Below are 72,089 nucleotides of genomic sequence, written 5' to 3' on the forward strand. Positions count from 1 at the left end.
GGCAACTATTAACAAACCATGACATGGAGGTACCACCATCCAAATGTCAAGGTCCAGCACAAGAAGTTAAATTCCTGGGGGCTTTGTGGGTATCAGGAGCTGTAGCTGTGCCCGATGATACATTAACAGAGATTGAAAAGGGACGCCTACCCCAAAACAAGAAGGAACTTCAACAACTAATGGGAACACTAGGATATTGGAGGAAACAAGTTCCTGGGTTCTCTATAATTGCCCATCCTCTGTATGATTTGCTGAGAAAGAACAAACCGTGGGATTGGACTCCGATCCATGCAGAAGCTATTAGAACCCTAAAGGATGAATTAGTTATCAATCAGAGGCTAGGCCCCCTAAATCCAGTGGACCCTTTTTGGGCCGAATGGGGTTTCTCTGAACATGCCTCCTATTGCGGCATCTTTCAAAAAGGAGCTTCAGGTCCTTCACGACCCCTTCTTTTCTCGTCTACCTCCTTTAAAGAGACAGAGCAGCGTTATTCTGAGTGGGAAAAGGGACACCTCTCCTTAGTTCGTGCAGTGAAAGAGGCAGAAAAACTACGAACCTCACAGGATATCATTGTTCAGGGGCCTTTTCCATTGTTAAGCCCTATCCTTAAAGGCACCCCCCCTCCTGAAGGTGTCCCACAGAAGGGAAAGATCCGCAAATGGTATGCTTATCTAGAAGGAATAAGCCACTTGCTAGCACTAAAAGAAGAACCAACTAAGACCTCCAAATTACAACAGCCAGTAAGCTCAGACATTACAACATTATGTCTTCCTTATAAGCCTTCACCTATTAAGGTAACTCCAGAATTCACTATATCCTCTAAAAAGGATGGAGTGTGGTTTACTGATGCCTCTGCCCAAAGAACAAGCACGGGGTGCAATTATAAGGCAGCAGCCCTGGAAATAAGCTCAGGACAGTCAGTAACTGAGGAGGGTGACGGTAGCGCCCAGGTCGGGGAACTCCGAGCCCTGCTGCTAGCTGTGGAAAATGGAGCTGAGGTAATTTATACTGATTCCTATGCCACATTTAAGGGAGCAACAGAATGGATATGTCAATGGGAAGCAAATAATTGGGAGGTAAATCGTGTACCAGTGTGGAGGACAAGTGACTGGCAGAGACTTTTGGAAGTAAGCAGACACCGACCTTTAGAAATAGGATGGGTAAAGGCACATGCAAAAACTAGTGCACCAGCAACAAAGTGGAATGAGGAAGTCGATAGGTTAGCGCAAGTGCAAACAGTGGCTGCTGAAGGAGATGAGTGGCAAAGGCTAATCGAATGGTTGCATGTAAAAAGGGGACATTCGGGGAAAAATGACCTACATCACGAATGTGTGGCACGGGGATGGCCTGTGTCAGTAGCATTAGTTAGTGAAATCATATCAGCTTGTCCTCAATGCCAACTCCGACTGAAAATGAATCATCCTAATCAAGCTCCCCCTCAGCACATTCAAAGAAACAAAGTCTTATGGAGCACCTGGCAAATTGATTATGTAGGACCATTAAGACCCTCTCCTGGTCAAAAATATATCCTGGTAGGCATGGAAGTAGTATCCAGACTAACCATGGCTACGGCAGTAAGCGCAGCCACTGGTGAGAATATTGTAAAAACCCTACAGGACTGGTTTAGTAGCCTCCCAGCACCAGAGTGCATACAAAGTGATAATGGCAGTCACTTCACTGCTACTGTAGTGCAAGATTGGGCAAAACAAGAAGGAATAAAATGGGTGTTTCACACTCCCTATTATCTCCAAGCTAATGGTATAGTGGAAAGAGTCAATGGCATGATTAAAAAACATGCAAAAGTGTCACAGCCTAACTGGGATCTGCGGCTATCCCAAGCAGTCTACACAGTAAATAACAGATGGGGAACTTATGGAAGCCCCAAAATACAAGCTTTCTGTCCCACAGGACCACCTGCTCCCACCTTATCAGAGCCCTCAGAGTCACAAAATCATACACCTATTCAAATGCAGGTGGGACAACCCAAGATGGCAAAATTGCCCTCTATTGGTGTTGTTCCTTTAATTTTGGCCAAACCTCGAGGACTATGTGCCTGGGAAGCCACTGATGCTAGTGGGGATCATTCCCGACTTCTGACCAAATATAATTGCTTGTATATGCTTGCAAAATCAATAATAACCCAGTGTGTGCTGGTCAAGGCAGAGACCGAGCATTCTTCCTTTTGTTTTCCAGGATGTCAAAAACCCGGAATGCTGGACAATTGTACCTGGAACCAAGGACTCTCCTATACTGATCTTCAGTATCCATCAGGATTGTTAGTTTCCTGCATAGTGTTGTTTTGATATTTGTAAATCAGATATTTGTAATAGGGTTATAGAGCTGTAGTTAGGATTAGCAAATATGATATTTACAACTTGCATTGGGAAGATATGCTTTGGCTTGATATGTTTAGTGCACTGGAATCAAGGAGATAGATGCTCATAGTGACAACGCACAAACCTTATCCGTCCCTGACTCTGCCACCCATGGTTTGAAGGATAGCTTTTAACCCTAACTTTAATAAAGGGGTTTGCAACTGCTCTCAATGAATCTAGTATTACCGCTTGCTTGCCTCTACCCAAATCTGTAGAAGACCCCCTTCCTATGGGTATCCTTCCCACTGACATAGCAGGGAGCTTGCTGAGGTTGTGAAGTACACCAGGTACACTCCATATAGTGAATCCTTATTCTCCAAAGAGAGAGCGAGTTGCTGTGCAGTTTAGTCGGCCATTTAATTTTTCTACTATTGATAAGACAATTTGCACTTATTATGAAAACAATAATACTGCAACTCTTCCCTGTGACTGGGTTTTATGGGGAGCAACAGATTTACAACCTTGGGGACGAGCAACTGCCACTCTGCAATATAGTCAACCTATAAATGCATCCTGGTGTATACAGTGGAAGAGAGGGCAAGATTGTCCCCCTCAACATAAACATAAATTAGATTGCTCTTGGTTTGGAGAATTCCGTGACTTCAGGGATTTTACACCATTTGGCCCAGGATTTTCTTTCGGTTCAGTATCAAACAAGCCAGTGTTGTGGTATTGCCAAAATGTGATAAATTGCTCCATTTGGGAACAACACAGTCGGGTCAGACACTATTGGCCACTTTACATTTCCCTAAAAATAGGCTGTCTGTGCCATAATCGCAGCACAAAATACAAATCAGTAAGTGAAGAATGGAAGGATTTTTTGGATTTGGTCGTGCTACTGTGCAAACGCGATTATGGTTAAGTAAGCTAGCCTATGAAGTAGAAAAATTAGCTAATGGCACCGATACTAGTATACAGTTGCTCAATCAACAATTACTAGCCACATCAAAAATGACTCTTCAGAACCGGATGGCACTGGACTTGATGCTGTTACGCCAAAATGGACTTTGTGGCTACCTAAACCTCTCCAGTACCGACTGCTGCATTTATATCCCTAATGTTACACAGGACCTCGATATCCAATTAGAGAAGATATGACAGGTGGCGAAAGACACCCATGAACTCCGGGAATCAATGAACACTACCTGACTGGTGAAGGGGTTTAGTTGGTTTGGATTTGGTGTCACTGGTTGGATCCAAAGTTTGATAGAATATGTGGTGGTGTTCATTGTGATGATAATTATCCTAAGTATAGCAATATCCTGTGTAAAATATACTATAATGAAAGCTATTAACGTAAAGATGATTCAGTTCACCGCTTATATCCCTTTACAGGTGGATGACCCAATTGATGTCCCAAGTACTAAGACTCTAATTTGAGACTAAATTTCAATATACAATGGTAACTGGAGTCACAGGGTGGATACAAAGTTTGTTATCATCATTACTTACTATTGTAACTGCAATATTTTCTGTATATATATATTCTTGTAGAACTAGACTCCCTGCCTTTCCTGTAACTTCCCCCGTCTAATGTACCAATGTGCAATCACTCGCTTAACTGCATCATGTTTAGGCCATGTAATATTAACATCTAAACAACTTCATGTGAAGCTTGAGTGACTATAGTCACGGGGTGGATAGTGTGGAAGAATTGTTTGTGGAAGAATTGTTTGAAAGCAGGAACTGAGAGGAAAACTAGGGCCTAACACAGCTTTGGCATTACAGAGGCCTGTTGGGGGTGCTACACAGTTGCCACTTCCAGGCTGGTTGGTACGCACGGACTCTGCTCCTCCACAGTTCCCTGGGCAATGCTATCTGCCCTCCTCGCAGCTGCAAAAGGGAGAAGTGGCGGAGGGAAGAATCCATCATAAATTCTGGATCAGTTGATGCGCTGATCCCCCCCTTTCCTCCCCTTGCATCAGGATGCCGCCTGAGGAGACTCGAGACTGAGAGCCCTCTCCCATCTTCTGGGGTGAGTGATGATTGCACGTTTTTACATCAGAGCTTGCTAAAACCCCACGCTGTAGTAGAGAATTTCCTGTACTGACATCCGAAACCTGCTTTGGAAATGTTGCATTTGAATAAATCATACTGTTTGTGAACTCGACTACTTGTTTGGGGGGAGGCGATCGGACCTACAGTCCACGGACTGTTCGTGAATCCGATACTGCCAGGGTCGAGCTTATAGTGGATCACACTATTTGGGAACTCGATTCGCTCCTGGGAAGGCGATCGGACCTACAGTCCACAGACTGTGAATCCGATACTGTTTTGATATCTCCTTCCCCCTCCCACCACCACTACCACTACGGCTTTCAAACTGCAACATTTTCACAACATAATATTGCAAATGGTATTATATACACACACTAATACTTTGCCTTTATTATACATGGAAGCTTTTACAGCAACAGAAGCAACTTTGCCCCAAACAAACTAGTATCATATTTGTTTTTTCCACTAACACGTCATTTATCCACAAAAAGTCTCTTCCCTGTCATTCCAACATGAGTTCCTAAACAGGCTGCAAGGTCTTGGACTTCATACTACTGGTTGAATACAGAACTAGAAGGTCATTAAATCTTCACACTTTCTTCTTAAAGATTCAGCCCTGTTGAACTCTACCAGCATTTCCCCTCCTGTCCAGCTGGCCATGAACCTTCCTGAGCATAAGGGTTACTTGGCTGTGGAGCAGTCCAGGCTTCTGATGGAAAAGAAAAGTGGGGAAATAAAAGGCTGACAAAATATTAATCAAGTTATTCACTTTGAACTCAGAAGGATTTATGATTTTTGTTATTTGTTTTTGTGGTACTTATTCACTGCTGGGGAGAAAGCACTTAAAGGCTTAAATTCTGTAAGCCCAAAAGACTGAATTCAAATAATCACTTCAACTAAAGCTTCTCAAAAAAATCCAGAAGGACTTGACCATAATTCCATATGCACAAGAAGTGTCTGCAGTAAATCTAGCTCAGAGTCACATCCCTTCACACCTCCCACCTCTCAGACTAGGCTCAAGTCATTGCCCAGGTCACTATATTGAATGAGACCGAGTGGGAAACTTTTTCTCTACCTGACAAGTTCCTTGTGCAGTTCTGGGGACGTCAGGTAATCTGCTGAGCTGCTTCCCTTCTCAGTGATCTGTCACTGCCATCTGTCAGGGATTGCAGCTGGTCTGTGAAATCCCTGGCTCCCTTAGCAGAGAATGTTAACCTTGAAAAGATTAGAGTGTATCTATGAGATAGGGAGTTCACACGGAGACAGCAGAAAGTTATTAACAAGTTTAAGGAGGTTTGGCCACGGAGCAGAAACTGGCCAAGCTAAGAATCATCCAATCATAACTCTGTCACTAGCTACTGTCCTTTGTAGTCCTCACCAATAAGCAGCAGCCACGACGAGGAGAGCTCGGTATAAATAATGTACCTAGAAAACAATAAAGCGTAGTTTGCGTTGCATCTACCCCAGTTGTTTGTGTTTTTGGCCGCCACGACTGCCACAACTGGTGACCCCGACGTGATAATAAGAAGTGGACCGCCTGGCGACTGGCGGTGGTGGCGGAGCCCGGCGGAACTTGAGAGCAGCAGGGAAGCTGCGTGGTCCGGACCTGTGATTTGACTCCTTGTGAAGGTGAGCCGCCGGGAACGGGATTGACACCTCTTGAAGGTGCGAATGGGACTGACACCTCTGGAAGGTGCGCTGCAGAGAGCAGAAATACACAGATATGGGGCAAAACCTGACAAAGCAGGAAGCCTTAGTTTTATCTACATGGAAGACCTTACTTGCTCAGAGAGGTATTAAAGTTACTGACTATGAGTTACGCCGCCTGTTGCTCTGGTGCCGAGGACAGGGGTTTGAAGCCACTTCAGCTGTTGCATTTAGTTTGAACGCTTGGCAGAAGTTCGGTGATAAGCTGTGGGATGCCCTTTCTAGAGGCTCTAAAGAGGTAGAGGGTTTACCTACTACTTGGCGACTGCTGCAGGACACTTTGGAGGATTGTCCAGTGCACAACCAGGAGAGTATTCCTGTGATGCCGGAAAGTACCCCTCTATTGGGGGAAGACAGAGAGGACCAGGAGAAGCGTCTTTCTCCTATAGAGTCTGTTATGGAGCAAATGGACGCTTTGCAGTGCTCCACGGGCACCTCTGGGTCGTTGAAACATGAAACCAACTCGAGTCATAAGTACCCCTCGCCTGATGAGCTGGTTAAGATGCGGTGACGGGGGAAGTCTCCCAATGAGTTTTTGCCCCCCCTCTATGAGACACCTGCGCAACAGTTGGCCGAGTAGAAGGCTTTAAATAAACCTGTGCTTCCCTCTGCTCCTCCTGGAGAGGGGGAGAAGGAAAATGATGAAGAAATCCACAGTAAAAAAACGTTTCCCACCCCCCCCTCCCCACCCAAGACTCCTCGGATGAGGAGGAGGAGGCGGTTTCTGCTGTTCGTCCTTCTGTGAAAGAGACTATAGGGAGTTCTCAATGTCGGACCTTGAGATTAGCAGCTGAACCCTGGACTCTCCCCGCCACCACGGTGACTGTGTTGCCACGACAGCCTGGTAAATTCTGGGATCAGGTTAGAAAAAAGGCAGCCGAAATGGGGCAATGGGATTTGTTAGATAAGATCGGTTGCCCCTCAGAGGCCTCCACTCAAGTTGTCAGCTGTGGTTTGGAAGCTTTTCCTGTGTTTAAGGCGGCCCCCAACTCGGGAAGAAGGGATGAACACAGCACAATTGCCTGGAAAGTAGTGCAAGACCTGCAGACATGTACATCAAAATATGGTATTAACTCTTCAGAGGTAATGCGGCTGATCCGATTATTAATGCGGATCTTTTAGCCCCGTATGATATAACCCATCTTGCTCAGATTCTGTTCCAGTCTGTAGAGAATCAAGTGTTTATGGCACACTGGAGGAGATTAGCTGAGCGGGCTGCACTAGATAACATGCGATTGCCGCAAGGAGATCCGCGGCAGGGAGTTGGGGTTGACGCTTTGATGGGAACGGGTCTTTTTGCTAACCCTGATCTTCAGGCTCAATGGGACCCTAGTATTCTTGCACAGGCACAACATTTAGGTATGTCAGCTCTGACATGAACTATGGAGCTGGCCTCGCCCCGTCCTAAATATACAACAATCAAGCAAGGGGTTAAAGAGCCATTCTTACAATTTGTTGAATGGATTGCTACATCATTAGAAAAACAAGTAGAGGATGATGATTTGAGAGAGAGACTGTGCACTCAGCTAGCTAAAGATAATGCTAACAAAGATTGTCAGAAAATAATTGAAGCAATGCCAGGGAATCCAACTATTCCTGATATGGTAACAGCTTGCTCAAGAGTGGGAACAATAACACATAAAATGACTGTTCTAGTTGCAGCTCTTCATCCCAATCCCAAGTGCTTTGAGTGCGGTCAGGAGGGGCATATCAAGGCTGTTTGCCCATTTCAGAGTGCAGCTGCTAAGAGAAAAGGCAAAGAGGCAGGGCATTTTGCCAAGCCTGTGGACAATACTTGTAAACGATGTGGTAATATAGGGCATTTTGCCAGACACTGTCGATCTAAATTCAATATTAATGGCTATTCTTTGACGGGAAAGGAGGAAGCAAGTGCGAGGAGGCGCACGGGGACACAAGTACCTCACACAGCGATTCCATGCATGAGAGCACCTCCGATGGGTTATCCCTCTGTGACCATCTCACAGGGAAAACCCGTGGATCAGCAGGCATGGATGTATCCACCGCCGACACAGTAACTCTGTCAACTACGGATATTGTTAAAGTGCCCCTGGATGCAAAGGGGCCTATAGGTCAAGGACTCAGTGCATTATTAATTGGACGGTCTAGCAGTATTTTAAGTGGATTAATTGTTCATGTAGGTGTTATTGATTCGGATTATACTGGGCAAATGTGTGCTATGATGTCTACTCCCTATCCCCCAGTAACCATTCACAAAGGTACCCGTGTTGCTCAACTTGTGCCTTTTTTGAGTTGTGTTCCTCACACAGAACTTAAGGAATGACGAGAAGGAGGCTTTGGTTCTATAGGTCCACCTCAAGTTTTCTGGTCGCAAACTGTATCAGCGCAGAGGCCACAAATGACGTGTACCATCTCCAACAAAGGCTATTCACCATCAGCATTGAAGATTACGGGTTTGTTGGACACTGGGGCTGATGTCTGGCCGTCGTCTTGGCCCATTGTGAACACTGGGAATGGGTGTAGTAGGGCTGGGGGGATCCACTCAAGGGGGCATGTCTCTTGTACCTGTGCTGATCACCAATCCTGAAGGGCAAATAGCAACGATCAAACCATACATAACCTCTGCACCCCTGAACTTGTGGGGAAGAGATTGTTTAGGACAATGGGGCGTTAGGATTACGACGGATTTTTGACGGGGGCCACTGTGTTGCAGGGTGTTCATCGACTCACACTTGCTTTAACCTGGTTAACTGACAGGCCTGTGTGGGTGGATCAGTGGCCCCTAGCAGAGGAAAAGTTGCAAGCCCTGCAAGAATTGGTGTCAGAACAGCTTGTGACGGGGCACATTGAACCCTCTCACAGTCCTTGGAATACCCCTGTATTGGTGATTAAGAAGAAATCTGGCAAATGGCGACTTTTACATGACCTACGACAGGTAAATGCTGCCATGGCCACCATGGGAGCTTTACAGCCCAGCCTTCCTGCACCCTCAATGATCCCTATGGACTGGGATATTGTGGTAATAGACCAGAAGGACTGTTTCTTTACCATTCCATTAGCACCCGAGGATAGGGAAAATTTTGCTTTTACTGTATTACCTATAAATCATTCTGAGCCAGCCAAAAGATATCAATGGAAGGTGTTACCTCAAGGTATGAAAAATTCGCCAACAATTTGCCAATGGTTTGTTGCTCAAGCTTTATCTCCTGTTTGGGAGCAATTTCCAGACTGCTATTCTTACCATTACATGGATGACATTTTGCTTGCAGCCCAGAAAAGGGAGCAGCTGAACGATCTAGAAAAAGTAGCTAGACAATCCTTACAGCATTTTGGCTTGGTTATAGCACCAGAGAAGGTGCAAAGGACTGAGCCCTGGAAATATTTAGGGCTTACAGTCACTGCCCGGTGAGTGACGCCACAACCCATCAAACTTAGTGTTAACATTCAAACACTTACTGATGTCCAAAAATTGATGGGGTCACTGAATTGGATTAGACCTTATCTTGGTCTCACAATTTCCCAGCTGCAGCCCTTATTGGAACTGCTCCAGCATTCTGTTAATCCCTCTGAACCTAGGACTTTGAGTCCTGCAGCGGTTCAAACAATCCAGCAGGTGGAGTCGTTATTACAAACTAACCCCATTATTACAAACTTGACCCATTACAGATAGTTCAGTTGTTTGCCCTCATTGATCGGATAACTCCTTTTGGTGCTTTGGTGCAATGGAACCCTGAACGGGCAGATCCTTTACATATTCTGGAATGGCTGTTTTTACCTTTTCGACCTCGAAAGACTGCAGCAGGATTGTTTGAACTTCTAGCAGACCTTATTATGAAGGCTCGTAAAAGATGGGTGGAACTGACAGGAAGGGATCCGTATCGCATTGTTGTCCCAATGCAAACGTGGCATTTTGAATGGTGCTTAGCCAACAAATATGAAGTTCAATCAGTTATGGCTGATTTTCTTGGGCAGATCTCTTATCATTTGCCCTCACATCCGCTTATTAAGCTTTTTCAGGAAATTACGGTTGGTCAAAAGCACTTGAGCCAAATGGGGCCAGTTGATGGACTCACTGTCTTTACAGATGGATCTGGAAAGACCGGTAAAGCTGCTGTGGTATGGTACGACAACCAAGAATGGCATGACAAGGTAATCTTACAAGAAGGATCACATCAAATAGTGGAGCTGCAAGCTATGGCCGTAGTTTTTCAAATGTTTTTCCAACCTGTGAATATTGTTACGGACTCTGCTTATGTTGCCAGTCTAGTTACACGGCTAGACAAGACAGTTCTGTCTTTTATTGACCAACGTTCATTGTTTTTGGTACTCTTAGACCTATGGTCTGCAATACAACAGAGAACCGAACCCTATTTTGTATTACATATTCGCAGTCATGCTGCATTACCTGGCTTCTTTACTGAGGGTAATGCTAGGGCTGATGCCCTTGTGTCTGCTGTGGCCTTGGGCCCACTCCCTAACAAACACCAGCAGGCTTTATTATCTCATCGCTTTTTTCATCAGGGCAGCTCGGCACTGAGTCGACAATTTGGCTTGACACAATCTGCGGCACGATCTATAGTTGCTGCCTGCCCTGATTGTCAAGGACAGCAGACGCCTGTTTTCTATGGAGTTAACCCGAGAGGACTACAAGCATTACAATTGTGGCAAATGGATGTCATCCATATCTCTGAATTTGGGCGGCTTCGGTTTGTCCATGTTTCTGTTGATACATTTTCCCACGCTGCTTGGCTACAGCCCAAGCAGGGGAGAAATCTTTACACGTAATTCACCATTTTCAACGTGCCTTTGCAACTAGGTATTCCTCAAACAGTAAAACCTGACAATGGTCCTGCCTATGTTTCCAAAAAGGTGCAGAGTTTTCTAAATCAATGGGGTGTTCACCACATGACTGGGATTCCCCATTCCCCTACAGGCCAAGCCATTGTTGAACGTTTACATGGCACCCTGAAGCGCCTCGTGCAAAAACAAAAAGGGGGAATGCAGGGGGAGTCCCCACAGGCAAGACTAGATAAAGCTGTATATGTGCTTAACTTTCTTTCCTTCCCTAACAACTCTACTCTGTCACGCATTTTTTCGCATTTTTCCTCTTTGACTACAACAGAAAAGGTACCACAGCGGGTACCAGTGCAAGTTCATGATCTGGTTACTGGCCAATGGTCTGGGCCACACAAGCTCATAACCTGAGGAAGGGGATATGCTTGTGTCTCCACAGAGAGTGGACCGCGATGGGTTCCAGCATGGTGCGTGCGACCTGCGTTGCAGTCACTGCCCTCCTCATCATCAGAGGTTATGGAGGAGGAGATTGGTGTCCAGCCCCTCCCTGAAGAACTGGCAGCAACATCTGGATAACCCTAGCCAACACCATCAATCAATCAAAGCACCGTATGCCTGGCTACCAGCGATCCTCAAAATCCCTTTTCTACGTGTCTGGTGGGAGTTCCAGCAGAGAAACCGATTGGTGGCGGGTATCTGCGCGAGTCGAATACAAGGGCTTCAACTGCTGCCTAATATGCTGGCAATGGATCAATGAGACCAGAGATCCAGACTCGGGGCGAGGGTAAAGACTACAGTTGCTCTAACTGACGGAGTATGCAAGTTGCAAGTGGATGATGGATGGAAGTAGTTAAATAAGTTGTTTGGCAACTGGGGTTTGTCTGGGTGGTTACCATCTCTAGTGAAAACAGGTTTGCTGATTTTGGTAATTATTGTAATTGTGTTATTAATGGTACCTTGTTTGATCGGTCTGCTGCAAAGGGCCCTGCAGCGAACTGTTAGTGCCATTTTTGTAGCACAAATACAAAAAGGGGGAATTGTCAGGGATTGCAGCTGGTCTGTGAAATCCCTGGCTCCCTCAGCAGAGAACATTAACCTTGAAAAGATTAGAGTGTATCTATGAGATAGGGAGTTCACACGGAGACAGCAGACAGTTGTTAACAAGTTTAAGGAGGTTTGGCCACGGAGCAGAAACCGGCCAAGCTAAGAATCATCCAATCATAAATCTGTTACTAGCTACTGTCCTTTGTAGCCCTCACCAATAAGCAGCAGCCACGACGAGGAGAGCTCGGTATAAATAATGCACCTAAAAAACAATAAAGCATAGTTTGCGTTGCATCTACCCTAGTTGTTTGTGTTTTTGGCCGCCCCGACTGCGACAGCCATCTACAGGGCTGTCCACCCTAAGTGCTTTGCTGGCAGCATGGTGGAAGTCTGCTACCTCTATCAAGCACTTCTTTATTTCATTAAGTTATTATGAGCTGCACTCTGGAAAAATCTTCTTCCAATGCAGCCGCCTACAAGTAACCTTAAAAAGGCATCAAATTGGCATCTCTAAATAAACCGACTTTTGCTTTAAAGAAATTGCTGGCACCCACTGCTTTCAGATGAGCCCTTAGAACAAAGCATTTACTAATCTCACTTAAAATACAATATATTTGTGTTTGTTGTTGTTCTGTTAGAGCAATGGACTCACCTGTACTGTGGTCCTGGTCAGTGAAGGTAAAGGAGAAGGAATTTCTGCCAGATTAGTGGCATGAGAAGGTGATCAGCAGGAGTAGCCAGGGCCTGCTGAACCCAGCAGTAAATCATCAGCCTCTGGAAGGAAGGCACAATGGGCAACTTCAGCTGGGCCTGGGCTTTCTTCAAAAAGAACATTTTCAAATGAGTGTCTCACTGCACTTCCCTACAAAAGGCTGTTCCCCACAGAAATACAGATGCACAAACCAAGGGACAAGTGTTCCCCAGACTAGTTACCAAAGGCTCGAGAGAGCTAGCCTTGATGTAGCCCAAGAAAATCTGTTTTCATAGCGTTTCCAGCTTAACTTCTTCATCAAAAGATACTGCAACAGTTGAGATGAAGGACAGCCCCAAGTTTACCCTTCTAGACTGGAAGGCTTTCATTTCAACATGCTTCACTCCAGAGTGAGTTTGGGCAAGAAACATTGCAAACGTGGCTTAAACACACCTGACTCTCCGTGCCTTCCTAAGGAAGAGAGCTAAACAGTTCTGAAAGTTTTGGAAAGTAATTCAGACACACCTACATGCAACCAAATTTCAGACGTTTCTGAAATTCAGATAATCTGGAAAACACTCTGACGTAAAAGAGACATTTCCCAGCCTGTGAGATAAACTATCTGTACTTCCCATCTCAGTGGTATAAAATTAATCCACTGCAGATTGCAAGATGTCCAGATGACCCATGAAAAAAAAAATCATATAAAAGTATCATATAAAAGTACTAATTACTGAATTAAGTTTTCTGCAAACCATGCAGACCAGACATTTATGTATTAATCTCTTTAAATGCACCATTCAAAAATGCAAAGGAAACTTTGCCTGAGCTATATTTTCTCCCCCCCCCCCCCAAAAAAAAAAAAAAAAAAAAAACAAGCAGGTAAGGCCTTAAGTAGTTATACTTTTGACCTAGCAAGAAAAAGCACAAAGTAAAACTAAACAAGCCAAGAGAACAGCAGTTTTCTGTAAGAGGAGGATAAACAGTTCTCTCACCTTCAAAGCTTGATCAGGAGTTAATGTGTTAATCACCAACTCCCCCTCCACAACTCTGCATAACTGTGAGTCTTCTTCAAATATTGACTCCATATTTAACACTACCCATGAAAACCAGACCTGTACAACACAGTAGTAAAGAAATTATTGATCACAAATCCAGGCAGTGGAATTTTTGCTGTTTTCTTAACTAGAAGGTCCTTTCCAGATCCCCATTGCAAAGCTGGAAAAGCCTTTTTTTTTGCAATATCATATGTAGACCAAAAAATGAGTAATTTCCTCCATGCCTACTCTCATCTACTCCCTTCCGTATTCTTTTGTATTCTGAAACTTGTGCAAGAAAGAGGAAAGCAGATTTATGAAACCATACATAGAATTATCCAGAGTTCTAAATTAATTAACCTACTCAAATGTTGTAATAAAGTCTTCTCCTTTCCACCTGTACTATACATCTCCAGTTGGGATACTGGAGGGCTTTTTTGGTTGTTTGTATTGCTTGAAGAGGTACATACAAGGAAGAGAAAGTACTTAACATTCAAAAGACTCATCAGAAAAGAACTGATTAGTAGATGAGTATGTCTCTGCCTCTTTTCCCCTCAGTGTGTCAGGAAAAAAAATGAAGATTTAATTTTTTTTTTAACTAATAAATCCGATTACATCAATTCTCAGACATGAATCAAGCCAAAGCTTGATCAGTGCAAAATACCCATCTTCCCTTAGCGCAATACAGTTGCAGAATTAGGCTAAATTAGGATTTGATCACAAGAAAACTCTGTAAACAGAGATAGAGAGAAAGAAGGAACACCTGCAGAGAGATATTAGAGCAGGAAAAGATAACATCCATATATTGCATATGCCAGGAGTGTTCCTGCAACACCATCTTACCACTTACCTGAGAGCAATTCGCATTGCCCTTGATGAAGGAAGGTGTCATGTTGCCTGCCACAATCCAGCTAACGAGTGAGGACAGCAGACCTTTGTCACAGTGGTAGCCTGGAGCATTCTGCAAGGAAACAAAACACACTTTTTTTTTTTTTTTTTTTGGCGAGGAGCCAATAGATGATCTACAACCTACAAAAATGTCCCTGTGCCTCAAACCAGGTTCCTTCCTACATCATGTTGCTACTTCACAATCTTTGCTTGGAAATCCATCTCTGAAATGCCTACTTATATTTACTTTGTTGCTGATGAAAAGATTCTGTTTTACAGTTTGCCAGTGCTTTCTCTGCTGAGAACGTTCTAAATACTTCAGTACTGAATATATACTAATTATATACATATATGTGTACTATAGTATTTAGTATATATACTAAATACTTATATTCAGTACTAATTCAGTACTTGTTCGAAACCACTGCCCTTGACGACTACTCCTCTATACATCTGCATGGGAACCTCAGCAGGCCTCAGTTCACCATTAGGCAGGAGGCTTCCATAGGTGCAGCAGCAGTTCTTTGAACAGATACAAAGAAACCTTTGAGGACATAAACAGAACAAAAGGCTCATGAGCCTTTAGTATGAAAGCATCATCATCACTAGGCCTTTCTACCACAGTGATATAGTCAAAAAAAAAAAAAAAACAGCTCTTTAAAATGACCCAGACATACCAAGCTGTATCTTATAACACTGTCTGGTAGGGTCTCTACCTAGTTTTAACTAAGTGACTTCTTCAAGTGACAGAGGTCAGCACTTACCATCCCAACCTTTTCAATGGTGCCTCTAACTCAAACCAGCAGTACAGAAATAATCTGTGTATGGGTGCTGGCAATGGCCTCCAGGAGTTCCCAACCAACTTTTGAAAATGTCTCTCTTGTAAAGAGACTAACATAGGACACCTGAGAAAATCAGCAGAGAAGAGTTCACAGAATCACAGAATGCCCAAGGTTGGAAGGGACCTCTAGAGATCATCCACTCCAACCCCCCTGCACACGCAGGGTCACCTAGAGCATGTGGCACAGGACTGCATCCAAGCGGGTTTTGAAGATCTCCAGAGAAGGAGACTCCACAACCTCTCTGGGCAGTCTGTTCCAGTGCTCTGTCACCCTCACTGTTAAGAAATTTTTTCCTTAAGTTCCTGTGGAACTTTTGGTGCTTCAGTTTCAGGGCATTTCCTCTAGTTCTGAGTTGCTCATTATGGTTGGCCTTCACTGATACTACAATAAATAGTGCACCACTACTGCAATGAAACATCTTTTGGAGAATACAAAACCAAATTACTCTTGCTGATCGTGGACAACAAGGCTGATAAATGTAGATACCAATATTGAAACAGATTTTCCTAACATTTAATACAGTTAATGAAACTGTCATGACACAACGTCAAAAAGAATGACAAGAACAATGTTCAAAACTGAACATACAGACAACAACAAAAGAAAAAGAGAGAATAAACGCCAGGAATTTCAGAGCTTTAGGTTACACCTGAAAAAGAAGAACCATGCAAAGAAACAACCAAAACCAAACAAACTTCTCTCCCAAAACAGAACAAGCACAAGCGTAGATCAGTCAGCCACGAGACAGAGAGCTACTTGTGAGGTTTATAAGCTATGGAGGTGAGAAATGCTTCCTGCTTTTCACTGACAGAAAGAACAAGAGGATATTCAGTAATATTATTCACCTCATATATCTCCAGAACAATCATTTTGATAAAATCCTCATCCACATCAGCCCGTTTGGTCTGTGCCATCTGAGCTAATGTGGTGATCAGACAAATTTCTTCTGAGCAGTTCATTGACTTCAAATACTTTTCAAAACTTTCTAGGTGCTCCAGATCTAGGAAAAAAGAAATTACATGAAACAAAAGTAGTAAGTGAAATGTTATAGAAAGTATATCATCAATACTTCTATATTTAGTCACAGTCCAAACTCAGAGAAGGGATCAAAAGGAAATGAATCATCATCCCTAATGGTCTGCAAATTAGTATCCCACCTTCAAGAGTGATTGATCGGTACCATCTGTTTGAAATAAAGTGTGAAAAAAATACCATAGTGTTTAGTGATGGAACTATGTGCCCACATGTGTCAGCAAATATGGCAGATACTCACGATGAAAACTAAGATTGTTTTAAAAATGGCTAGAATTTAATTTTTAATGTTAATTTTGAATTAGGAAGAGTTGATCATTCATAGGAGGACCTACTTGGATCTTTGTGCTTTCTAAAAACACTGCTATGGTTTTAGCTTCCATTACGTACTGTAGCAATTAGCTCCATAGATTAAAACTGAATTCTTTCATATAACTTAAGAGTAAACTAGTGCTACAATCAAAGGAAGATGAAAACTGAGCACACATCCAAGCAGAGCAGAGAGGTTTTGATCAAGAGGCTTTACACATTCCACATACCATGATTTCAAGCAGCAACTGAAGTAGGGAAAGCTTTCTATGCTGATTATAAAGAGAACACTGAAAGCATCTCCATTCATCTCTTCAAGGGCTACCACAAAAAAGCACTTCAAAAAAAAATGCTTTTCAGCACAGACCTTGTTACTTACAATAAACTGAAGATAAAGGAAGTGTTGAAAGCTGCACCTGGGCTGTAAAACGATTTGCCTAGTGGTCTGCTTCCTCTGTAGTTTAACATACCAGCAGAAATGGTTCCTAAGATCTCATCACAGCAGTTGAATATACTGAAAAAGCACTCACAGAGGTACTCAACTACTCAATCCACAGAGCCACCTGCATTTAGCACACCTGGCATTAAACACTTCCACCTTGGCTACATTCTGCTTCAAGTGCTTTCAACAATTCTGCACCTGTACCTCAATCTGAGAAGATGAGACTTCACCACCAACACATCTCATGAAGAATGTGCTGGAGATTTGTGCAATCTAAGTCTTCTACATATAATAAAATAAACAAGATTCTTGACACATACACCTAAGAAGCTGCAGCAATCTCTACCCCATCCACTCAGCTCCCTTTTCTTCTCATGTCACCTTTTACATTAACAGAAGTTGAGAAGTACATTTTTAAGGTAGTGGATAATATGCCATACCCAAAAACACCCACTGAACCACATCATGGGACTGAAGGATGGGGAGGAGAGAGGACAGGCTCCATCTAAGTTCCATTGCTTCAGAGCACAGCAACAGTGTCTTCACCAAGCACTTGCTACTTGACCCAATTCCCTTTCTTCTCTACCCAAACGTTTACACTACAGCCCACTGTTCAGGTTCAGATACCCTAAAGCTGGTCCTAACCCCAGAGGTTGTCCTAATAACTCCTCTCCACAGCTTTAGTTCATTTTATCACACTGATTCTGCCTATTCCTAAAAAGCAGTTGTTCTTCTGCCTTTAGATATGTAAGCCTAAAGCTTCCACCAATGCCCAAGCCTTGCTAGCACCTGTAGATGCACCACTAGTAACACTTCCCAAAATTAATCTGAGAAGACAAATAAAAACAGTCTCTCCCACCTCAGAAGAACATTAATGTCAAGGATTATTAGGGTATGACTTATGGGAAACCAAGTCAGCACTAAGTGTCAGTCAAACAATTTTATTTCAGAAGATTAGATGAATTTCACTGAAATAATTGTTGATTTCCCTGTCTAGACATTTGTGAAAGACACAGACATGCTGATATAACCCAGCCAGGGGAATGAAAATGATAAAAAGTATTCTGCATCAGCATACCAGAGACTTCAAAACATAAAAGTTAGCTAGATGGGAAACAAAGCTCCACCAAAAATGACTTGTTACTGCCAGAACTGCAACCCACTGCATTCTACTATGCTCCTTCTGAGACACAAACATGAGATCCTATACTAAAAATTTGGAATTTGAGGGGGGCAGGAATCTGTATTCCCATTCAAACAGTTTCTGAGTGGCACTGGCCAGCAAAAACATACCAGCACTTCATAAAAATATATAGCTACGCTCTTGATGTCCCTGTCCTGATCCAAATAAACTGCCTTACATGTTTGCTGACCTTGTACAAATGCAAGAAATAAAACCTCTTAAGATCTCTATTTTCATTCACTTCTTCAAAACACTTCCTTCACATGGCACCGCTATTTGGGCTGAGCAAAGGGATCCTACCTCTGAGTCTCTGCTTGCAATCAGCAGGCTGCAAGTTAGAGCAGAGCTTTTCCAGGTGCTCGTTCTCCGCACAGTGCATGACAAAGAGGAGCTTCCAAAACATATGGCTGGAAAAAATTCCATAAGACATCTGGGACATGAACAACTAGACTCCCAACCTGTCAGATTTGAAAAGCCAGGAGAGAAAGTGGTTTGCCTTGTTAAATCCCAAAAGCTTAAAAAGAAGACATTCTCTGACCTACAGAATTGGTAATGGGAAAATGTGTCTCGGCACCTCTCATTCTGAGAGAATGAGCTCAGCAAGTTCCCCACATCTGATCCTAGAAATCGAAGCTCAGAATTCTTGCCCATCTTGATATTACCAGTGAGCTGAAAAATCCTGCATATTACACTTGATTAAATCATTAAGAGTAAATATTAAAGCTATTGCCAAAATCAGTATCCACTGAAAGGGGTGTCAGGGTAAAGGAACTGATTCGGCATGACCTCCTCTCACAGCTCTCATTCCAAGGTATTTGGCTTTTCAGCTCAGTATTTTGGTATCAACCAGTGGACAACCTACCTTTTGGCCTTCAGAACATGCAGAACAGCTCTAAAAAACAGCTCATCAAACTCTAGTTGCAATTTCTCCATGGAGTAGGGATGTCCTATTGATCCACATTGTTTATTGCAGCTAATGTATTGGGCCCAGTGGTCACTCACATGACAAAGTGTCATCCTACCTGACAGACAGAGAAAAAACAAGTTGTCGAAAGATCATTACAATATAAAAACAGACACATGCAACCAGACTAGAGTCTAGTTACGAGATAAACAAGTTTAAGACTCTGCCCTTTGGTTTCTAAGAGATTCCTGTATAAGCAATATGTACTTTTCCCATCTCTTTGGACAAGTTGAGTCTATGAACTCCAGTACTATCCCCTTCTTAGTTCTGCAAGCAAAGGATGCATCTTCTGTTACACTAAATCAAGCTTTTATGATCTTTTAATCCTTAAAGCAATCCTACCTTTTGAACTTGCGATACATGCAAAAAGCTCAGACACAAGCAATTATTATAGCACTAACTTACTCAGTATAGCACAAAAAAAACATGAATTTTGTTTCAAGAAAGAAACTGTTAAGCCAGAAAACATAATCATTCTAGCCAGGCTCTATTAAACAACCACTAGAGATTTAACAATAAAGAGCAACTTTTTCAATTATATTTCCTTACTGCCACAGTATTTACACGCTGCTACTCCCCACCACATAGACAGTTTTGGAGTTAAGGACTCTGAATCTTCAGATTCCCAGATCAGTTAACCCTCCTGCGAGGGCAAGGGTCACCCAAGAACTGATGTTTATGCTTTAGTAGCAGCTCCAAGTTTCAAACCAGAAAGAGAAATTATGAACAAGACATTTTATGAGAAACGCATTTTCTTCTGAAATGGAAGACTCCACAGAAATGCAAAAGTAACAGTATATAGAGATTTATTCATAACAGAGGAGATAAGCTCTTACTTGATCAGCTGACCAATTTGTTTCACAAACTGTCTGTAACGGGCTCTGTTAAATATTTCCAGCCCTACGGACAGAAGTTCTATTAAGGAGTTTGCAAAAGCAAAAATCTTCATCATTTCGTGGGGAGTCGTTTTTTTGGGAAAATATGAACCTAAAAAGGGAAAAAAAAATAATAAAAAGAAAAAAGCAGAGCATTCATTCTCAAGTGAAATATTTAAATATGAAAATACAAATCACCTATGCAGATTATAAAGTCTCCATCAAGAAATATCTTCATGTACTTTTCCAGAGATTAGGGAAGGAAAAAAAATACACCAAGTAATTGGAGAAAAATCACACTAACATCTGTAACATCACAGCTACCAGGCAAGGGCAAAAAGATTAGCTCTGAAAGCACATCTGTGAACATATCTCATGAGCAAAACTAAAGGGAAAGACTCTAATCATGCTGGCATTGCTATGAACTTGCTAGTCCCCAAAATGTTCAACTTTCAGTTATCTATTTAGCCTGCAAGCTGTTTGTGCAGGTTTGTTTATTCCTCGTTTTGAAGAGCATCTCTCAGAACAGGGTAGTCCATTTGGCTGTTTTAGTCATTAATACATTTATAAAACAACAAAAAATAAAAATCAAACAAACTCCTTTAGCAGCTAATTTACCTCCAGACTTGATCCCAAGGAACTGCTGAAACAGTTCACGAAAAGGAAACTGTGACAATAGGACAATCAAATCATCTTCCAAAAGCAGAATCCAGCTTGTTTCAGGACTTTCATCCTGCAAACAAATTTAGCTTTTAATATCTTTCCCAATAAAAATCATGGCAGAAGGACATAGCTATTAAACTAATTCCAGTTTCCTTCCATGGGTAAATGTGGGAAACTGAGAAACCGTGAGAAACTGTGGGAAGCTGTGGGAACGGTGAAAGTTAGGAGTGAGAAACTGTGAAAGTTAGGAATAACAAATCAACAGATAGAGAAACCTAAAACACAGGCTGGACACACTGATCTCTGGTTGGTTACCTGTTGTCCGTTAGCAGGATTGGACCCAGATAGCAATAGAGTCAAGGAATAGGCTGGAGGCAGGGGGAGGGAGCACGTGGACAGTGTATGCTCACATACTCGGAGAATATATGTTTGGTCTGATGCTCAATAAAATGGCTTCTGGTCCTTAAGCCCCTGCTCCTTTCAATGACTCCCACAGGTAAAGAAATAAAGTACATAAAAAAGGACAACTGAAGTCTCCTACACACACACAAGTCCCTAAATTTGGGCTTGCATTTTTGCCTAATGGGGCTCATTAGCCAGGAAACAGAGCTATCCATAATGTAGCCAGTGGCAGTCCACCATAACTCCTAAAGGGGAGTACATATTCAAATGTTTGTCTACTTTTGCATTGTATAAACAATTTGAAATCCATTATGTTGCCTTAAGCTGTATTTTCCTCTCCTTTTGCATGCAATAGTTCCAATAAATTTTAATTTATACTTGTTAATATTCATTAATGGAAACCTCCGGTTTCCAGTATAGCATAACTATCTGCAACAACACCACAAAGCTATAAGGAGACGATAACAGCTCTAAATTTAAAATGATGCTTTATAACTGAGGGAGAGTCAGCTTTACTTCCTCCAATTCACAAAATAAATAGAATAAGCTTAAACAAAGGCATTAGGAAAAAAAAAAGTTATTTTTTGTACCTCTTCTCCTCCTTCATCTACTAGTGTCCAGTTTCCCAATTCTTTTCTGGATGAAGAGGAAGTCTTTCTCTCATTTGATTTCATATGGCACAAAGTCCACCTGATTTCTGAGGACATAAATTCATTTCAAGTGACAATAAAATTTTGAAAAATTAGCAGAAAAAACCCTCTACATTTAGTTAATTCTTAGTTAAAATAAGATATTTTAAAACAAATACAAGAAAGTATCAAGTACACCAAATACCTTGAAGTCATACAAAACACACCAATCTGATGTCTGAATTCAGTTTTCACTCTTCCAAGCAATATTCTGCACAATCTAAGTGACTAGCATCCTTACAGCAAGTCACATTAAATATGCGAGAGGTACCACTATTCTTTGTCTGCACTAAAAATTCAGAATTCAAATTAAGGGAAAGTATATTTCACAGAAGAAGTATTTACAACAACTGTTTAAGGCTGTTATCTAGTGCATCAAAGATGAATAGGGTGATTCCAGGACAGCTCCTCTCCACAGCTCCTCCCCAAGACATACATCAGGTCAAAATTAATAAAAATATTATTAATTAGGTCATTATTTTTAGCAAATAAATTATATAAAATTATATTATTAATAAAATTATAAAATTAACAAGGTTCACTGAGCTACCACAACAAAACCACTTCCAGACCAGAGCTGCCTTACATCAAGACAGCTCCAAGAGTAGCAGGGAGATTCAAGTCTGTCTGTCTGAATTTTGGCACATGTTCAGAGCTGCCCTGTTCTCACTCATTTTTCTCACTCATTTTTCTAGCATTCTTCAAATGGGAAGGCACATTTCGTTAAACTTCTAATATTGCTATTTTGACAAAATGCAGAGAAAAAAATCCATGCATCAGATCATTTTAAAGCTGGGATACTAGTTTCAGTATGCTGCATAAATTCTTAATTGTATAGATGTATGAGGGAAATCAAATGTACTTACAAAAAATATATATAAAAAGCTAAAATCACAAGGTTTAGCTTATTATTCAACCACTCTGACATCAACAGGTAAAACAACATAGCCAGGCACAAACAGTCCTGGAGGTTCCTGCAGTGCGTTGATGATAACTTTTTGACGCAGGTTGTGGAGGAGCCAACGAGGAGAGGTGGGCTACTGGACCTTGTGCTAACAAATAGAGAGGGGCTTGTAGGAGATGTGAAGGTGGGGGGTAGCCTCGGCTGCAGTGACCATGAGCTGGCGGAGTTCAGGATCCAATGAGGAGGAGGCAGGGCTGTAAGTAGCCTTGCAACAATGGACTTCAGGAGGGCCAACTTTAGCCTCTTCAGAGACCTCCTCGGAAGAATCCCATGGGCTAGAGCTCTAGAAGGAAGAGGGGCCCAAGAGAGCTGGTTAGTTTTCAAACAGCACTTCCTCCACGCCCAGCAACAGTGCATCCCTGTGTGTAAGAAGTCAGGCAGAGGGGGCAGGAGACCTGCGTGGATGAGCAAGGAGCTTGTGGCAATGCTCAAGCAGAAGGCGGCAGTATATAGAATGTGGAAAAAGGACAGGTCCCCGGGAGAAATACAGGAACATAGTCAGGGAATGCAGAGATGCGACAAGGAAAGCTAAGGCGCGTTTGGAATGCAATCTGGCAAGGGATGTTAAAAATAACAAGAAAAACTTCTTCAAATATATTAACAGCAAAAGGAAGATCAGGGAAAACGTGGGTCCGCTGGTGAACGGGGTGGGTACCCTGGTTACGAAGAACACAGAAAAAGCAGAGTTGCTGAATGCCTTCTTTGCTTCAGTGTTTACCAAGGGCAGCCCTTTAGAGCCCCAGGCCCTAGGGACAAAAGATGAAGCTTGGGGAGAGGATTAGACTTGCCCTGGGTAGAGGAAGATTGGGTCAGAGAGATCTTAGGGAAACTAGATACCCACAAATCCATGGGCCCTAATGGGACGCACCCCAGAGTGCTGCGGGAGCTGGCAGATGTTATTGCTAAGATGCTCTCCATCATCTTCAAAAGGTCCTGGAGAACGGGGGAGGTGCCGGAGGACTGGAAGAAAGCCAATGTCATGCCAGTCTTCAAAAAAGGCAAGAAGGAGGACCCAGGCAACTACAGGCCAGTGAGTCTCACCTCCGTCCCCGGAAAAGTCATGGCAGCTCATCCTGCCTGTTGTCTCCAAACATGTGGAGGACAAGAAGGTGCTCAGGAGTAGTCAGCATGGGTTCACCAAGGGGAAATCATGCTTGACTAACCTGATAGCCTTCTATGATGGAATGATCAGCTGGATAGATGAGGGGAGAGTGGTGGATGTCATCTATGTCGACTTCACCAAGGCTTTTGACACTGTCCCTCACAACATCCTCCTGGGCAAACTCTGGCAGTGTGGGATAGATGACTGCACAGTGAGGTGGATTATGAATTGGCTGGATGGCAGAGCCCAGAGGGTGGTGGTCAGTGGTGCAGTGTCTAGTTGGAGGCCTGTGGCTAACGGTGTCCCCCAGGCGTCAGTTCTTGGTCCAGTCCTGTTCAATTTATTCATCAATGACCTGGATGAAGGCACAGAGTGTTCCCTCAGCAAGTTTGCTGATGATACAAAACTGGGAGGAGTAGCTGATACCCCAGAGGGCTGCGCTGCCATCCAGAGGGACCTGGACAGCCTGGACAACTGGGCGATGAAAAACCTCATGAAATTCAACAAGGCCAAGTGCAAGGTCCTGCACCTGGGGAGGAATAACCCCAGACACCAGTACAGGCTGGGGACTGACCTTCTGGAGAGCAGCTCTGCAGAGAGGGACCTGGGTGTCATGGTGGACGACAAGTTGACCATGAGGCAGCAGTGTGCCCTCGTGGCCAAGAAGGCCAATGGGATCCTGGGGTGCGTTAAGAAGAGCGTCTCAAACAGGTCGAGAGAGGTGATCCTGCCCCTCTACTCAGCCCTGGTGAGGCCACATCTGGAGTATTGTGTCCAGTTCTGGGCTCCACAGTACAAGAGGGATGTGGAGCTGCTGGAGAGAGTCCAGCGCAGGGCTACGAGGATGATCAGGGGCCTGGAACATCTGCCCTATGAGGAGAGACTGAGGAAGCTGGGCCTGATCAGTGTCTATAAATACCTCAAGGGAGGCAGTGAGGAGGATGGTGCTGGCCTCTTTTCAGTGGTGACCACTGACAGAACTAGAGGAAACGGACGGAAAGTGAAGCATCAAAAGTTCCACAGGAACTTAAGGAAAAAATTCTTAACAGTGAGGGTGACAGAGCACTGGAACAGGCTGCCCAGAGAGATTGTGGAGTCTCCTTCTCTGGACATGTTCAAAACCCGCTTGGATGCAGTCCTGTGCCATGTGCTCTAGGTGACCCTGCGTGTGCAGGGGAGTTGGACTAGATGATCTCTAGAGGTCCCTTCCAACCTTAAGCATTCTATGATTCTATGATTACCAAGGTGCAGCTCTGGAACCAGGTCTAACATTAGTGAGGTAGAAGCAATAAAAAGGGAGATTGTTCTAAAATTATTCAATGCGCTTTTTTGCATGGCCACTGTGCTGCACCAGTGCCACCGCCGGAGCACTGCAGCAGCTCCCACAGCAGCACCTCCTTTAATCACACCCTTTAGCTCAGGGCATCAAAAGTTTAAGGCACAAAGACACCAGATGCTTAGGAGGTCTGCAAGAGGGAAAACATAAATTTTAACTTTTTAATAGCAAATTTCTCTCAGAAAAAAAAAATCTGCAAAGACAGCTAGACTATATATAGTAGGAAAGAAAATGATTCGTGTATCGGGCGGTTAGGGTAGTCTCGTGCCTCACGGAGTGCTGCCTCCTGCAGGTGACATCTCCCGGCAAGGCAGGCAAGGCCTCTCTGTTCACCTTCACCGGGGACACGGGATCGGATCCCGACAGCCCTGGGCACGGCCTCCGAGTCCCGCACGGGACAGGACAAGCTCGGGCCTGGCCGAGGCCTTGCAGTTTGGGGGCCACCGAGCGGCGCCGCCGTCTTCAACCTTGAAGGAAGGACGCGGCGCCCCCTCCGTGCCGCCCCTGGGTAAGGGCACCCACTCCCCCGGCTTCCCGAGTTGCCGAGCGCGGGGGCTCCACCCAGAGCGGCCTCGCTGCCCCCTGCGCCCTCTCCCTGTCAACCACGCCACAGGCCGCGGCCCCTCAATGTCACCGCGGCCCCCAAGATGGCGGCGCCCTCCCCCTCCCCGCAGCCTGGAAGCGAGGGCGCGCTCACCAGGCTGACCTGCCGCAGCAGAGAACGGGCGAGGCGAGCAACCACGCGGGCGGAGAGCATCGTGGCAGCGACGGGTGGTGGGGTGAGTGGAGGTGGTGGCGGCGGCGGCAAGATGGGACTAGTGGCACCCCCCCTCCCTGTTCACTCCACAAAATGGCTACTGCGCGCACCGCCCCTTTGGGCGGCGCGGAAATGGCCGCGACCTAGAAGTGCTTCCCCAAAGTCTCCTTCCAAAAGCCCTCCCTCCGCCACTCAGCTTCGTAAAAATATAGAAAAAGAGGAAAAGTTGCTTAAAAAAAAAAAAAAAAAAAAAAAAAAAAAAAAAAAAAAAAAAAAACCTTGAAAGCTCTATTCGCGGCAGGACTACAAGTCCCAGGAGGAACCGCGGCCAAGGGGGTCGGGAAGGAGATGCGAAACTTGACGCGATAGAGGCCGCTATAGAGACGACAATCCAGCAAGTAATGCGGCTCTCTCGCTCTTGGGAGGAGCTACGAGATGCCCGGTGCTGTGGCGATTTTATCTTCTTTAATGCTCTTGTCACTGTGCGGAAAATCTCGCTGTCAAGAACTGAATGTCCAAAAAGGAGACAGAGGAGTCCTAAAACTTTATTCGAATAAAGGGAGAGTCCACCGGGCATATCCCTGGGGGGTCTCTCCAATTGCTGGGGGACGCAGCCCCGCTTTTATCCTAACTTCCTGACCGAGGGACGCCCTCTCCTTTTCCCCATTGGCCAAGGTACTCAGAAGTTACAGCCTTCCTGGCCCGCCTACACCGGACTCCTGCCTCCCTCCATCTGTTCTCACCTGAGGTCACCTGACTCCTTTGTCCCCCTTGCTGAAGAATGTGGGGGAATTGCCCTATTTCCCTCCTTTGTAAAGGCCCCCACCTCCTTGCAGATGGCTCTTTTTGTCCCACTTGCTCATGGCTCCGCTCAGTCTCCCCCCTCCCTTTGTCCTGCTCTTCAGCCAGACTGTGGGGAAATCCCCTTACTGATGAACACATAAACTTGAGCATTCCGCTCAATCCCTCCTCTTTTTTTTTTTTTTTTCCCCCATCCTCCTTTGGACAATATTTGTTTTTACAAACCCCTACACCCATCTCTAGAAGCATAACGGACTCTGCATAGTTTATTAACTAACAACCTGCGTTCAGTAGGTCTAGTACCCATGGGTAGTCTTCATATCCTCCTGGACTCCCACAGACCCAGCAACCCCGCATTTATTTTCTGGACCCACTCCCAGCCAGCGGTACAGATCTACGGAGAGTTAGCCGGGGCTTTCCATCCTCTTCCTTCAACTGAGAAGTCCAGATTTCTGGAGTCTTGGAAATCTTAACTCTGGCATGATGAGTCCATCCATGCTCAACTGTCTTGACTGATGTTTCTGTGGTTAGTAATACCTGATAAGGTCCATGCCACTTTGCTAGCAGTGGTGCTTCTTTCCATTCTCTGACCAAGACCCAATCCCCTGGTTGGATATCATGGACTGCAAAATCCAAGGGGAGGGTCTGTGCGAGCTGGGCTTCCTGTCGGAGAGACTTCACAAGATAATGTATTCTGGCCACATATTGCTTTAAATATATATATCACTTATCTCCACCTCCCTGCCAGGTTGGGTGTTAGCAGGATAGGGAATCCCAAACATTATTTCCAAGGGGGGACAGCTGAATGTCTCCCCTTGGTTTTGCTCTTATTCTTGCTAAAGCTAATGGTAGAAGTCGTGTCCACGGCATCTTAGTTTCTAACACCAATTTCAAAAGATGCTTTTTAATGTTCCCATCCATCCTTTCCACTCTACCAGAACTCTGGGGATGCCAAGGGGTATGCAAGTCCCATTGAATCCCTATGGCAGTCATGACACCTTGAAGGACCTTTCCTGTAAAATGAGTGCCTCTGTCTGAATCTATTGCCTCTACCAACCCATATCTTGGAATTATTTGTTCTAAGAACACCTTAATTACAGATCCAGTTGTTGCTGAGGCAGTTGGAAATGCCTCAGGCCATCCCGTCAACTGACATACTATTACCAGAAGATACTTAATTCTTCTGGTGGAAAAGACATCTTTTCCGGTAATGGCTGGACTACCGGTGGGAGAGGGAGGATCTTAGATACTTCTGGTAGGAGTGCTGCTTTTTGAACTTCCTCATCAGCCAATCGATTGCCTACCTCCTGCTCTGAGTGTCCTGTCTGATGTCTCCTGATATGAATTATTGAGACCTTTTTGAGGAAGTTCACCACCTCCAACAGGCAAGCAATCAGATCGTTAATACAATTCTGCAGTTTGGGCTGACCAGGCAGACGGCAGCTTTCCTCCTTCTAGCAGCTCCCTCCCCTTAATGATAGCATGTCCTGTAGCCCGTTTCCCTTCTATTACTCTTGAAGATCCATCAATAAACACATTGTCCCCATCTGGCCAAGGAATATCTCTCAAATCTTCCCTAGGTCGAGTCTGGAGATCCGCCACCCTCCGTGCTTCTCCTTTGGAGCCAGTCAGGCAAGAAGCTGGGCTAAACCCTCCCTCGCTTCTTAATTTTAAATCTCGTCATCCATTCAGAAGCCCCTTCAGGTAGCAATGCCCCGACCAGGTATGGGACCTTGACAACATGGGATCCTCCTGTGGTCAGTTTTCGGACCTCAGTTACCATTAGGGCCGTAGCTGCGCAATTCTGCAGACAATAAGGCCACCCCTTAGCCACTGGGTCTAACATTTTAGAAAAATAAGCTATTGGTATTCACATGCCTCCATGCTTTTGCACTAAAATTCCCTTGCCATGGCTCTGTTCTCCTTCTCATGTCCATACCACAACATTGGGGCTGTTTTGGGTTAAACCCCCAGCCAAAATATGCCCCAAATATATATATAATATACATATATATATATATATACACACACATATATATATATTTTCCCGACACCCTAAACCCTTTTTGGGCCAAGAAATTGAGTAACTTCACAGCAGTTTCCTTCACCACCCTCTCTTGTTCACCTGATAGGGGTGAGCGGAATGCTCAAGTTTATGTATTCATGAATAAGGGGATTTTTCCACAGTTTGGCTGAAGAGGTAGGACAAAGGGAGGGGAGACTGAGCGGAGCCATGAGGGAGTGGGACAAAAAGAGCATCTGCCAAGAGGTGGGGGCCTTTACAAAGGAGGGAAATAGGGGAATTCCCCCACATTCTTCAGCAAGAGGGACAAAGGAGTCAGGTGACCTCAGGTGAGAACAGATGGCGGGAGGCAGGAGTCCGGTGTAGGCGGGCCGGGAAGGCTGTAACTTCTGAGTACCTTGGCCAATGGGGAAAAGGAGAGGGCGTCCCTCAGTCGGGAAATTAGGATAAAAGCGGGGCTGCGTCCCCCAGCAATTGGAGAGACCCCCCAGGGATATGCCCGGTGGACTCTCCCTTTATTCGAATAAAGTTTTAGGACTCCTCTGTCTCCTTTTTGGACATTCAGTTCTTGACAGTGAGATTTTCTGCACATTACTAACCGCCCAAGGTTGTCAGGTATTTTTTGTTCTTTCAGCTACTGTTTGCTGTCTCTTCTCTCCTCCACACTCTTTTTCTGGCAGATTACTTCATGGTTAAAGAAAATCTTCGGGGATGAGCCCATTCCGCAGTATGAAGTGAACGCACGGACCACTGACATCCTGTACGAGCTCACTGAGCGCAATGAGGCCCGGGACGGGGACATCGTGTTGCTCATAGATGGCATGAACCAGATGGCAGCAAATTACCAAGAGAAAGGTGAGTGCGAGGCTGTAGTTCTCAGTCCCATCCGTGTTAGGGTTTTTCTTTTGCAATCTCTATGCTGGGCTGGATAGCACAGTACTGAAATATTGCCTGGATAGGCAGATGAGCAGCCCGGCTGCTGATTTAAGAATGTGAGCTGGTGCTCATCTCCTGTTCAGGAAAGTACTGGAGGAATCTGAAATAACAATGAGGTGATAAGTTATGCTGTAGCTATGTGGAGTGAGTGCTCATAATGTGCTTTCCTGGAGCAAGTGCATGATTCAAGCCTGTGTGTTCCAGGAGCTCCACCATCCTCCACAGAGGGAAGGCGTGAACGGTCTCTTCACCTTAACATGAGGGTAAAAGTTTAGACATGCGGGTTGGGAATGAGTGGAGCAGCTCTCTTCCACAACCCAGGGAATTTGCTTGACAAGCAAGAACGTGACACAAGTTTGGCATGTTCAAGTCTTCTTTTGAGATTACATTTCTAGAGTGGATTGAACTCTAGCTTCAGAGAGTGCCATCTAGGGCTCAGAACAATGGTGGTATAAAAGTGACTAATTCGGCTTCTATTTGTTTTTCAGCCAAGTATCTAGAGGACCTTCTCACAGGAAGCCTAGACTTTTCCATAACTAGTCTGTTCCATGAAGGCACCAGTTACCTAAATGAGCTGGTAAACACTGCCTTAACGCTCGAAATAAAAGACACTTCTCTTGCCAGGTAATTCTTCCTGCTCTGCGTCAGGGATGATGGTCTATGTTGTTTCTCTGTGGTTTTTTTTGAATCCAGCTTTTTGGTCCAGCTTTTTTTGTACCACTCGGGCAACATTAAAGGATGTGAGAACTTCAAAAAGCTGCAACCCTTGATTCCCTTAGCAAGGGAAGTCTCTGAGGTACAAAAGGTTAAACCCCAGCCTTGGATTTTTTTTTTTATGGTCTTCAGGAGCTTTGCTCTCCTCCTGAGCCAAAGAGCAGGCAACTATGAGCTGCTTAGGAGGAGGAGGAAGTGACTGAAGTATTGCTGGGCATGTCCCAAGGATATGTGTTTTCAGTACAGTTTCACATGTGGCTTTCAAGTTTTGGGGATATATTTGCTAGAATGCTAGGTCTTGCCTGGCCCTTTGACTATTCAGACTGCTGGGCTGTTTCCCCTTCCAGATGAAATCTTTGTTGCTTAAGGGAAACTGATATCTCTGACTTCTTTTACTTTCCTCTCTTAAATTATCAGGCATTTGTCAGATGGGTCATAATATAGGAACAAAACCACAAGTCATTTGTGGGAAGTGTGTGTGTGTGGGGGGGGATAATAATGAATTTTAGAAGAGCTGGCTCCTTATTCCTTCTAAATCTCTCATTTGACTATTTTCATCACTGCCATGAACTATCTGACTTGGGATCTGTATGAAACAGAATCAAAAAACAAAGAATTGGAATGGGAATTGACCAGCATTAAGAAAAAGCTAACTGCAGCACTGGTGCTGGAAAAACGGCTGCAAGAGTGAGTAATGGATGAAAAAAAATGAAAGATGCAAACAATATTGCTGACCTCTGCAGTGGGTACTTTGGTTGTGACCATTAGCAAGGGACACTGAAATTCCAGCTTTATGATACATCTCTTAATTCACAGTATTTGACACCATCTATCAAAAGTCATTTGCTATTAATATGTCCAGTAATCAAGAGATAGGGAGTACTATCAAACACATTATTTTAATCCCCAAAGGGGCTGAAAGTATTTGTCATATATGGGGTGGTGTCTTCCACTGGTTGCTTTCAGCTGAAGTTGAACCTGTTTGGCTTACCACAGTTAGTGTGGGTGTTGCTGTCAAAATGAAGGTGGCAGGCAAAACAGAAGAGGAAACAGAAAAGACTTCTAGATAAGGATCTCCTTTAAACAATGCATGGGAGAGAAAAGCAAACAAACAAATCATTCCCTAAAGGATGTAATCTGTTTGAAATGTTTGGCAAAGCACAGCAGCATCAAGCTCTGCTTTTAAGTGGGCATTGGTCCCCATGATAGCCACAGGTTTCCATCCAGTCTAATTATTTTCTTGTTTGTTTGTTTTATTTAAAGCTGTGACTGTGATGCTGCTTGTAGCAGAGATACTGTAGCTGTGTACTTACCCAGGTTTGCAACCCCCCTTTTCTGTTTTTAAGTTAAGATAGCTTAAACAATGCTCTAATTAGTAAAGTGCACAGTGCATTACAGAGCTTTACTCTGTGCTGTTATGCAAATGGCCTTAGGAAGTATGCATATACTGGCATTTCTTTGAATGTAAAGGTTTGCTTGCTTTTGTATTTTTAAGGGATCTTAAAAAAACAGAGGAACATTTGGAGGTGGAAAAAGCAAAAGCTGAGAGCTGATCCCAGAACTTGAAGTTCCTGAAAAACAGATCTGAGGATTTCAAAATCAGGATCAAGACTGCTGAGGTAGAGGGGAGACATTTTCTAATGAGACTTTGTGAAGCCCAAAACTGTATTAGCTCAGTTTACCTTGTATTTACTCTGAGGTGCTGTAATATAACAGTATACAGTCAGCAGCAGAGCAGCGGACTAACTGTGGTTGCTTGTGTGACAAAATTCTGAATATAGCCTTTTTTGAGATTAATGAATGGTTAAGCATTGAAGGCACAAGTTATTGCATCATGAAGGATTTGTGAATGTTTTATGCAATTCTTAGACACTCTCCAGTATTTGTCCTCAGACAAATTTGAGGAGGGAATCATTGTATTAGACAGATGACACTTTATTGGGAAACCTCTTCCTAGCCTTTGCAAACGCTCACCTCCCACTAGTTTTCTGGAAAGATTTGTTATGAGTAGTATAGACATTAGTAGTAGCCAATTTCATATACCAGCTAGATCCATGATTCAAATAGCACATGTTAGCAAACTGTGTTGATGTTTTGATCAAAACCCGAGTCAATGGCAACATCTTTCTCGTTTGTAGGAGCAGTTGGCAGCCACCGGGTTGGACCAGTCTTTGATGCATCAGTCATTAGTGAATCTGTCGGAGGTAGGTCTCTAGGTACAGGATAGATGTTTCAGCAGTGTTATGGGCCAGTTTTGTTTGTTGGGTAGATTCAGGAAATGTATTTTGCTATTTAATTACCTGAATGGAAAAATAGGCCCAATATCTGAACTACTGTGCACTGCCTTCTTGTGGCTTTAAAGTAATGTTTCTGAATGTAGTGTAAGCCCAGTAGGGTAATAAGTTAAAGGAAAAAGCATGTTTCTTGTATTACTAAGCATTTCTCTTTTTTTTTTTCTCTCTCTCTCTCCATTTATTTTCCTGTATGTTAGTTATTTTGAATAGCAGTTGTCCTGATGATGTGATTCTCCTGAACCAGCACTGGGTGGCAATGTTTACAGTGTTTCAGAAGAGTACTAACCAACAATCATTTGCTTTGGAATTTTACATATTAAAAATTATAGGGAATTTTCTGTAGGTCTCAAGTTTTATCTGACCTTTGTATTCCTTTGTAAAGGAAGAGAAATTAATTTATACCTCAGTGTTAAATTTGAGCTGAGTTTGACTGACTGGTAACTGTGGTAACTGAAGGAATGGTAGATATTTATTTTTTCCATAACTTCTGAGAAAGATCATCAGAGCTCTAACCAACATGTGTGGATTCTGAAATGCTGTAGATACTTGTACATCTATTTCATTGATTTACATCATTTACACAAGTAAGCCTAGAATAAAATCTGCTGCTTTGCTCTGTTCACAGAAACTGTCTGAATTAAATAAAGAAGTTGAGTCTCTGAAGAAGAAACTGGAGCCCTACTACGATTTAACTCCTGTAATTATTTTCTCTCTATTCTGTTGTATCACCATCAGATTTGTTTTAATGAAGTTCAAAATGTAAAGGTTACTGTTGCAGTGGTTCCAGTGGGCAAATATTTGCTTTTTTAAATCTATACAGGTCTGTTAATGAACTGTCTAAACAGAAGATTGTGCTTCATAGAATCATAGAATCATAGAATGCTTAGGGTTGGAAGGGACCTCTAGAGATCATCTAGTCCAACCCCCCTGCATACGCAGGGACACCTAGAGCACGTGGCACAGGACTGCATCCAAGCAGGTTTTGAAGATCTCCAGAGAAGGAGACTCCACAACCTCTCTGGGCAGCCTGTTCCAGTGCTCTGTCACCCTCACTGTTAAGAAATTTTTCCTTAAGTTCCTATGGAATTTTTGATGTTTCAGTTTCCGGCCATTTCCTCTAGTCCTATCAGTGGCCACCAGTGAAAAGAGACCATCACCGTCCTCTCCACTCCCTCCCTTGAGGTATTTATATACACTGATTAGATCCCCTCTCAGCCTTCTCTTCTCCAGGCTGAACAGGCCCAGCTCCCTCAGCCTCTCCTCATAGGGCAGATGTTCCAGGCCCCTGATCATCCTTGTAGCCCTGCGCTGGACTCTCTCCAGCAGCTCCACATCCCTCTTGTACTGTGGAGCCCAGAACTGGACACAGTACTCCAGATGCGGCCTCACCAGGGCTGAGTAAAGGGGCAGGATCACCTCCCTCGACCTGCTAGAGATGCTCTTCTTAATGCAGCCCAGGATCCCATTGGCCTTCTTGGCCACGAGGGCACACTGCTGCCTCATGGTCAACTTATCATCCACCATGACACCCAGGTCTTTCTCTGCAGAGCTGCTCTCCAGAAGGTCGGTTCCCAGCCTGTACTGGTGTCTGGGGTTATTCCTCCCCAGGTGCAGAACCTTGCACTTGGCCTTGTTGAATTGCATGAGGTTTTTCACCGCCCAGTTGTCCAGTCTGTCCAGGTCCCTCTGGATGGCAGCACAGCCCTCTGGGGTATCGGCTACTCCTCCCAGTTTCGTGTCATCAGCAAACTTGCTGAGGGAGCACTCTGTGCCTTCATCCAGGTCATTGATGAATAAATTGAACAGGACTGGACCAAGGACTGACCCCTGGGGGACCCCACTAGCCACAGGCCTCCAACTAGACTCTGCACCGCTGATCACCACTCTCTGGGCCCTGCCATCCAGCCAGTTCCTAATCCACCTCACTGTGCACTCATCTATCCCACACTTCCGGAGCTTGCCCAGGAGGATGTTGTGAGGGACGGTGTCAAAAGCCTTGGTGAAGTCGAGATAGACGACATCCACCGCTCTCCCCTCGTCTATCCAGCCGGTCATTTCATCATAGAAGGCTATCAGGTTAGTCAGGCAAGATTTCCCCTTGGTGAATCCATGCTGACTACTCTTGAGCACCTTCTTATCCTCCATGTGCCTGGAGACAATGGCCAGTATGAGCCGTTCCATCACTTTTCCAGGGACGGAGGTGAGGCTGACTGGCCTGTAGTTGCCTGGGTCCTCCTTCTTGCCTTTTTTGAAGACTGACGTGACATTGGCCTTCTTCCAGTCTTCCGGCACCTCCCCCGTTCTCCAGGATCTTTCAAAGATGATGGAGAGCGGCTTAGCTATGGCATCTGCCAGCTCCCGCAGCACTCTGGGGTGCATCCCATCAGGGCCCATGGATTTGTGGGTATCGAGTTTCCTTAGGTGCTCTCTGACCCAATCTTCCTCTACCCAGGGCAAGTCTTCCTCTCCACCCGCTTCTTCTCTTGTCTCTAGGGCCTGGGGCTCTAAAGGGCTGCCCTTGGTAAACACCGAAGCAAAGAAGGCATTGAGCAACTCTGCTTTTTCTGTGTTATTTGTAACCAAGGTGCCCATCCCGTCCTCCAGCGGACCCACGTTTTCCCTGATCTTCCTTTTGCTGTTAATGTATTTGAAGAAATTTTTTTTGTTATTTTTAACGTCCCTTGCCAGCTTGCCTTCCAGACGTGCCTTAGCTTTCCTTGTCGCATCTCTGCACTCCCTGACTACGTTCCTGTATTTCTCCCAGGGGGCCTGTCCTTTTTTCCACATTCTGTACACCGCCTTCTTCTGCTTGAGCATTGCCACAAGCTCCCGGCTCATCCACGCAGGTCGCCTGCCCCCTCTGCCTCCCTTCCTACACACAGGGATGCACTGTTGCTGGACGTGGAGGAAGTGCCGCTTGAAAACTAACCAGCTCTCTTGGGCCCCCCTTCCTTCTAGAGCACTAGCCCATGGGATTCTACCGAGGAGGTCTCTGAAGAGGCTAAAGTTGACCCTCCTGAAGTCCATCATCGCAAGGCTACTTACAGCCCTGCCTCCTCCTCGTTGAATCCTGAACTCCACCAACTCATGGTCACTGCAGCCGAGGCTACCCCCCACCTTCACATCTCCTACTAGGCCCTCCCTATTTGATAGCACGAGGTCCAGTAGCCCACCTCTCCTCGTCGGCTCCTCCACAACCTGCGTCAAGAAGTTATCGTCGATGCTCTGCAGGAACCTCCAGGACTGCTTATGCCTGGCTGTGTTGTCCTCCCAGTTGATGTCAGGGTAGTTGAAGTCCCCCATGAGAACCAGGGCCTGTGACCATGAGGCAACATCCAGCTGCCTATAGAAGGCCTCATCAACCTCCTCATCTTGGTCAGGTGGCCTGTAGCAGACACCCACCACAGTGTCTCCCACATTAGCCTGCCCTCTAATCCTTACCCACAAGCTCTCAACTCGCTCATCCTCGACTCCCAGGTTGAGCTCCATGCATTCCAGTTGCTCTCTCACATAAAGAGCAACTCCACCACCTCGCCTTCCCAGCCTGTCCTTCCTAAAGAGCACATAGCCTTCCATGGCAGCGCTCCAGTCGTGCGAGCTATCCCACCACGTCTCTGTGATTCCGATGAGATCATGACGCTGGGACCGCACACAGATCTCCAGTTCATCCTGCTTATTCCCCATGCTTCGCGCATTGGTATACAGGCATTTCAGGGAAGCAACAGAGGCCACAGGTTTCCCAGGAGGGGTGAAAGAGGACCCTCCGGGATCATTTCCTATCCTCACTTCCCCACTAGCATACTCCCGCTGGACGCCATCTGACCTGGGCTGTGCGGTACTGCTTGCCGTGTCAGTGTGCCACTCCCCTTCTCCCTTCTTGCCTAGTTTAAAGCCCTCCTAACCAGGTTGGCCAGCCTTTTAGCAAAGAGACGTGTGCCCCTCTTGCTAAGATGGGTCCCATCATTCCCCACTAGCTGGTGGTCATCAAACAGAGTCCCATGGTCATAGAAGCCAAAACCCTGTTGCCAGGCCCAGTGGCGCAGCCAGTTGTTAAGCTGCCACATCCGCCTTCTCCTCCTTGAGTCCATTCCCCTCGTTGGCAGAATAGAGGAGAACACCACCTGGGCACCTGTACCTTTGATGGCCATCCCTAGGGCTCTGAAGTCTTGCTTGACGTCCCTCATTTTCCCCATGGCATCATTAGCACCCACATGAAACAATAGTAGAGGATAATAGTCAGACTCATGAACAATTCTTGGGAGCCTTTCTGTGACATCCTTTATTTTGGCCCCAGGCAAGCAGCAGACCTCTCTGGATGAGGGGTCCGGTCTACATATCGGTGCCTCCGTGCCCTGCAGCGTGGAGTCACCCATGACGATCACCCGCCGCTTCTTCCGGGTGCTCCTTTTCACTTTAGGGGGAGCAGCCTTGCAGCATGGATTAGACTGCCCCTCTGTAGAGATACCCCTAGACGGGCCTTGGTTCAAGGTCTCCTCTATCTGATCCGCATGTTCCAGGGCCTCGTACCTGTTGAACGTGGTCACCGGTGGAGGTGAGGTGGGCCGTGGAGGGGATCTTCTGCCACCTCGAGTGGGGACCCGTTTCCATTGTTGGTCGTCCCTGGATACTGTTAATTCCACCCCCTCTACCCTAGGGCAAGAGGGCACTGGACTTTCTGACTGAATTGGGGAGTTCTCAGGGTGGCTTTCCTGGGAAGACTGCAGGATGCAGCTCCACCAGTCTATTTCCCTTTCGCATTCCCTGATGGCCCTCAGTCGTTCTACCTCCTCCTTTAGCTCCGCCACCAGGCTGAGCAGGTCATCCACCTGCTCACACCTAAGGCAGGCTGTGCTTTCACCACTCCCCAGTAACATGGAGAGGCCCAGGCATTCCCCGCAGCCAGAAACCTGGACCGCTGCATGTTTCTGAGGCAGTTCAGTCTGGGTCGCCACAGTCTTCCTGGCGGAAGCTCTCTGCCGAGTGGAGACCATGTCTTTACCTGACCCCTACTCCCTGACCCCTGTCTGCGCTAACTGCCGCGCCGCACTCCTGATCGCTCGCGCTCCCTGGGGGCAGCTTTTGAATTCCCGCCTGCCCTGCCGGCTCCGCCCCCGCTGAGTCAGAGCCGCCTCTGGCCGGGAGCTCAGCACTGCCCGCTCGGGGGTCGGCGCTGGGGCTGCCTCTCGCTCTGTTGTTCGCCTCTAGACAAGGAGCTCCGGGACGAGCGTCCGCTCCAGAGCCCTTCCCTTCGAGATCTGAGCCGAGTGCTTAAACAAAAAGCTATTTGTTGATGGGGAAAACCAAGGAACTAAGTGTGTTTACTAAGCAAACTCTTTTCTTCTAACAAAATGCATATGAATGTGACAGGAACAGAATAGCTGGGTGAGCTCAACTGCTATTTTGAGAGCCCTTGTCTGTGTATCTCTTCATTTTGTGTTTTGGTTATTGTCATTACTGGTCACTGTGTTAGGAGTTACTATCAGGCTGGTGTATGAAGCACTGTTTATTTAAAGGACTTTTGGTCATTTCAAATTAGGAGAGCTCTTGGTGCAAAAGGCTTTCCGTTAAGGGGACTTCTATAAACAACTTTACAGAGACTTAAAGAAATTTCAGGTAATTGGGGGATTATTAGTTCCTAAAACAAAAAGTCTTGGTTTTGCCTGAAGTCTGCCCATCGTCTCTTTATAATGCTTGGGACCACTGAAAATATTTTCCATTTCCTTTGAAAAATGCCTTTACTTTTATGGATGAGCATTAAGGTTGTCTCTCTGCCATGTTTCCCTTGAACACCAGTAACTGGGGAGAACTGTGGAATAGCTTTTGATTTTTATTAAGTAAACCTGCAATCTAGACAGTCACAGTTGAAATTAACTTGCCCGATAAGGCCCCTGTTATCTCTGTATCTAAGTATCCAACAGCCTGTAATAGAGCTCAGCTCCTAATCATTCTGTGTGAGAGGATAAGGAGACTGAAAGTTTTTAGCAATGGGGCACAGAGGTCCAGAGAACCAAAGACTTGCCCAAAATTACAAGTGATTTCATCATAGCTTTTCTATGTATTATAGACTAGGGACTTGCCTGCTGGACTGCCTGTCTCTCTTCACCTTCTCAGTCCCTGCATGGAGTTTCTGCCTCTAAACACCCCAAGGGAGATGGACACTCCATCTGACTCCAAGAGGCAGCTGCAATGATTTTCTTCAAGCAAAACAGGCCGTTCCAATTGGATTAGGTTCAATTCCCTGCTGCCCCTCTGCCTTGCTGCCAGTGGAGACAGGGAGGGCCCTGGTGCCTCCCTTCTGGTGCAGGCACTGGGAAGGAGAAAGGCTTGTCTGTGCACACCGAAAGAAGCTTTTTGTCCCTTGGAAGATTAAAGATATGTTTAAAATCCAGTTCCTTGGCTGGCAGTTGTAGGAGATCTGTGTTTTCCTAGACCTAATGTCTAAATTTTAGAAATGTACGTGACTGCCCAAACCAATTGATGTCAGTACTTTCTGTGTGTGATGGGTGTACACAAAACTGATTTCACTATTCCCAAATTCCCCTACAGCATTAAAGTCTTGCAGTGATACAGGGACTCCGTGATTCAATCCAAAATCCTGCTTTTTATTCCTTTTTTTTCTTTCTTCAGAATCCTTCCCTCGCACAAATGAAGATTGAAGAAGCAAAACAGGAATTGGTAAGAGTTTATATAAATGGGTGCTGACATTCCAAAACGAGCTCTATGCATTAATTGGTTGTGGATTTATCTACCCCAGACTATAGTCTTAATGATCTCCAGAGGGAAATTGTATTTTGGTAAGGTAGAAGCAATACATATTGGTAGGAGGAACTGTTGGAGGGATGAAGTCTGATGCTGCAAAGGCAGTTGGATGCAATAGTAACAGGGAGGATTAGGTAGCTAAATCCCTCTGGATTTGGTCTGCTTCACCTGCCAGAGTTTTCACTCATGTTGCAGCTTCCTGGTCCAATGCCCTTCATTACCACTTCTGAATTCTCAAGGGGCAATAAGGCCTATGGTTTGTTTAATAACTGCCTTGTGGCCTGCAATAGAGACCTTCCCCTATAAAACACTGTGCCTGATTGCAGGCTGCACAAGCATGGATAAGCATGATTGCTGGGAGATGTTTCATCTAAAGCTGTTTTGGAAGTTCATGTGTAGCTTTTCAGGAGGAACCAGGCCCAGTTTAAGCACAAAATCTGTCTTTGTCTTTAGGCTATGTCCTGTTTGCTTGTAGACACAGTGCAGGGTGTCAAACGATAAGCCTTAAAGCTGTGGTCAGAATCCTGGTTACCTGAGAGTACTTGATACATTTTTGGATGCAAATGCAGTGATTGGTGAGGCACCTATTTCTGTTTCCTAAACATAAATCCACGTTGCCAAAATGAGGCCTTTATCAGGTCAGAATGCTCACTCTGAAGTAAGTACCTACCTGTTCATCTTGAAAGTCCCTCTCGGGCACAGTATAAAGACCATTCAGCTTGTTTAGCCCTTCACTTGGTGATTTCTTTGTAGTTCTTGGAAAAGGATTTTTTCCTTTGCATTGTAAGCTCAGTAATAAAAATCCTCTAATTTATCACCATTCCTTATCTGTGTCATGTTGCAAGAAACTCAGAGATTGTGGCATGGAGTTGCACTTCTACTCACCCTGGAAGTTGTTTCTAAAAACTCTGCACCCCGAGGCCTACAGGGCTTCATGGACTGCTGTTGGAAGCCGAGCCAGATTACAAGACACAAACTCAATATGAGGTTAGATCTTGCTCCGTTTATTACCCGAAGCATGCGTATATTTATACATGCAAGCATCTGCGAGATTTCCAGGCTCGTTATGATTGGTTGCTAGGAGGGTTGCTAGGTCCCGACCGCATAGGCCTATGCTAGGCTTCTTCTCAGTTCCGCAAAGTTGTTTACCTGAAGCGGCTAGTTCCTCATTTCCCGCCGGCCAAGGACAGTTCATTGACACTCCCCTGTACATTATTAGCAAGGTGCGGGTGGTGCAGACTCTCAGCACAGTGACCGCAATCAATCAGCCATTCCTCCACAATTCCCCCTTTTTTCTTTTGCACCAACCAAGCCTTGCTAGTGAGCGAAAATATCATATGCCTAATACATGCAAAAGCACAGCTAAAGATACAAAGCATAAACAGTAAAACAACTAGTAACATTAGCCCCGATTTCACCAGCACACGCACCCATCCCCCAAGTCCAAGAAAGTCTGCAAAGCCTTCCAAGACGAAGAAACCGACGTCCTGCTGCACAGCGTTTGTGTGCTTCATTAGTTGATCAATCTGTCGGTGGATCGCTTTCGAGTGGTCCTGCAAGTCCATACAGCACATACCTTCAAAGTCTTCACAACCATGTCCGTGGGCCAGTAGCAGGAAGTCAATAGCCGCTCTATTTTGCAGCACTACATGTTGTACCTTCACTCCAGGATTGCTAGCTAAAGTCAATTCCGCAAGGATCAACCAGACCCCCCCAGACCCCTCCAAACCTGACTCCCCGCCTTGCAGTCCATTCTCTGCTTCCTCGTTCTCGACGCATGGTGTGGTCTCTGTCAAGGGGTGGCAGGCTTCGGAATGGTCGTTCCGCTCTGGTACGGCTCGGGTCCACCTGCTGGGTACCCACAGCGGACCTGTTCGGGTGGAAATGCACATATGCCCTTGACCATTAAATATGACAGTGGCGGGGCCCTCCCAGATCCCCGTTCTAGGGTTAGGATAATTAACCATCATTTCTTTAGTGGGAGTGCCTGCATTAACACAGGTGGCATGGATCGCCAAGACCCTTGAACGTCCCTTTTTGATTGCTTCACCGAGCGCTTCCATCTGAGTTTGAACACTCTTTTTTGATTGCATTGCTAAAAATCCCCATTCCAGAATGATAAAGCGATGAGTGTAGTGATGATCATCTTCTCTCCCTTTATTCTTTTGCCACTGCATGATGAGGGCAAACATGGGAGATTGGGTTGGAGATGACCATGAGGCGTATCGGAAGCTCAGGGCATCGCCGTCCTGCCCACCAGGTGGAGATGATCTGTCCTAGGCGATAGATGCATTGTTCCTGGATATCGGGGCACACGTTTACATGATTGGCCTGCACACAGTCCTCTATCCTGCACTGATAAGCTTGTTCAAAGGTTCTTCCTCTACTACTTCTGTGTTCTTGCAGCTGGTGACTTTCCCATGATCTTTTCGCCTTGGTCTTAGTCCGGCTCATTGTATCCGTCTTCTATCAGGAAGCCTCCGTGACTTAGATATGCTCCCACAATTCCCTCTTTTTTTTACACTGATATGATGTATTGAGTAGGCTATATGGATTCAGGTCTGTCCAGTTGCTTAGAGGAATACCTAACACCAGTGCATCAAATTGATCTGCTGTCCCACAAAGCCAACAACTCTTGATTTGGGTAGAATTAACAATACGCCTAAGAAGCATAACACATCCATTAGTGTTAAAAGTAGCATCAGCTTCTATAATAGCGTTAAAAGCAACATTACCTCCTAAAAGCCACAATATACAGCTAATAATAACAGTAACACCTCTTCCTCCCATGTTTTCCTTCTGCAGGCTCACACTTTCCACAGCTAGGGTACCAGCTGCTTGCCTGCTATGTCTGATGTATGCGAGTTTGCTTCCAGCCAAGGTCTCACCCATTTTTCTGGCACCCATCTGGTTCCAGTATCTGTAACGACACAAGCATACCCTTTTCCCCAGGTTATCAAGTCCAAAGGTCCCGTCCATTTTCCCGTGTTCCAGTCTCTCAGCATCACCTTACATGGACCCGACTTTACTTCTGTCAGGGCTCCCTTTAGCCCAGCCCTGTGTTTGACCATCAGAGGGACTAGGCCGTCCTGGGGTAATCTCAAAAATTTAAAAAATTTCATTTTTTGTAGCTGGCGTTTCAGCATTTGGTTCATATGTTCCACTATGTCATGGTCCTCAGGATGCAATGGTATGGTGAAAAAACAATCTTTTAAATCAATTATTAAGATGTCCCAATCATTTTGGAAGGTTCTCTATTTCCATTTCTATTTATGTTTGCATAGCTTCAATTTGGTTTCCTCCCCAGAAATTGGTTGGGATTTCTATATATTAAGGAGGCCTCCGCTCCAGTAGCAATTGAAGCTTTTACAATTTGTAAGGACCGTTGCAGGTCCTTCTGTGCCAGCCGCACTGGAGCTTGGCCATCGCATTCTTATTTCCCATGCTGAAGTATTTCCCTAATCTCTTTTCCAAGAATACAAGTCAGAGTATGGCTCCCAGTCCTCCACTGGTGGGGGGGGGGAGGTGGGAGGGGTGCCGCAGTCTGAGTTATTCCTGGCTTTCCCACTTTCAAATTCTGCACTTTCTTCTTGTGCTTAGTCAGCCCTCTCTGCAGATATATATTACACAATAAAGATCTAAAGACCACACACACAAACAGCACAAACACAGTTTCTATCCAGTGGCACGACCTCACGTAGCTGTGCACTCCACTAGTGAGTTCCACTGTTTCAATTGTCGAATCCCATGCTCGTTGCCAATTAGGTTATAATCATACAGAACAAGGTGGCTACGGCTATTCAGGTGAAAGCACGTTAAAGAAGCAAAGTATGCCTAATTATTCGTGAGGTAATACTTGTCGGCAGGATACTGAGACTGAACATTCTCTCGAGTTGGCAGATTAGAGGGTTGCTGACAGGCTCCTAACTTGGCGGGCGTCCCCGCGGAGACAATGTAGGCCTCGATGTTAGGAGTCTCGCCCTCCCCCCCGCTTTCTCTCTGCACTGTCTTTTTATGCCCGGTGCATCCTGCCACGTAGGGCCAGTACGTGCCAGCAGGCAGACCAGGGGGGCGGACAAACTCCGCCTTCAGTCACATAACCTTCCCTCCTGGTCGCGCAGGTGCGCATACCAGTAAGTGGTCCCAGCTGTCAATCTGAGGGTCCTGCCTTTCTCATCTCCCTCCCTTTCGGGTGTTTGACCTTCAAACTAGTTCAGAGGATGTTTGCAGTTAAGTTGGCTACAAGCCCGGTCGAGCAGCCGCCTTCAGCTGCTTTTGGAGGAGGTCAGCTGTGAGCCTGGCTGAGCAGCCGCCTCCGTGCTCCTTATCGCTCAGCCTGGGCAGGCAAACATCTTCTTTCTCAGGGTCTTGGATTCTATTTCGCACAATAGTTTTATGACTCTACAGATCATACAAATTTCCAGCTTTCAACCATACCTCGTGTCAGCATCAATATACAAAGGATACAACACATAATAGAGATGAACATAGCAAATAGAAATGATAGCCCTAATAATGGTTTCTGTCCTCACTTAAAGCATTACAATTCTTCAACCCCCACTTTAAAAGACGGATCAAATTCCCCTGCACCTCCCCCCTGGCTGTTGTCGAGCCCTCGTGAGTCTCCTTGATCTCATTCCATTCGCCTTCTCTTCCCTGGCCCCACTTCTTTTTTTTTTTTTCAAGGTGATCTAACAAGTCCTGGACCCAGCCAGGCCGTTCCTCAGGCTCGACGGGGCGGGGGTCCGGAAGCGGGGGCGCAGATGGTGTAGGCGCCGCAGGTGCAGGCACAGAGGCAGGCACGGGCGGCGGGGGTCGGCAATGGATCTCCAAACACCAGCGGTTTTCGGTGGCGTGGCGGTCCCGGTCCTGAAGTGCTCGCAAAGGCGGACGTGGCTCTGATGGCCACTTTCCTTTTGGCTTTCACATTGGATAAGGTAGATAGGACCAGCTGCCATGTAGTAGCAAGGTCCCTGGCCTGCTTATCCCCATCAGCGATATGATTCCAGGGCTGCCGCCCTACGTTCTCCCGCGTCTCCACATCGAATACTAGGTGGGGCTCGGCTTTGAACCCATTCTTTCTGCACCAGATCGAAAGCTTGCAGAGGGTCTGTTCATCATACTTAATTCCTCTCTTAGAGAGAATATGTTGGAGGAGCTTAAACACTGCTTCTTCCTCCACCCCTATTCTGTCCCACTCATAGAGCTTCTCTGTACTCACGCTGGCCTCTTGCTTAGCGAGAATTTCTCCCAGCAAGGTGAGTGCCGCCCCCCTATCCATGGTTAAGATGGTCTTCGCGGAGGGTCCACCTTTGTGCACCCCCGGACCTACGCCTTTGCGCCCGGTCCCGGCATGCAGCTAGCGTGCACTCACCGCCGCTTCTCAGCTCCCCCGCCTCCCTTCACCATCATTATCAGCACATTATCAGCAAGGCGCGGGTGGTGCAGACTCTCAGCACATTGACCGCCATCAATGAGCCATTCCTCCACAGACTGCAGATGTCTGAAATGCCCTGCTTGGTCCATGCACCTGGATGGAAACTTCACTGCTACAGCAGAGGTGTGATAGTCATTGAGGCAAACAAACCTGTTTGCCTTGTTGTGTTCATATAAATTTGATGTATAAAATGCCTCATTTAATTTCTTAGATTACATTTGGAAATTGCACTGAATGCAGTGCAGTATTGAAAAGTACCGGGCAGCATTGCCTCATTTTTGTCCCTGCTCTTTGGTGGATTGCTAACTTCAAAATCACTTATATTGTCAAGTTGCGTTTGCAGTAGTAGAGAGAACTTAGAGCTCAATGTTAGAGTTAACCGGTGCTAACAGTATCACCAAGGTCTGGTCTTTGTAGAAGTATTTGTCTAACAAGAATGTTAGGAAACTGCTTTGCAGTCATTGAATCTTCCTGTCTCTCCCTTGCTAGAATGCCCTGGAGGCAGAGCTGGCAGTGCACATTGACGAGCTGACTCTTTCCATGCCGGAATCCAGCAAACTCCGATTCACCTAAAATGTAGACGATGAAATGATGACCTTTCTAACTGTCTATTTATTTGCACTAGTAAAACCTATCAGACTTGTAAATGTGCTTTTGCAGCTTTCTGCCTTTCTCTTCTTGCTGTTGGATGGCACACCTGTGATCTTTCAACAAGCATGCTCATTTTTGAGGGTTTATGTAGCCTTGCATTTGTAAAAATCACTTTTTTTTCCCCCATAAAATAAACTCTCTTGTTTCCTTAAATAATTTTCTTTTTATGTAACTGATACAGATCTGTGAGTTGCCTCATGGTACCCTCATCAGGAAATGTCCATCAGATTTTGCTTGACCTTTTTGCCTCCAGCAATCTAAATGATCTAGGAGTCTTTTTGCTTCCTTTCTCCCTCTCTAGGCTCTGGAATTGCATTTTCCCCACCACAGGGTTGCCTCTTTCGTGGTGCAAATATAATATGACAGACTGTTTACGCCTCCTAGATCACTGGGCTTTGGCTTATTTAGTTGTATTCTGCCTTGTCAGCTCAGAACTTGTGTCCATCAAGCTCTTTGACTCCTAGCATGTCTAATGTTCACCAAATTTGTGAAGACAAATTCTAGGCTTATGTCTAAAGAACGTGTAAATTTGGGCATTTTAGGCATCAAGGAATTTATCTGCTCCCTTCCATTCAGTGTCTTTAGCAAGGAATTGATATATTAATCAAAATGTCTGATATGGAAAATTTGACCTAGTACTTGGAGTAGTAGCTCCTAGAGCTGAAGTCCTGCAGTGTGAGAGAGCCAACCAAGAGGAATTTCTTTTCTCCGTGTGATGGTTGTCTCCTTTCTTGGGAACGAATTGAGCCCTGGCTTAACTCATGTGGGTCACAGTGAGTGACACATTTTATCACGTGGATCACTCAGTAACAAATTTTACCACTTGCGAGGGTGGGTAAAAGCATCAACCCTCTAAATAACCCTAGTGTCTTTGCAGTCTGAAAAAACAGAAATTCATTGTACTGACCTGTAGGATTCGTCCTTGTTCTAGACTTTGTTGTTGGAAACTTAAAAATTATAAATAGCACCAAGAAAGTGGCAGTAGGAAGATAGCTTTAGGGATAGTGAAGTAATAGCTTTACAAAAAAAAAAAAAAAAAAAAACATGGGCTTTACAGTAAGACCTTTCTAGGTCTGAAAATATATAGGTATTTTTGCAGATCCACTGTGTGATATGATTGTTTATAACACAGGTTGTCACTTCTGACACTGTCTTCCCAAACGCGTCCCTAAAAGCCACTTCTTCCCTCCATATCACTACCACCGTACCATCAACACCCCCAGCATGTAAAAGGCAAGGCCCAAAAGCTCCTGGGGGAAGAAGCAAAATCAATAAATAGAGGCAATACCTGAGGACTGAGCACAGGCTGGGCACCTTTTGCAGTGGGCAGTGTCCAAGCAGGAGCGATGCAGATAACTTTGAAATTAGAGTTAAGGAAATTACAGTAACTCGAGCAGCTGTTACTTGCTTCACTGTAGGAACTGGTCTCACTGATTTGTAGCAAGGGATGTTTTTTTTCAATTGCTTGAGCTTGTTCCTTGAAGTAATAGGATTGTGAGATCTTTAGCTATGATAATACTTAACCTAGGGTGCATCTTTGATGATTTCCAAGAACCTGCAAGCTCCTGACACCAGCTGGAATAAACTGTCACAGCCTCATAGAATAAGAATAGAATAAGAAGAGTGCTTAAGGTTGGAAGGGACTTCTAGAGGTCATCTAGTCCAACCCCCCTTCACACGCAAGGTCACCTAGAGCACGTGGCACAGGACTGTGTCCAAGCAGGTTTTGAACATCTCCAGAGAAGGAGACTCCACAACCTCTCTGGGCACCCTGTTCCAGTGCTCTGTCACCCTCACTGTTAAAAAATTTTTCCTTAAGTTCCTGTGGAACTTTTGATGCTTCACTTTCCGGCCGTTTCCTCTAGTTCTGTCGGTGGCCACCACTGAAAAGAGGCCAGCACCATCCTCCTCACTCCCTCCCTTGAGGTACTTATAGACACTGATCAGGTCCCCTCTCAGCCTTCTCTTCTCCAGGCTGAACAGGCCCAGCTCCCTCAGCCTCTCCTCATAGGGCAGATGTTCCAGGCCACTGATGATCCTCGTAGCCCTGCGCTGGACTCTCTCCAGCAGTTAAACATCCCTCTTGTACTGTGGGGCCCAGAACTGGACACAATACTCCAGATGCGGCCTCACCAGGGCTGAGTAGAGGGGCAGGATCACCTCCCTTGACCTGCTGGAGACACTCTTCTTAACGCACTCCAGGACCCCATTGGCCTTCTTGGCCATGAGGGCACACTGCTGCCTCATGGTCAACTTGTCGTCCACCATGACACCTAGGTCTTTCTCCGCAGAGCTGCTCTCCAGAGGGTCGGTCCCCAGCCTGTACTGGTGTCTGGGGTTATTCCTCCCCAGGTGCAGGACCTTGCACTTGGCCTTGTTGAATTTCATGAGGTTTTTCACTGCCCAGTTCTCCAGTCTGTCCAGGTCCCTCTGGATGGCAGCGCAGCCCTCTAGGGTATCAGCTACTCCTCCCAGTTTGGTATCATCAGCAAACTTGCTGAGGCAGCACTCATGGCATTGTGTGCTTCCTCAGGTATTTCTTTCACCTTTCCAGGGAAAAAATGAAAGGTGCTCTGGGAGCTGATACATCTGTGGGAATCTTCTGTCTCTTCTTCCATAATAGACCTAGATGTCAAAGACATCAGACGATGTTTAGGTAGACACGAGGGATCAGCTTAAGAGGAAAAGTCATTGTCAGGCCCCTGAGTTCATGGCCAGCGATAGTTGGGGAATCTTAATTACTGAAGGTTTTAAGAACAGAGCATAAATGTTTTTCTTAAACATTTATAATGCTAGGGGAAGTCGATGGTGCTTTGGCAGAGGGAGATGGATTATATGACAGCTTGGGGACACAACCAGCCCTGTTTTTCAGTGAGAGGCTGTTCCAGATGGGCTCAGGATTTGGTAATAATCACGCCAGAACGAGGTGACTACATTGAGCATTTATTCAGGTGAAAGCACATAAAAGCAGCAAAGTATGGATAACTACTCACGAGGTGATACCTGCCGGTGGGATACTGGACCCAAACATCCTCTCGAGCTGACAGAGCAGAGAGAGAGTTGCTGGCCGGCTCCCGCGGAGACAGTGTAGGCCTCAGAGTTAGGAGTTTCTCCTTCCCCCCGCTCTCTCCGCACTGTCCTCTCTATGCCCGGTGCATCCTGGCAGGTAGGGTCAGTCTGACCCAGGAGGCAGCCCCGGGGGCGGACGAACTCCTCCTTCAGTTGAGCAACTCTCCCCCTGGGTGCGCAGGCGCGCACACCAGTCGGGGGTCCCAGCCCTCAATTCGAGGGTCCTGCCTTCCTCCTCCTCTTCCTCATTTCCGGGTGTTTGGTCTCCAAAGCTAGTTTGGAGGATGTCTGCGGTTAATTTGGCTACAAGCCCGGACGGCTTCAACAGGTTTCCGGAGCGGGCTGCCTGTGAGCCGGGCTGAGCAGCTGCCTCCATGCTTCTTATCGCTCAGCCCAGGCAGGCAAACATCTTCTTTCTCAAGGTCTGGCCTCTTCTTCCCACGGGAGATTTTTATGACTCTACAGATCATAGAAATGATCTCCAATACAGACGCTCCAGGTTTACGGGGCTTAGAATTAGACAAAGACCTTTCATTACCCATGTGTGATCAGGACTCCAGACAGAGGCAGCTTTCCTGAGGCTGTGGCACCTCCCAGTCACTGAGTACAGCTCCGCTTGGGAAACTCGGAGCTTTCTGTGCCCCTAAGGTACAGAGAAGAGAAGAGTGCAGGTTATTTCACAGAATGCGTTGGGTAAATAACCTGACCGCAGATGTCGGCAGGGATGGATCAAAGAGGTGTCCAAAGGGAGTTGCCTTTTGCCTGCTCACACAGGAAGCCTTGGAGAAAAACTTCCCAGCAGCTGCATCCTTCCTGTGTTGGAGCCGCCTGCAGCACCGTTGTCACCTGCACAGTGCTGCTTTTGAGAGACACAGGGGAGGACAAATAAACAACATTCATTCAACTTTACCAGGGGATTTTAACTAAGATCTCTCAGCATTTCAATTAGGACAGAGCCTCACGGATCTTCGTCCTGGGCATCAGATGCTGACGTGGGAGCCCCTTGCGGAAGCAGCAGCTCACGGGGCAGAGCAGAAACCATCTGATTTTGAACTGATACAGATTTGTTTAAAGGAAAACTTAAGTTAAGGCTATCAAGTTGAAATATATACTTATGTGACTACTCAAAATGTATTGACGCAAACAGTGTGAGTAGAAAGTGTTTCGGCAGTATATTTCAGCTATATTTTAATGCTCCATAGCACAGAAATTTTATGGTTGTTGCGAAAGTCGTGCTGCAATTTTTTAAGCGTCCTTTGAGCTAAAGCGCTGAGAACTTTTTTCATTTGCATCAGTCCGTATTTCAGCAGAAACAGACTAACAATGAAGATATTACTTTTTTTTTTTTTTTTTTTGCAATTAAGCGAACAGAAAATATATTAAAGTCGTTTCCTACTTTAAAAAACAAACAAATAGCAACGTTGTTCCCGCGCGCTCGCGTCCCCGGGGTGTTGCGCGGCCGGGGCGGGGCGGGGGCGGTGGCGCCGTGCTTGGGCGGCCCGCAGGAAGTGACGCCGCGCAGCGGAGCTCCGCGGCCTCCGGTGACATTTTCTGTGGTGGCTTCGGGGGTTGAGGGGTAGCAGTGACGGGAGAGACGCAGCTTCTCGCGGCCGCCCATGCGCCCGTTGCTCCCCCGTGAGGGGGAGGCTTGCTTTTCCCAGGTGAGCGGCGCCCTGGGGCGGCGGGAGGGGAATAGGGAGGAAGGCGGCCCTGGCTCCGTTGCTTCTCAGGCTGCTGCGGGCCGCGCCACGGCTCTGGGGCGGGATTGGGGGGATGGTCCTAGCGCCCTTGGGGTAGACGCAGCCCCCGGAGCTTCCTGGTGGCGGGAGCGGCTCCTTTAGGCGGCTAGTTTATGGTTTTTTTTTTTTTTTTTGTTGTTGTTGTTGTTGTTGTTGTTTTTGGAGGGGGGAAAAAGGGGAAAAAAGCCCCACGTACTTTGGAGAGTGAGTTATTCCCGCCCCCCCCCCCCCTGCTCCCGCTGTTCACCTTGGGCATTTGGGGGTATTTTTAGTGGAAAACTTGGTGCCTTGTCCCACTGGGTCCCCCCGGCTCCTAATGGATTGTGGATGTGGCCCGGGGCAGCGAGGCGGGCGGGAGGATTTAGCGCTGCCCCCGCTGCCGGCTTTATCCTTTATTCTTATTTTTTAAATAAGAAAAAACTATCCCGAAAGGCATGGCGATGTGTGAGTCCTTTCCCCGCTCTCTGTTCCATGTTAGGAGACTTGAAAGGCCCCTTTTGGGTAGGCCCCGTATCTTTGCTCGGGTCATTTCTGCTGGTGAGAGCCTTTGGTGCTGTTAAGTAATTAGATGTGTTTTGCTTGCGTTAAGTAACATATTCTGGTCCCATAATGGTGAGGCTGAACTGCTGCTGTTAACACTGGTGCGTCCTGCTGCCCATGCAACTGTAACTGGGTTATGCAAAGTATCAGTTCTGGCCACTTTTGTGCCTAAAATAGCACCAGGTGCCTCACTGCAGCTCACAAAACTTCATGGAGATGCTGCGGGATATGAAGCTCAAATCTTCTTGTCTTTATTTTATTTTTAACTGTCATCTCATTCAACGTGTTAAAATAAGGGAATGGTAAATCTGGGAACTTTTAGGTGTCTCTTGAAAAATGCAATCTTTCTCTTAAATCCCCTAAATACTTATTTCTTATATTTGCCTTGTGCTTGTCAAGCATAATGAGACTAAAGAGAAGCATCGCTTACAGGCAGGAACTGGTGTTTTCTTGATGTTAAGGGAAAAATTCAAATGCGAGCAGCATGACAGGCCTCCCCTTAGAACACTGAGCAAACTTTAAATGCAAAATATTTGTTTTGAGGTATCTTATGTTGAATAAATCTATTTAAATGCCTTAGTGTCTGACCTCAGTGATGTGCCATATACTCAAAATAGGTGGAAGCTGGATGTAGCGCACTCTTCTTCTGAGGTGTTCGTCTTGTGGTTCTCCTGGCCTCATTAACAGCCGTAATTGCTCTTTCTATGATACGTGTGCTCAAAGGCAGGCGGAACAGCACAGCTCTCCCGTTGCCCTGGACAGGGGAAACGTTGCCTTGTGAACTGAGTTTTAGATTTATTACAAACTCTAGGTAGAACAAAAAATTATTGGGGACAGGTTTGGTGCTCCCAAACATTTTCCTTCTTGCCGCTGCGCTGAAAGCGGATCACACAGGAATGTGTGATGCAAAAGCAGTGAGATGGTAGTGACCTCAGCTATTCAAATGGCAGTTGTTTTTGAGTATCATTTTCCGAGTTCTTCACACAGTTAGTGAGCTAGAAAGGATCAAGCGCTGGCAAAAAGAAAAAAAAGAAGAAGAAGAAGAGAAAAAAAGAAAAAAAAAACAAACCTCCTGAGAGGATGTTACAAGCCACAAAATGCTGGTAAGCTGTTGCTTTCTATGATTCTGGCTTACCAATAATGCTGGTTCGGTGTCTAGATGAATAAGAGCAGGGTTGGGGGGGCAATGGAAGGTAGTACATGTGTATAGGCAGCTGGTGCTCGTTAAAGTATGAGGATAACACTTCTGACTCATTTTTCAATAATTGCATTTTTAATTATAATGTGTCAACTGTTTCTGTTTGCTCTTCAAGTAATTACTGATTGACTGGTGTGCAGGCATCACAGAAAAGGTCGAATGAGAAATTTGTGAGACATCAGGAGGAGGAAGGGACTGTGGTCTTATGTGTCCGAGCGTGTGCTGTGTGTCACAGAGCAGCCTGGCCACCTATGCTGGTGCTTGAATAACATGCAAAAGAGCTCGTGTGCTTGGTAGAAACCGTGGCGCAAAAGCAAGTTGGGAAAGGAGCGGATGCATCAGAGGGAGGGAAAAGGGGAAGTAACGTGGAGCCGGAAGCAAGGGAACGACAGGCACCCAAAACACCCAATGTGCACAGATCCGACGCTGCTTTAACTGAGAGAAAGGAGGTAGGAAGGAGGTTTGTTGGAGCCTGACAAATGGGCAGTGGCTCCCGATGGCAGCTGACAGCATGGAGAACATGGGGATTAATGGGATGAGGTAAAATAAACTGTGTGAACAAAGGACAAATATAGAGAATAACAAGGGGCTTTGAACACTAAGCATGAGGGAGATGAAGTTGGTGTAATTTGATCAAAACGACGAAAAACTGCTGTTGTGGTTGTCCTGATCCTTGTCTCCTTGCTGTTTATTTACCATTTAAAGCACAGGCTCTTTGCCTAAACTGGTTTTGTTCACATTCTTTTCTATCTGCTGTACACTGCCATGTTAACCCCCTGCTTAACAGAGATGCATGTGTCATTTATACCTGTCCTGTACCTCAACATCTCGCGTAAACTGTTGTTAGGTAGGTGGAAGTCCCTACTTCCACACAGTGAAGTGGCTGCAGACTGTATCAGCATGCAGAACTATCCCTTAATTCCCTCTGACTAAAATATTGCAGTTAAAAACTTTGAAAAAATGAAAGCTTTTCAAATAAGTAATTTACAATTGTTTCAAGCACCCTGTATTTCATTTTCTATAGCCTTTTAGGATTTTCGTAGTACTTGGCAGGATTGGGTCTGCAGTCATTTTCAGCTTGTATGTTTTTATCTGCAGCTGACTAAATTACTTATAAAGCTATAAAGGACAGAAACTGAGCAGCAGATTTAGTAATGCACTTAATAGATCAAAGTGAAAGTTTTAAATACCATAGTTGCAAGCAGATAACCCACACCTCAAAACAAGATCTTTTTAAAAAAATAATAAAATAAAATCCCTCCTGACTTGAACATGATCAGCAACTGAAGATGAAGTAGTAGCAAGAGCAATAGGCAGGCGCAGCATTGAGAAGGAGTTTTGGAATGAAGTTGTGCTGCTTGTTGCTGCAAGGTTGCAACTTGAAGACAACCTAAAGCTTATGTGCAAAGAAATAAATCCATTTACCATTTTTCGTTTCACTTTTTCAAGATCCAGGCTAGGTTGGGAACCCACTCTTGCCTTTAACTTTAGCAGTCTAACTTGAAATTAGCTGAGCTGTTGTGGCACTGGAATCAGCTGTGACCAAAAATAATTGCGTGGAATTTTATTTTCATCGTAATTTGTGTTGTCATTCTGTCGCATCTTTGTTGCAGGTTTTTCATGCATAGTACAATTTGGAGTCTGTGAGTTGTAGGAATATACAATTCTGAGCAAAAGGAAAACATGAATTTTCAGCAAAAGGAAAAACATGAGGTTTTGTAAATAAAAATGTGGAAGTTTCATCATGACAGTACCTCTATGAACTAGACTGGTGTGACTGATACCCTCTGCCACTTACTCAGTGTTCCTGCCAAGAGTTAATTTAAATATGTGGCTCCTCCCACAAGAGTCAAGTGTGTCAGTGTTACCACTTTGCTTGTCTGCTTAGCATTAATAGAGGCTATAGTGGTTTCTTCACGGATGCGACTTTGTTTCTGCAGCTCAGGTACAAACTGATTACTTGTTCGGATCCAAAAACAAGATGCAGTCTGTCCCGGAGGTGTTGCTGTTAAAGTTACAGCTGCATTACTGAATGCACAGGCAGGTCAAGTAATATGCCTGTGGTCATGTGGTGAAGTGCCTTTAGATCCATGATGATCCCATATCGTTCCCTTCCTATCCCTCATCTGTCTGAGGTGCTTAGGGGTTTATATCAGTTTTACCACATAGTCCGTCTCTTGCATGCTCATTTAAGTACAGAGACTTTAGCTGTATCACAGCTTGTGGTATTCAGTTTTCAAGAAGAAAGCTTGAAAGCTGCTGGAGCTCAATCTGACAGCTTTTTAATCATAAGCCAAATAAGTGGTCACCTAATTAACTGGAGGTGTATAAGACACTTTCAAGCTAGCCTATTAGTTCCAGTATTCCTGGGCCATAGCTTTGAGCTTTGTAGTGTAACATCTGCAGTAATTTGTGGTGAAACTTCTCCAGTGTCTAGTAGAATTTTATTCTGCTTTGATTCTTTAAAATTCCCTGCAAGTGGCCAGGCAGACCCTGTCCATGGTTGGGTAATGTTGTTATTACTACTTTTCTGTTGTAATGTTTTATTTGACAGCGCTTGATCGTTAGTATTTCAGGATTGTTTTAGGGAAGGCAGACTTCATTTCCATTCATCTGAGATGGGTAGAGACCCAGTGACTCGCTTGCAGTAGCAGAGTGGGAATAACAGCAAACCAGACTTTATAATGCCAATTGTTTGTGAGATAGAGTTTCTACCACTTCAGTAATTTGTTTTTCATTTGGAGTAATATGTTTCTGCGATACCAGTTTAGGATGCCATGGTATGATCCAGTGTTACTGTAAAACTTTCTTCTGGGAAAAAAAGCAGCAGCACATGGTAGTCAGGTTAAGGTCAAGGCACTGCTATTTTGTTGTGCTGTGTCTTTTTAATTGGGTTTAATTGCATGTCTCAAGTCTGCTCTCCCTCCAACCGTTGTTTTAGAGAGAGCTGCAAGTACCTTGGGAAAAGTTGAGTGATAAAGGACAGATTGGGAAACTGCCAACTAATCCCATGTGCTTGCCACTGTGGTTGGTATTACAATGTAAGATAAGGTTTTGTTAGATGCTGTCTCTTAGTAAAGTAAGTTGAATGCAAATACCAATATTCTGAGGCCTCATTGTATTCAGTAAAGTGTCTTTCAGAGAGGAAGTTGTAATTTGGGAAAGACTGGGCTTGTAAGTAGCCCATGCCCATGAGCTGGAGTTGTTGTCAATGGTTGTAATCCCTCCAGAGCTAGTAATACCTTTTGATTAGCACTAGGCAGAACGTGTAAGGAGTTAGAAAAAACCTTTCTTAGTTTTAAAAAGCCTGTAAGATGCAGTTTTATTTTCCATGACTCCAATTAATAAGTCATCTTAAAGGCTACTTATGCACAAGCTTCAGGTTCCATGCTTCATCTGCAGCCTTTATCAGCTCAATGTAATAAAAGCCAGAAATTACTGAATATTGCAAAACTATGCTAGGGAAATGCAATGAGTATCCTGTCAATTAGCCAATTTTTAAGGATTTATGAGGCTATAGACCTCATTTACCTCAATTTAAAAAAGCTGGTTTTATAACTGACACTGATTGTGTATGTGTTGTACAAGATGAGAATGTTCTTCCTACTGTTTAACATCTCTAGTGAACTTCACTGTTTGTTGTATGGTACCTGCTAAGCTACAGCAAAGCAGTAGTGGAACAGTAAGAGTGTTGAATGAGCAGATGGAATTTAATAAATACCCCAAACCTGATGCTTCTACCTGCCATCTCTCCTATAGCTGAGGAAATTGTATATGTTGTCTAACATGTCTTGTACTGCTAACTAGTACTTCTATTCTTCAGTAAGCTCTGTTAGCTGATCCTTCCCAGGCCCCCCCCCCCCTCCCAAATAAAGACCAGTAATGCAGCAAATCATTATGGGGCAGATAATGTTTTTATTTGGGGGAGCCTAAGGTTTTTTTTCATCAGCATGGCTACCTCCTAGTTTTATTTTGCTCTGTTTATAGCTGATACCTAAAAGAATAACAAGTTATGCTCTTATTTAATTGCTGTAGTCAAGTATATGCAAAATCCTGTGTATAATGAAGAGAAATATGTGTTTACTCATCTGTCTGTTGTCCTCTCAAAGTGGAAATCAGATTTCTTCACCTGTAAATACTATAGGAGGCTTAATGATAGGAAGCATTATTTGTTAGCAGCACTATTTATAATGCACATGTAACTGGCTTTTGACCCCATCATTGACCCATGACCGATACCATGAATGTCAGGAGCATGTTGAGGATGTCGTGGCTACGGTGTAACTTGTTAGCAGGCTGTTGTACTCTGAGGTCTTTTAACTTGGCTTATTACTGGTCTTAAAATGATTAAGAATGTGATATCAAGAATAGCCCAGCAGCAGTTAGTTTCTTTCTGCCATGGCAGTTTTCATAACTGGACCGAATGCAAATGAATTTACCTTTAGTTATGTCATTGAAAACCGGGAATAAACCTCTTAACACCAATGTAGTATTAAGAAGCAGGCATTCACTTTATTGCAGTGCTGGGTGCACGGGGGATAGATCCACTTATCGTGCATACCCTAAGGTGTGCTTGCTAAAGCCTTTATTTCTAAATTATCTATATATGCATTAAATTCTTGGAATGACCATACATATTCATTCTATTTCCCAGAATTAAGTATAATATACCCCACCCTCACGCGCGTGGGCCCTCTGTTCCTTTGGTGGTCTCTGGTTGTCTTTTGAGACCCCCTGGTGGTTGTCTTGCTGTGTCCACTTGATGACAACCCAGAACTCGCTTCCATATATGGCCCCATTCTGGCTCAGAGGCCCTGTTTTGGTCCTACTGCCCAGTTCCAGACAGTTCTTTGAAGATACAGTGGTCCTTATCTTCGTCTTCAACCAATCGTTGCTGTTTTTGTCCATTTTATCTATGATTCTATGACATGATCAGAAGGCTTAAGATTGGAAGGGACCTCTAGAGGTCATCTAGTCCAACCCCCCTGCACACGCAGGGTCACCTAGAGCACGTGGCACAGGACTGCATCCAAGCGGGTTTTGAAGATCTCCAGAGAAGGAGACTCCACAACCTCTCTGGGCAGCCTGTTCCAGCGCTCTGTCACCCTCACTGTTAAGAAATTTTTCCTTAAATTCCTGCAGAACTTTTGATGCTTCAGTTTGTGGCCATTACCTCTAGTTCTGTCGGTGGCCACCACTGAAAAGAGGCCAGCACCATCCTCCTCACTGCCTCCCTTGAGGTGCTTATAGACACTGATTAGATCCCCTCTCAGCCTTCTCTTCTCCAGGCTGAACAGGCCCAGCTCCCTCAGCCTCTCCTCATAGAGCAGATGTTCCAGGCCCCTGATCATCCTTGTGGCCCTGCGCTGGACTCTCTCCAGCAGCTCCACATCCCTCTTATACTGTGGAGCCCAGAACTGGACACAATACTCCAGATGTGGCCTCACCAGGGCTGAGTAGAGGGGCAGGATCACCTCCCTCGACCTGCTGGAGACGCTCTTCTTAATGCACCCCAGGATCCCATTGGCCTTCTTGGCCACGAGGGCACACTGCTGCCTCATGGTCAACTTGTCGTCCACCATGACACCCAGGTCTTTCTCTGCAGAGCTGCTCTCCAGAGGGTCAGTCCCCAGCCTGTACTGGTGTCTGGGGTTATTTCTCCCCAGCTGCAGGACCTTGCACTTGGCCTTTTTGAATTGCATGAGATTTTTCATCGCCCAGTTGTCCAGGCTGTCCAGGTCCATCTGGATGGCAGCGCAGTCCTCTGGGGTATCAGCCACTCCTCCCAGTTTGGTATCATCAGCAAACTTGCTGAGGGAGCACTCTGTGCCTTCTTCCAGGTCATCAATGAATAAATCGAACAGGACTGGACCAAGGACTGACCCCTGGGGGACACCGCTACCCACAGGCCTCCAACTAGACTCTGCACCACTGATCACCACCCTCTGAGCTCTGCCATCTAGCCAGTTCCTAATCCACCTCACTGTGCACTCATCTATCCCGCACTTCCAGAGCTTGCCCAGGAGGATGTTGTGAGGGACAGTGTGAAAAGTCTTGCTGAAATCCAGACAGATGACATCCACCACTCTCCCCTCATCTACCCAGCTGGTCATTCCATCATAGAAGGCTATCAGGTTAGTCAAACATGATTTCCCCTTGGTGAACCCATGCTGACTACTCCTGAGCACCTTCTTGTCCTCCACATGTTTGGAGACAACAGGCAGGATGAGCTGCTCCATGACTTTATCGGGGATTGGAGGTGAGGCTGACTGGCCTGTAGTTGCCTGGGTCCTCCTTCTTGCCTCTTTTGAAGACATTGGCCTGACATTGGCTTTCTTCCAGTCCTCCAGCACCTCCCCCGTTCTCCAGGATCTGTCAAAGATGATGGAGAGCGGCTTAGCTATGACATCCGCCAGCTCCCGCAGCACTCTGGGGTGCATCCCATCAGGGCCCATGGATTTGTGGGTATCCAGTTTCCTCAGGTGCTCTCTGACCCAATCTTCCTCTACCCAGGGGGAGTCTTCCTCTCTCCAGGCTTCTTCTCTTGTCCCTAGGGCCTGGGGCTCTAAAGGGCTGCCCTTGGTAAACACTGAAGCAAAGAAGGCATTCAGCAACTCTGCTTTTTCTGTGTTCTTCGTAACCAGGGTGCCCACCCCGTTCACCAGCAGACCCACGTTTTCCCTGATCTTCCTTTTGCTGTTAAAAATAACAAGAAAAACTTCTTCAAATATATTAACATCCCTTGCCAGATTGCATTCCAGATGTGCCTTAGCTTTGCTCGTCGCATCTCTGCACTCCCTGACTACGTTCCTGTATTTCTCCCAGGGGGCCTGTCCTTTTTTCCACATTCTGTAGACCACCTTCTTCTGCTTGAGCATTGCCACAAGCTCCCTGCTCATCCACGCAGGTCTCCTGCCCCCTCTGCCTGACTTCTTACACCCAGGGATGCACTGTTGCTGGGCGTGGAGGAAGTGCCGCTTGAGAACGAACCAGCTCTCTTGGGCCCCTCTTCCTTCTAGAGCTCTAGCCCATGGGATTCTTCCGAGGAGGTCTCTGAAGAGGCTAAAGTTGGCCCTCCTGAAGTCCATTGTTGCAAGGCTACTTACAGCCCTGCCTCCTCCTCATTGGATCCTGAACTCCACCAACTCATGGTCACTGCAGCTGAGGCTACCCCCCACCTTCACATCTCCTACAAGTCCCTCCCTATTTGATAGCACGAGGTCCAGTAGCCCACCTCTCCTCGTCAGCTCCTCCACAACCTGCATCAACAAGTTATTGTCAACGCACTGCAGGAACCTCCAGGACTGTTTGTGCCTGGCTGGGTTGTCCTTCCAGTTGATGTCAGGGTAGTTCAAGTCCCCCATGAGAACCAGGGCCTGTGACCATGAGGCAACATCCAGCTGACTATAGAAGGCCTCATCAACCTCCTCATCCTGGTCAGGTGGCCTGTAGCAGACACCCACCACAGGGTCTCCCCCATTAGCCTGCTCTTTAAGCCTTACCCACAAGCTTTCAACTTGCTCGTCATCCAGGAACATCTGTTGTTTTGTCTGTATTTTCCAGCAGCAACAGCGAAAACATGTCCTTGGGTGCATTCTTTTCTGGGGTTTTTCATAACAGTTACTGCTGCCATTTATTTGTAAGCGCCAACCTTACTGTGGATTCATTTTACAGTAATTAAGTTTTACACTACTAACATAATTAAAATAACAATAAGGTTAATAGAGGATGAGAAAATGCCTATAGATATGGGTTTAGGTTACAAATCCTTTCTAGACTTTCTGTAGAGTTTGGATGTGTCGACTAATTTCTCTTCCTCAATTGATCAGACCATAAAATTGATATTTTAATTCCCTATGTGACACTGTTAGTCCGTAATCTCAATAATCACCTGCACACTCAACCTGGTGGGTTGAAAAGCAAGCTTTTAGTAGCCGGCCGGCGGTGGACCTCTTACAGTTTGCCTGAGATCTGCGCCGTCTTAGGAAAAAGTTCATGTTTTTATAGACAGCTGCAACTCCTTCATACGTTATTTGCAGTTACCAGTTCTTCACGGCTGATATCTTATCTCATGGTTGCAGCAAGAGCAGGGTGGCTCAGCATAAGTAGCAAGCTATGTTCACAGAAGCAGATAGCAAAATTAGGTACCTAGTCACCTCAACCTTATTAACCTCTTACATGGCCCCTCTTTGCACAGGGTGCTACATTTCCCCACTGGCTGTTGTCCCCTGCCTAAAACCATTGAGGTAATACTCTTCTCCTGGGAGTGGGTTATAGTACGTCCTCATGACCATTATTTTTGCCTCTCAAATTGTACTAGCGATATGAGTGCAGATGCATTTTAAGATGCAAGGGATAATGATCATAAAAATAAGAATTAATATTATGGGACCAGCTATTGTGGACATTAGGGTGGTGAGCCATGGGGACCAGTTATACCACGACTGGAACAGATTCTGTTCTTGTGTCCCGTTGTAATATTTTTCTTTTAGATTTCTGCGCACCATGGCTAATGTTTCCCTAATAACCCCTGACTGGTTTGCATAAAAGCAGCACGTTTCTCCAAGAGCTACACATAGGCCTCCTCGCTTCATAAAGAGAAGATCTAGTCCCCGTCTATTTTGGAGGACTACTTCAGCTAAAGAGTCCACTTGATTTTCCAATCTTCCCGCTGTCTCTTCCATATATCCCATATCTTGGGCTACACGTGAGCTTAAGTCCTGCAATCCCTGTTTTTGAGCGATTAACACAGAAGGCCCGACCGCGGTGGAACCAGCTATTCCTGCCCCAACCAGTAATGGAATTAAGATAGGGGCTGCTCTTTTCTCTCTCCCATGATGATGTTCAATGTAGCTCAGGTGGGCTCTTCCGTTATCCCCATCATACAAATACACTTGGGGTAGAATATACACTAATACACAGAAATCAGGCCCTGCACCCGAGGATTCAAGTTGCTGGGTGTTTACACAGTCAGTCAGCCCGTTCATACAGGCCCACCACGCCCCTGTCAGGGCCTCATAATTCCTGGTTCTCATAACATTAACTCTTAATGTTTGGTTACAATTTTTCTGGTACAAGGCGGGTATCTCTCACCCTGCAGCGATCAAGCATAGTCCTGCTCCCTGCACATCCCCAAGGGTCAATCTGGGGTGATCCCATGTACACTTGTCTGAGTGCTTCCTGGGAGTAGGTGCTCCTTCAGTAGCTACGTCTATATAGCGAGGGGGTCTCAGATCTAGGCATAGCCAGCAATCTTTCTCAAAAGTAGGGGAATGCCTCTGTATTGTTATGGAGACCCCTGGGTCAGGCCCGTGGACATACAGCCGTAGTCCCCACGTCCTGCCCGTATCCCAGGTTGTTCCATATCGGCCCCAATACTGGGGTTTAAAAAGGATTGGTTTGCAGGTTCCGGGTATACTGCATTTACCCTTCAGACCCCACTCTATTCTTATGAAGGGGTCATGATGCCCCCAGGAGGATTCTGTTTCACAACCCCATTGGGCACAGTGAAACTGGCCATCCCCTTGACACCCAGGATTTCCTATAGCAGGACATACGTAGTATTGTACCTCCTGTAGTAATTCCTCCCCCACAATGGGGACCACATCCCTGAGCCGCTGCTGCCCATGACCCCCTGTTTGGTACCCTGTTCCTCCTGTTGCCAGGGCTCGTCGTATGGGTATCCCTATTTTGCATAAATCAATTGTTATTTCAGGGGCATCACTAGTGCTTATTGACTGGATTGTGTAGCATATCGGGCAGAGATCCTCTCCAACTTCTGACGTAGACCTGACGTCCAGAGGTGAGGTCATACCAACTCAAGTGCCTTTTTAGGGGAGAGGTGCATGCTGGAGTGCAAGTCTCATAGCCAGGTTTCTGCCATCTGTTCGGATAAACACAGTATTCCTCCTGGCAGCTACCGCCATCCTGCATCTCCCTCTTCCCCTTGATGGTCCTTTAGATAAATCTTTCTCAGCTTCAGTATATTCGGGAGGTGTTTCAGGCCACTGGGTCTGAGGCATTAATGTTAATATTTGTAGTGGCCCCCACTGGCTGTTGAGCCACCTGTTTTGCTTCTCTATTGGCTAGAGCGTTGCCCTGTATCTGGGGACTATTTCCCTTTTGGTGTGCTGGCCAATGGATAATGGCTACTGCTCAGGGGGCCCACACAGCTTCCAGTAGGGCTGAGATCTCTATTTTTTATGCCTTTTCCTTCTGATGTTAATAGTCCCCTTTCTTTGTATATCTGCCCATGCACATGGGCAGTGGCAAAGGGGTACCGGCTATCAGTATAGATGTTTGCCACCTTTCCTCTTGCCCATCGTAGCGCTTGTGTCAGAGCAATGAGTTCAGCTCTTTGTGCCGAACTGCCACGTGGCAACGACTGGGCCCATATTACTAGGCCTTCTTGTGTTACCACTGCGGCCCCTGCATACCGGACTCCGTCTTTTACGGAACTGCTGCCATCCGTCCAGTGGCACCCTGTACCCTAGTTGTTTCTTGGGACAGGGGGCCTAATGGTTCTTTAAGTACTGAGTGTGATGCTCCGGTGCCAATAAGGAACGACACAGGTTGCCCTCAAACCTTCAAAGTTACCCTGGGCTCTTGGGCCTGTCAGAGCCCTGGTCCTGTCAGTTGTTTTCTTTTTTTCATAAATAGAATTTCTCGCGAGTTTGGTGGCGCATTTTGGTAAGGACACTCATTTTTCCCATGTCCTTTCTTTTTACAAATCGTGCACTGATCTCGGTCAAGAATGGATCGTCTGGGGGGTTTCCCCATATTATCCCCTCTTTCCCTTCCTTGGGAAAGCTTCCTATCTGTAGGACGATGGGGTGGAGTGGCTCGTAAAGCTGCCACTGTTGCTATCGTTGCCTTGGTGATTTTTTTTTTTGTTTGTTTTTTTTGCCAAGGCATCCTCGGGTGTATCCCGACTATCAAATAGTTTCTGAGCAATTTCTACTAGCTCGGTTCTAGTTTTTCCTGCAAACCCATCTTGTTTTTGTATCTTTTTTCTGGGGTTGATTGAGACACAAAGGCCAGATTTATAGCTTTTTGGTTTGCAGGGTCCTCTGGATCAATAGGGGTATAAATTCGATATGCCTCTAGCAGGCGTTCCAAGAATGCAGTTGGGGATTCAGAGGATTCTGCTACTTTTGATAAATTCGTAGGTTTTCTGCCTGGTAGGGTTGTGCTTTTTTTTTTTTTTTTTTTTTTTGAAGCCCTTGTATCAGAAACTGCTGATACAACTCAGTGGACCTTCACCCGTCCACTGTATGGTAATCCCACTCCGGCTGTTGGAGGGGCACACGTTCATCTTGAACGTTTCTACGACCATGTTCGGTCAGGTCTTCTATACCTGGTATCAATTCTCTAGCTCCTCTTAATATTCTCTCCCTCTCTTTCAATGTAAATAGCGCATGGAGGAGCTGCTGACAATCATCCCATGTGGGTTGATAACTATACATTGCAAATTTAAGAAGGGATATCATGCTCCCACGATCTTGTGAGAAGGGAGGGTTTTGTTGCTTCCAGTTATACAGGTCCGTGGTGGAGAAGGGCGCGCTCTGACTTCCTCCAGGGACCTGCCTTAGCGGTAAAACTGATACCAGGGAGCTGGTGGAGTTTGCAGAGTATTTGCAGTTACCAGTTCTTCACAGCTGATATCTCATGGTTGCAGCAAGAGCGGGGGGGCTCAGCATAAGTAGCAAGCTATGTTCACAGAAGCAAATAGCGAAATTAGGTACCTAGTCACCTCAACCTCATTAACTTCTTATATGGCCCCTCTTTGCACAGGGTCCTACAACAGCTGTGTAAACGCTATGTCCTGACTTTAGACAAAGACATAGTACTGGTGTGCAATTAGAATATGTGAAGTATTAGGATGCCTGCAAGTATATTGCTCTTTTTGTGTGTTAGCATGGAGTAAAGATCCATAAAGAGGGCTGATTCTAGTCATAAAATACTTAAATACAAACTTTGTAGCATCGTTTAGTATCTCAGTGTTAGAGTTTTCTTTGAAACAAATGGATGTTGTAAATTCATAGCCCTGCCAGTGCAGCAACATTTGCTCTTGGATAACTTGAAGAGGAGATGAGTTGCTGATGACTCCCTTAGTCTGATATATCAGCCACCAAAGGAGCTGCCAAAAGGGCAGAGGCAGATGCACAAGCAGATTAAGGTTGGGTTAGGCCGGCAGCACAGTCGTAGTATAGTTACCGAAGAGGGACGTTAGGAAGGCTTGACAAAACAACACTTATCTATTGTATCTGCCCTCCTAATTTCAAGGATTGTGTAATTTGGGAGCGATGTTTTTCAAGACAAGGTGAACCAGCCCAGTGCTCTCCCTCACCCCAGGCCTGCGGCTGCTCTCAGGTGTGTGTGAGGCTGCTCGCTCTCCCCTCCTTCTGGCCCTTTGCTTCCCTGAACTCATTCAGTAACAAACTGAGCAGGAAAACCCCGCTGTGCTAAGGTCACAGCTCTTTCCTAGCAAGCTGAATTACAGAAGGACTTGATGGCTGCTGGATTCAAAATTCAAAATCGTAGAAAATTGGTATATCTCTTTGCATGTCTTCAAGAGGTGATCTCTGCAAACTAATACGTGGCAGAGAGGAAAAGAAATAAAACTTTTGTCTTAGTGTTGATTTCTACCACTAGTTTTGTTGAAAGAACAGGAAAAAACTAGCAGTGGGCCTGTTAAATGCTTTAGGGACAGAGTTATAAAAAGCTGCTCTCTAATTTGGAAGGAAGGGAGTGGTTTAGACTTTAAATCGTTGCCCACTTGAGAAAAGGGTCTCTGCATGAGAAAGAAATTAGTTTTTTAGAAGGGTAAATACCAACTTCATGTCTGTTTCTGTATGCTAATGAATTTATTTTTACAAGGACTGTGATTCTGTGGGATTCCAGCACAGCTGGTGAATGTTCCTGGAACCCTGTGTACAGACTTGCAATCTCACCCGTCGTTGGTAGCTCTCTTAATTGAAAGATGCAGAATATGAATGTTTATGTGCACTGAGCATTGCAACATGAAACCATGTATTTAAATGCAGATTCTTGTTACTTATTGATGAAAAATGTTGTTCTTCGAGGTTGCAAATGACATTTCAGCAAATGACTTTGTTTCCGTTTTTATACTTGTGTTTTCTGTTTGGCCTTGGATAACTTATATACACAGCCTGTTGAACACTGAATAGGAGCAGCAGGACCAGTTAAAACAGCATTAGTTTGATTCTTTCTTCTCTTTTTCATACCTTGATTTTTCTATCATGTCGGCTGGGGAAGAGCTCCTATTTTTTAGGATTGCTACCAGGCCTGATATATGAATCATCTGATAAAGAGCCGGCTCCACTCCCAGAAATGTGCCTTAGGTAAGATTGTGTGCTAGTGAGTCAGCTTCAGGGCAGCATTTTCAAAGGAACGCGAAATAAATTACACAGTATGCGCGTGGGGGTGGCTTAGTGTTATGAAAAATCTTCTCTGGAGCATCGCACACCCGCACAAATCTGAGTCAACTGCCTCGAGTTAAATTGTGTCCTGGTTATACTTCCGTTGTATTAAGCGTTAAGTATTTGTTAGCTTTTATAAGAAAATAAGGGGCATCTTCTGAAAATGCAGTATATTTGGAAAGGAGATGGGAGGAAAAAAGAGTACAAAAAGCTAGTTGAGAAGTGCAGAAAACATCAATATTTTCACACTTGATGCAAATTCGTCTTTTCTGATAGAAAGATAATTATCTAGACTGATTAGTTTTTGTGAGAACGGAACATTATGTTTCTGCAAAACCCTTACACCCGTGGTACCCCGCGGCAGATGGTGGCCCGCAGGGTTCATGGTGGCCTAGGGCCCCTCGCACGACTTCACGCGGGATCTGGCGCGAGGCTGCCCCGAGCCCGGGTCGCTGCCATTGGCCGCCGGGCAGGGCCGAGTGGCTGCTGGAGGCGGAGCCGCCGCCGGGCGCGGGAAGATTTCAAGAAGAGACACTCCTTACGACCAATCCAAAGAGAATCCGGAGCGGGCGGACCTTAAAAGGAAATGTGTAACCGCTCAATCCCTTGCTGGTATATAAACCCTGCGCGGCACCAGGGGGGTCCTTGTGCAAGATTCCCCCTTTGGGGGTGAGCCGGGGACCCCAGCTAGCTGGTAATAAAGTTGGATCCTGCACATACAGGCCTCTCTGCTCTTCTCTCACTCGCGGGTTGGGAACCGGACTTAACGTTTTGGGGGCTCATCCGGGATTCCACCCTGCTGGCGGGCAAAGACTAAGAGATGCCCAGGACAGCTTAAGGTAAGTAGGATAAGCGGGCCCGAGGGGAGGCTGGTGAGTGCCTATGTGGATGCACCGCAGGGTGGCCAGCCAGGTAGTGTGGGAAACGTCCCCACTACCCCGTGGTTATTAGGAAAACGGGAGTGAAAGGTAAACCCCATGGTGAAAGGGAAAAGGACGCGTGCAAAAGGAAAAGTAACATGAAATTTTGGGTGTTGAGCATGTGGAATTGTTACCTGTCGCTTTATGTGCTTTTGTCTGTCGCTTTATGTGCTTTGTGTCTGTATTTTTTCTTCAATCGAATATTGCTTGAAATGGGGCAAAGCCAAACTACCCCTTTCTTTGTTCATTGATCATTTTCCCGAATTTAGGAGGCAGGGACATGACTTGTCGGTGGAGATAAGAAGGAACAAACTTGTTAATTTTTGTTCAAATGAATGGCCGACTTTCGAGGTAGGGTGGCCACGTACAGGCAGTCTTAACCTACAATTGGTCCGAAGAGTAAAGAGGAAAATCATGGACCCGGGGCCGCACGGTCACCCAGACCAAATACTGTACATTTTTGTATGGAAAGATATGATTGAAAGGCCCCCGGAACGGCTTAAGCAGTTCATTGGCCACTATCCTGAGGCTCAGGTAGCCGGGGAGACTCAGGTACTGATAGCTAGGCCGGAAAAGGAGGGAAAGGATGTGAGACCGGACAAGAAAGCCCCGGTATTCCAGAACTTGCAATCGTATCCAAATTTAATCGATTTAGAGATTGAAAATCCTCCTCCATATGCACCGGCACCGCCCCAGGCCCCGGCTCCGCCGGGGTCGGCCTCACCCCCTGTGGTATCCTCCAGTGGAGGATGGGCAGACATACGGAGGGAAGGTATCCACCAGGGGCCGGCCTATGGAACCAGATTGCAGGCCCATAGGGAAGAAGCGGAGATGCCAAGCTCTACTGTACAGGCATACCCGCTCCGGGCGATAGGGGCGGTGGGGCCAAATGGGGAAAGAACTAACCAATATTGGCCATTCTCATCTAGCGATTTATATAATTGGAAAAGTCAAAATCCACCATTTTCTGAGAAACCCTTGGCACTAATTGATCTCTTAGAATCCATATTGTTTACTCATAACCCAACATGGGATGATTGTCAACATTTGTTAAAGGTTCTATTCACAACAGAGGAACGGGAGCGGATCCTTTCGGAAGCACGGAAACTTGTCCCAGGGGTGGATGGGAGACCTACCACCCAACAGAACCTGATAGACGAAGGATTCCCGTTAACGTGACCCCCATGGGATTTTGACCAGGCGGAAGGTAGGGAGCGTCTCCGAGTATACCGCCAGACTGATGGCCGGCCTCCAGGCGGCGGCACGCAAGCCCACTAACTTAGCTAAAGTTAATGCGGTAAGGCAGGAGCCGAATGAGAGTCCAGCGGCATTTCTGGAGCGAATATTAGAGGCTTTTAGACAATATTCTCTGTTGGACCCCTTGGCAGAGGAAAACAAAGCAGCTGTCATACTGGCATTTGTAAATCAGGCAGCCTCTGATATTAGGAGAAAACTGCAAAAGGTAGATCGACTAGGGGAACAGACTATACAGGACCTATTGAAAATAGCAGGAAAGGTTTACAATAATCGAGAGATGCCTGAGGAAAGGCAGGAGAGACTGCGAAAGGAAGGTAGGGAATTCCAAGCAGGGGAAAACCGACGTAATCAGAGGGAATTAGTGTGAATTTTCTACGCTGGCAAAGGAAAAAAAGAGGCAGGGAGAGAAGTGCGGGAAGGAGGGGGAGGAGAGAGAAGGAGACTGGAAAGAGACCAGGGTGCCATATGTAAGGGGAGGGGCCACTGGAAGAATGAGTGCCCCCAGAGAAGAAGAGGAGGGGCCGGTGGGAAGTCAGGGCCGTCCAGCTATATACCCCAACCGTGGGTATTGCTGGCGGGGGAGGGGAAAAGCGAATGAAGGTGTCAGGACTCGGCCCCCTTCCCCGAGTCTTGGGTAACGTTGGAAGTGGAAGGGAAACCAGTGAGATTTATGGTGGGCACGGGGGCGGAACACTCGGTATTGAACGAGGATAGGGGGAAGCTAACAAAGAAAACCAGTTGGGTGCAGGGGGTGAATGGGGTTAGATCTTATCAATGAACCACAAACCGCCGGGTGGATCTAGGTACTAAGCAGGTTACTCACTCTTCTATCTATATACCGGAATGCCCAGCACCCCTGTTGGGAAGGGACCTATTGACCAAGCTGCGGGCTAGAATATACTTTGAGGAAGGAGAGGTGAAGGTTAGCGATGGGGAAGGAAACCCGCTACATGTACTGACTATGCGATTAGAGGACGAGTACCAGATATATCAGCAAAAGGGGACGGGGGCAATACCAAAAGAAATGGAAAGGTGGGTGCAGGAGATTCCAGAAGCATGGGCAGAAACGGCGGGAGTAGGAGTGGCTAGTCACAGAGCCCCGATAGTTGTGGAACTGAAACCAGGAGCGGAACCGGTCCGAGTCCGGCAATATCCAATGACAAAAGAAGTGAGGATGGGTATAACCCCTCATATCAACCGGTTAATCGGGCTGGGGATTTTGAGACGTTGTCGGTCCTCGTGGAATACCCCTCTCCTACCTGTCAAGAAGCCGGGGGGACAGGATTACCGACCCGTTCAGGATTTAAGGGAAGTCAACTCAAGGGTAGAAGATATTCACCCCGCAGTCCCCAACCCGTACGTACTGCTGAGCAGCCTACCCCCGACTATGGTTTGGTACACCGTCCTAGACCTTAAAGATGCTTTTTTCAGCCTGCCCTTGGCTGCAAAGAGTCAAGATAATTTTGCTTTCGAATGGGAGGACCTGCAGCAAGGTATAGCGGGACAACTCACATGGACTAGGCTACCGCAAGGGTTTAAAAACTCGCCAACCCTATTTAATGAGGCTCTGAGCGAGAATCTGCAGCTGTACCGTAGCACCCACAAGGAACTAACGCTGCTGTAGTGTGTAGATGACATACTTCTGGCAGGAGCAACTGAAGAAGAATGTGCAAAGGGCACTGAAGATTTGATTAGGGAACTGGCTCAGCTAGGATATAGAGTCAGTGCAAAGAAGGTGCAAATCTGTAAAACTGAGGTTGTCTACCTGGGATACAAGTTGCGCCAGGGTAAACGCTGGCTGACCATGCCCATGAAGAAGACAGTGTTGCGAATCCCCTAGCCCCAGTCAGCGAGGGGAGTGCGAGAATTCTTGGGGTCGGTAGGATACTGCCGGCTGTGGATACCGGGATTCGCTGAGATTGCTAGACCACTATATGAAGGGAGCTGGGAGAGTCTGACCTGGTCATGGACCCCAGAAATGGGAGAGGCGTTCCGGGCCCTAAAGAAAGCGTTACTAGAGGCCCCTGCATTGGCCCTCCCTGATCCATCGAAGGAATTCCATCTTTTTGTAGATGAGAAAAAAGAAATTGTGAAGGGGGTCTTAACCCAAACCACAGGCCCATGGCGACAGGTGGTAGCATATCTGTCCAAGAAATTAGACTCGGTAGCCGCAGGATGGCCCCCGTGCCTAAGGATGATTGCTGCCACTGCACTAATGACAAAGGATGCAGATAAGCTAACATTTGGACAACAGTTATGGGTAACTACCCCTCACCAGGTAGAGGCAGTACTATGGCAACCGCCAGCCAGGTGGTTAACCAATACCAGACTGGCTCATTACCAGAGCCTATTATTGGACCCTACACGCTTGAAATTCACCAATCCGTTAGTTCTGAATCCAGCTACCCTACTTCCGGGCCCTGACTATGTTGAACCAATTCATGACTGCCAGGAGGTCCTTGCGGAAGTAGTCTCTGTAAGGAGGGATCTGAAAGATAGACCTCTCGAAGGGGGCGGATTGGTGTGGTTCACTGATGGGAGCAGCTTTATAGAAAATGGGGCAAGAATGGCAGGGGCAGCAGTGGTGGATGTGGATGGAAGAGTAATTTGGGCTGCCCGTTTGCCGGAAGGCACTTCAGTGCAAAAAGCAGAACTCATTGCTCTAACAAAAGCCATAGAAATGGCAGAAGGGAAAAGATTGACTGTATACACGGACAGTCATTATGCGTATGGGACCGTGCATATACATGGGGCCATTTACAAGGAAAGGGGATTTGTAACATCGTCGGGAAAAGAAATTCGGAGCAAGCAAGAGATACTTCACTTATTGGAAGCTATTCATAAACCTAGAGCAGTAGCCGTGATCCATGTCCCAGGGCATCAAAAAGCGGGGGATCTAATTAGCCGAGGAAATCAAGCGGCGGATGAGGCTGCAAAACTGGCCACGTGCAAACCCATTGAAAAGGAAGCAAGTAATGCGATGGTGCTGAACCTCTCCCCGCCGGGAATGGGCCAGCTACCGCCAACTCCAGTATACTCTGAAGAAGATCTGCAGTGGATAAGGCATAATGGGAGTTTAAAGAAAGGAGAAGATGGGTGGTACCGAGGTTTGGATTCCACCTTGTTATTACCACAGACTTTGGGAGAACAATTATTAACTCAGCTGCACAAGTCAACCCATCTGGGAGAAAGAAAAGCAGCTAAGCTCTTGGAAACAGCTAAACTTCAGTTCCACAACCAGGGGGCAGTAGGCCGTAGAATAATAGAGAAGTGCATAGCGTGTCAGGTGATGAAACCTGGAAAAAGGGCAGGACAACACCTGGGGGTCAGGGAAAGGGGTTGGAGACCTGGAAGGTCATGGGAGGTAGATTTCACCAAAGTCAAACCAGGAAAATACGGATATAGGTACTTGTTGGTTATGATAGACACCTTTTCGGGTTGGGTAGAAGCTTTTCCCACTAAGTGTGAAACTGCCCAGGTGGTAGCCAAGGTGTTGTTAGAGGAAATAATCCCACGCTATGGGGTCCCGGAGGCTATAGGATTGGACAATGGACCTGCTTTTGTGGCAAGTACCATTCAGAACTTAGTCCAAATTTTGGGGACTATGTGGAAATTGCATTGTGAGTATAACCCCCAGAGCTCGGGGCAAGTAGAAAGAATGAACCGAACTTTAAAAGAGACCTTAACAAAGTTGGTAACAGAGACTGGCGGGGACTGGGTGACGCTCCTTCCCTTTGCTATTTTCCGGGTACGAAACACGCCCTATGTTCTGAATCTTACCCCCTTCAAAATCATGTATGGGACTCCACCTCTGGTGTACCCACTAAGAGAAGGGGAAAGGAGAATTGAACCGGGACCAAAAGATAATGCTTCAGGCAGTCCAGGCCGTGTATCAAGTACATAAGGAGATCTTTCCACTAATCAGGGCTATCTATAATCAAGGGAAAGGGCCTATGGAACCCTTGCATGATTTTGAACCGGGAGACTGGGTATGGGTAAAAAGGCATCACTGAAAGTCATTAGAAGCAAAGTGGAAAGGACCTTATGTTGTGGTTCTTGTAATCCCCACTGCTCTAAAGGTTGACAGAATCAGTCCGTGGGTGCATCATTCGCACGTGCAAAAAGCAACTCCTCCAGAACAAGAGGAAGCTGAGAAGTGGGAGGTCTAGCAGAATCCCGAAAACCCCCTAAAGATCCACGTCAAACGACAGAATGGTACACCTCCTGGTCCTGACT

At 45.9% G+C, this 72,089-nt stretch overlaps 1 protein-coding gene and 1 long non-coding RNA gene across 2 annotated transcripts; one reads left to right on the forward strand and one right to left on the reverse strand.

The window, feature by feature from the left end:
* Positions 1 to 20,049: 20,049 nt before the first annotated feature.
* On the reverse strand, positions 20,050 to 21,865 carry LOC148593034 (uncharacterized). The gene is made up of 3 exons (XR_015913827.1): positions 21,816 to 21,865; positions 20,779 to 20,893; positions 20,050 to 20,272 (listed from the first exon to the last, which is right to left on the reverse strand). It is a non-coding gene; the product is annotated as an uncharacterized LOC148593034 (long non-coding RNA).
* A 4,098-nt stretch (positions 21,866 to 25,963) lies between these two features.
* LOC104576821 (HAUS augmin-like complex subunit 1) lies at positions 25,964 to 45,844 on the forward strand. Its single transcript, XM_088532685.1, is given in 9 exon segments — positions 25,964 to 26,095; positions 29,578 to 29,752; positions 30,322 to 30,457; positions 31,100 to 31,234; positions 32,043 to 32,166; positions 32,686 to 32,751; positions 33,467 to 33,538; positions 39,469 to 39,516; positions 45,527 to 45,844. Coding segments are annotated over 9 exon segments (972 nt in total). The 3' UTR covers positions 45,611 to 45,844.
* The last annotated feature ends 26,245 nt before the right edge of the window (positions 45,845 to 72,089 follow it).

Source organism: Tinamus guttatus, unplaced genomic scaffold, assembly GCF_059628265.1.
Source record: "Tinamus guttatus ecotype Peru unplaced genomic scaffold, ASM5962826v1 Tinamus_guttatus_pri_ptg000465l, whole genome shotgun sequence".
Taxonomy (NCBI): Eukaryota; Metazoa; Chordata; class Aves; order Tinamiformes; family Tinamidae; genus Tinamus; species Tinamus guttatus.